The sequence below is a fragment of the Aulonocara stuartgranti genome, assembly GCF_965226115.1.
Source record: "Aulonocara stuartgranti genome assembly, chromosome: 4".
In the NCBI taxonomy this organism is placed as follows: domain Eukaryota; kingdom Metazoa; phylum Chordata; class Actinopteri; order Cichliformes; family Cichlidae; genus Aulonocara; species Aulonocara stuartgranti.
This window is the reverse complement of record NC_138942.1, coordinates 17,573,303-17,645,391: the sequence shown is the minus strand read 5'-3', so window position 1 is coordinate 17,645,391 and position 72,089 is coordinate 17,573,303. Positions and strand designations below refer to the sequence as shown.

The 72,089-nt window shown below is 40.3% G+C and overlaps 4 protein-coding genes across 5 annotated transcripts; 1 reads left to right on the top strand and 3 right to left on the bottom strand.

The window, feature by feature from the left end:
* Positions 1-17,357: 17,357 nt before the first annotated feature.
* Positions 17,358-31,766, bottom strand: LOC309704136 (voltage-dependent calcium channel gamma-1 subunit-like; the record flags this gene model as incomplete). Its single annotated transcript, XM_082529124.1, has 4 exons — positions 17,358-17,590; positions 17,997-18,134; positions 20,078-20,152; positions 31,526-31,766. 4 exons carry the CDS (start codon positions 31,764-31,766, stop codon positions 17,358-17,360), a joined length of 687 nt encoding a protein of 228 aa, XP_082385250.1.
* A 3,186-nt stretch (positions 31,767-34,952) lies between these two features.
* On the bottom strand, positions 34,953-54,475 carry LOC309704129 (voltage-dependent calcium channel gamma-4 subunit-like). Of its 2 annotated transcripts, XM_082529117.1 has the most exons (5): positions 54,329-54,475; positions 53,921-54,249; positions 42,245-42,328; positions 41,216-41,356; positions 34,953-39,282 (listed from the first exon to the last, which is right to left on the bottom strand). In XM_082529117.1, exons 2-5 carry the CDS (start codon positions 54,141-54,143, stop codon positions 38,756-38,758), a joined length of 975 nt encoding a protein of 324 aa, XP_082385243.1. In that variant the 5' UTR covers positions 54,144-54,249; positions 54,329-54,475; the 3' UTR covers positions 34,953-38,755. The 2 variants fall into 2 exon arrangements, with proteins under 2 accessions (XP_082385243.1, XP_082385244.1); XM_082529118.1 differs by lacking the exons at positions 53,921-54,249; positions 54,329-54,475 and adding an exon at positions 47,219-47,278.
* Positions 54,476-56,956: 2,481 nt separating this feature from the next.
* Positions 56,957-59,862, top strand: LOC309704127 (uncharacterized protein). The gene is made up of 2 exons (XM_082529115.1): positions 56,957-57,445; positions 57,753-59,862. Exons 1-2 carry the CDS (start codon positions 57,254-57,256, stop codon positions 59,463-59,465), a joined length of 1,905 nt encoding a protein of 634 aa, XP_082385241.1. The 5' UTR covers positions 56,957-57,253; the 3' UTR covers positions 59,466-59,862.
* A 1,196-nt stretch (positions 59,863-61,058) lies between these two features.
* On the bottom strand, positions 61,059-65,174 carry aimp2 (aminoacyl tRNA synthetase complex interacting multifunctional protein 2). Its single transcript, XM_082529120.1, has 4 exons — positions 64,912-65,174; positions 63,371-63,583; positions 62,825-63,059; positions 61,059-61,928 (listed from the first exon to the last, which is right to left on the bottom strand). The coding sequence occupies exons 1-4, from the start codon at positions 65,038-65,040 to the stop codon at positions 61,540-61,542; spliced, it is 966 nt and encodes a 321-aa protein (XP_082385246.1). The 5' UTR covers positions 65,041-65,174; the 3' UTR covers positions 61,059-61,539.
* Positions 65,175-72,089: the final 6,915 nt, after the last annotated feature.

The window sequence follows — 72,089 nt, the reverse complement described above, 5'->3', positions numbered from 1 at the left end:
GATTACTTAATATATTTTCATGCTTTTAATGTACTATTGCTGTGTGATTTGTTACTATTATTACAAGGCTACTCGCCATGCCAATACCAACTAGATTTTTAAATCTTAATATAAAATGAGTAAAAGTAGGGTGGACAGTGATGCAGTGTATCTCATATAGAAAACTATTTCTGTATCAGTAAGATGATTTCTTTCTGTCTGCTTTCAGAACTGCACATGATTATCTGCAGCTAGCAGGTTGTTAATGCTATCCATCAAGTGTAACAGTCTGCAGTCTATGAACTGACCTCAGCTAACGCCACCTAAGAATTTTAGCTTGGTGGTGAGTAGCCTTCAGTAATAGCAATAAATTACACAGCAATACTACTTCTGTGGTAGAATTTGACCTAAGCGGCTAAAGAATGGCAGGAGACAGATGCTATCCAGTGTAGCGAGTGATTTATTCACCACTTTGTGACCAAACAATATTTACAAAAAATAAATAAGAAACTCAACTCCACAGTTAACTTGCTTCAAATAAACTTAACTGAACTTAAATCAACAGAAATTAAGGCCAAAATGCACACAGCTACACTAACCTGATCCTTTCCCCCGAACACCTGGTTCATCTGCTTAAATGCTCCGCTCACCCCTGGACTACTCCATACTGCTACTCCTTCCTAGCAATAAAACTCTAAGGTATAGTCAATACACATTACAACAAATCCATCTCTGTATAAACACACTCTAAAATCAACTTTATTAAATTACAAAGATTCTCCCTCTTCTTCACCTGGTCTCTTCCTGTGACCTCAGACTAACCAGGAAGCTATAAATACAGGAAGTGAAACTGCATTTCCTCCTTTTGTTCCTGGAAGACATGTAGGTAAGGTGAGTTCAAACTAAACCATTTAACAGTTGAAATAAATAACATGTTAACTTAACAAACTTGTATCAAGATGTTATGTTATATAATCTGTAAAAGTGCAAAACTTAAACAAACCCGGGATAGTAGATGTTTGCCTATTGAAGACTACATATAAGATATGAGAAATCAAAACAAGAATGTTAACTAAGAATATGGACAAATGGTGTTCTCACCTACTTTGTCACAACATCAAAGATACTGAAGTGGCACATAACTCGTGTAGCTACCACAACTAAAACAAGGTAGTTGCAGTAGGCTAACATTAGATCGAAAAAAAAAAACAACAACAAAAAACTAACTTCCAGATGTTTCTTTAGGGTTGGAGGTGGAGTCTTTTGATGCTGAGAGCAGCTTGGTTGCTGGCAAACAGTTTGCACTGCACGGTCATATTTTGCCCCATCCCTTTCTTCTTTAAATGTGAAGTGGTGTTTCCAAGTATAAAATGCATTCTTGCCTGTGCCATTGTGTAACTGATGCCACCAACATTACCAGGACGCTTACATTAGAGCCTCTTATTGGGTGTTTTATTTGGGTTTCCACCAACGTGGAGTTACCAAAATTAGAGAGGGGAAAGAGAGGGGATAACCTGACGTATGAAACAGGAAAAGATCGCCCTCTAACTGTAACTGTATTCTAATTATAATCTTTTTAAACAGTAATTGTAATGGAATACAGTTACTCATATTTAGTATTTTAAACATTTAATGCCGGTAGGTGTTTCGACAGTTCCCAACACTGCTGCCCATACTTTGGACTTGTACTTACAGCCTATTCAGTAGGTCTTTTGTGTATAACGCTTAACAGTAATTAGCACATGTCCGTCTGCATGAAGTGCTGATAGTGTATGGATGCAAACTGCTTACCAAATTACTGTTAGACGATAACTGTTGTTCAAATATGTTCTCTTCTGGCTCCAAATAAGCAAAAAGAAAGTGACTGTGTCTGCATCAGTCTTTTAATAACTGCCCGCGTCTCACATTCTCCCCATCTTTTCACTGGCACCAAAACAAGCACAAGACCCATGCTTCATAAAGAAAGTTCAACAGGAACTTTACTCCTCTATATGTGCAGAGCATCCAGCAGCAGCAGCGACATCCTATTGAGGGAACCCAGAAGGCGCCTAACCACTGTGTCCAATTTTTCAGCCTACATGAGAGCTCGATCTCTTTCTTTGAGTGGTCAGTAAGACTAGAAAAGCACCGTATAAATGCCAGTCCATTTCTGTCTTCATTTTTCATCTGTGATAGTCACCATGGTGATTATGAAACTCATACCAAAGAGCAAGCATATACTATAAATTGAAAAAAAAATAATTTAAGATTGAGAAACTTTGGCTGTACTTACGTGATTTCCTCCCACGTTATGCACGAGTGAGTCATAGATGCAGATGAGAGCTTTTATCGAGCAAGTGAGAGAAAATGGTTATTCTGCGTCATTCGAAGGTACAACCGGCGGCACAGAGCTGCACACGTCAGCTAAATGTGTCTGGCAAGTGTAGTATGTCTCCTTTCTTTTGTTAAAGTTAAATATGTCGGTCATGTCTCCTTGTTTACCTTTAACAAAAATAGCAGTGACTCAGTTGAATGTCAAAATAAAATGAGGAACTCAGGTATTTATTTATTTTTTGTCTATTGTGGGTTGCAGAAATCCTGAGAATACACCCATTTCAGATCTGGCCTTTCATTAATGTCTGATTTTTGAGCACAAATAAAGTTTTGCTAATTCTCCTGAAATGCTCCGCTCTAGGAATGTTAGACAACAGAGATTTACTGTTTCTTAAAGTCATGACCTTCACATACTGTTCATCAGTTTTAGGCAGTTTTCTAGGCCTTCCAAGTCTTCTTTTGTCCTTCGCTCCCCCACTTTCTTTAGATTATTTAAACACGCTGTACACACGCCAAGTACTGCAAAGTTAGTTCTTTAGGAATCACATTGTTGATGCAAAAATACAATTTGATGCCTGTCCAATTGTGTTATCATGGGCATTTTTTTGTTTTTGGAGTCTCAACTGAAGAAATGGGAACAATTGATGTGGTTTTGCAACAGGCTGCTAGTAACAAAGTGCCTAAAGATACAATTTAGGACAAAGCTGGTTGTTTGCTCACACAACAGTGGTTCAGCCCTCGAGTTAGGAGCGTTTTTATGCCTGCTTGATTCATAGGTCAGTGTTAAGTGGTTCAACAAACCTTCAACAAAGCCTGGGGAACTAGTGCTCAAGATGGCATTGGAAGAAATCAGGGGTGACCGAGACTTCTACACAGAATTGTATCATAAACAGAACAATAAGACAGTGTGTCATTATTTTATATAAAACAGTAATATTCCAGTGTTGAGAGGTTTATGAGCACACCAAGATCAAGGTGCCATTACTGTTTTTATTTCTAAGTGTTTGCAGTGTTATTGTGAACAAAGAAAGAGCTGAGTGAAAGAAAATAGGAACAAGTAAGAAAAAAGTCAGAGTACAGGGTACACCTAACAGCAACTGGTACCACAACATAAAAGCCAAAGAAGCTGATAAGAGGAGAAAGAAACTGTCTGTTACTGTTTGCCCAACGCTTTTCTAAAATATGTTGTCCTCTGCGTGATTACCCGGCGCTGGCTTTGTCAGTCTGAGTACTATTCATTTCTCCTCTTCCTGTCACTGCTCTTCTTACATAACAGAAAAAGAAACATAATGGTGATGCTCAAATCTATTTTCCTGCGAGGGCTGGCCTGAATAACGCCTCCATGCTCATCATCCTAACAACTGTTTCCTGTGTGTGTGTGTTTTAGGTAATTATTGCCTGACCTCTTCTTCCACCTCTCCTCCCTATTGATTGTGAAAACAGACTTGGATTAATAATTCACAAAAAAAGAAGAAAAAACTCCCCCCAGTGTGACTTTTAACTACTCCTTGTTGCCCATGGCAGCAACCAGAGTATGTGTTTGCTTGTTGTAAGTGTGTGTGTGTGTGTGTGTGTTAGATTTGTATTGTTGATTGTCATTTATGCTTAGAAATATTTACTTATATATGCTTAGAGTTTTGTAATTAGTTGTAGATTGGTAGAGGTTTTGATCCTTGATAGTCTGCAAACTTTGTGTGTATTAGACAGCACTCTGGGAGCATGAGAGGTCATACCGTGTCTTATTGTTTTATGGTAGGATTAACGTAGTTGCGTCTGTTCTAGTCTAAGTGCTCTTTGTTTAGATGAACTGCAGGACTTCCTCACCGTGTTATCTAGGATGAACCATCTAGGGGGAGGGGGAGGCTACCCTCTTCCTGACCAAGGATGTTTGACCCTTTGATCAGCAGGACACACACACACACACACACACACACACACACACACACACACACACACACACACAGGCAAGGTACTCTTTGTGTGTATGTAGACGTCATATGTTAATGAACTTATGCATATTCATGTAACCTCAATAAAAGAACAGTGGTACAGGAGAACGGACGAGAGCAACTGGGGTCAAGCGAAGGAACGGTGCCTGTCCGGTTCTCTCCCGTGCACGAGAAACATGAAGAAGCTTGCCTACTTGTGTCTTGCTTTGCAGTGTAATTATATTGCCTTTAACGTTCCAGCGGATGGGTTCAAGCTACAAACCTATCAGTGTGTATCCCTGGTGCTTGTGATCATTAGTGTGCAGCGGTTGTATTTTAAAAATATATTTTGCTTTCTGCTCAAACTCAAACTCTTGCAGCTCTTTCACTACTGATATGATGACTTCATTTCTCTCCACTGGTTTCTCTTCTTCTCTTTCAGTATTGGGACACAAAATTGGTCAGTGTGAGCATCATCTTTGACTCTTGTCTCCCAGCTCAATCTAGATCTGTAGAGGCATGTTTAAATGAGAAGCCTGATCTGTACCCTACAGTTTGCTCTTTGCTGGACAGTTGATCGTTGACTAGCAGGCACCGAAGTTCCCTATGCTGTAAAGCAATAGCTATATTTCTTGCTTTTATGCTTTTATGCTTTTTTTTTTTATGGCAATACTTAAATAATGAAAAACATATGATGGATTCATACTGAGATTTATGTTTGTAGCTGCCATACCATCTGTATACTGAGCTGAGTAAATGAGATGCTGTTTTGTTTGCTTGACAAGCAGTGGAAATGCTTCCTCCGAATGGTGGAGGGGCTCAGAGTAGAGCTGCTACTCCTTCACATCGAAAGGAGCCAGCTGATAGAAGTCGGTGAATCGATCAATTTTTTTTTTTGTTTGAAAATGAAAAAATATACCTCAAACATGCACATGAAAAATTTCCAAACCTTTTATTGTTGACGGTATTTTATTTATAGTCCATAGCACAGTTTCCCAAACACCAGACTGTGGATCGTTTTGTTCCGGGGAGCAAAGAAAGAACAAATTTGTAAAAAAAATTTTTTTTTCTTATTGCTCTTCTGGGAGTTTTACTTTTTAAAAATGCCACTTTTGTCCATACTTAAATCAGCTGTTTGTTTTGTTTTTTTATTTCCCCCCCACACATCAGTAAGTCTGCAAGATAAACCATTCACAAATGACACAAAAACAAATGTCACTATTGAGGGAGAAAGATGAGACACTGGGATCTCAAAATGACCTCAGTAGTTCATAATTTTTTTCTTAAACAAGACAATGAAATTTTTGATGCTCCAGATAGATTTTACAGCCGCTCGTTGGGCAGCATTTAGGGGGTTAGCGATGATATTTGGTCTGTTTAGGCACAAGCAGTGAATGAAAAGCACAGTAGGGCACGAGCTGCTGAGTAAATAACGTTTCCCCTTGTGCTACTTTAATTTCAAGTGAAGGGATAAATCTGGATTAAGGTTTTTGTTTTATACACACAGAGCTCATCTTCCATATTTCTGTATACACAGTAGCTCCTGCAAAAGCTTAGGGGAAGCTTTCAATATTTCTGGTCCCTGACCTAGTTTCTTAGTTTCAGAAATAAAGCCTTTTATACTCATGAATGGAGCACAGGTGCTACACCTTAAATATGATAAATTAAGAGGGAAAAAAATATTTCTAGACCCTGGTTATGGCCCTGCTCCCAGGCGAAGTGTTTCTGTATCTGTGCTTAGACTGATGCCCCCACAACACTGCACCCAGATAAGTCTCAAAAAATGGCTGGATGGATAAATATAAGAGGTGTACCAGTCTTTTCACTTTCCAACATCATAAACCCATCCACTTTACAAAATGATTAACCAGGTGTCCAAGATTGAGGAAAAAGGAACTTCTCCCTGAAGCCTTTCTTTTTTTACACAGCTATTTTGGTTTGTTTTCATGAGGACAGACTCTTTCCTTCAAGTGTGTTTTAAAATCTATAAAAGATTTCATCTTTTTGGTGTTTGGATGTAGCTGAATAGCAGCTGTTGTGTTCAAACACAAAATATTATCGTTATTTTCACAGAGCTGCTGACAATCTGAGCAAACTTGCTCTATGTCATCAATTCCCCAGGGGTCCAGCGATAAAAAACAGTCACATTTTCACACCGATCCACACCAGAGAGGAGGGTTGAAATTACATTTTTTTCCCCCAAGCTAAAACTGCTTAAATATTAATCATTTTTCGTTTGATTCTTTTTATTCTGTGACAAAAAAAGGCAACTTGAGTGTCCAACTTTGTCTCCAAAACGCTCGATCTGAGCTGTCCTTCTGATGTCTTTTTGTCCATTCTGGTCATTCTGTTAGCACCAGAACATACATCATAACAGATCTCACTGCAATCTTATAAACCTTCCCTTTCACTCCTGCTGCCATCCTTCTGTCACAAATCACCCCTGATACTTGTCTCCACCTGCTCCACACTGCCAGCACTCATTTCTTCACCTGTCTTGTGCCGTGGCTGATGTTTTTGAATGGTTGACCCCAGGTAATAACAGCAACAAATGTAAGTTTAAATATCAGCTTTCTCACCTGGGTTGAATGAATATCAGTGGTATCAATTCATGAATCACAAGTGCTTGTCAGATACAGATGCAGACAGTGCAGCAGTGTGTCATCTCTGTTAATCCTTTGGCACAAATATGACAGTTTTGGTGTTCTGTTTAGACTCCACACAGACCCCGAAGTTGTTAATTTAAAGGCTTAATCCACCAGACAGGATGGGCTGATTAAAAAATGTGCTGCTGCAAGATTTGGCCTGAATAAAAACACTATGCAATAAGATGCAACAAAAAAACTCGCAAGTACATGAAAATTATCTTCTTATCTCCAGAAGCTTTATTTATTAAAATACACTGCTCCCATTATTTTTTTTCTAAAATTATACCACTTGTCCTTCTCTTTTCTTCTTCACTATGAAAGCAGAAAACATATGTGATTTACTTAAGGACTCTCTACCCAGAGGACATTTTACTTTTTCATATATGTGCCATCAGCTCCTCTTCCTCCATGCTGCCTCGAGGCTGGAGAGCAGTGTAAAGTACAAACAGATGAAGCACCGGTAGTGCTTTGCACTCTTGCGCGGGGTTGGATTGCCTTATTACAGGTCTATCTCCTCTCAACAGTCACTACCGATCCAAGTCATTAGACAGCAGAGTGCCTGCTTGAGAGCGCACTGGAGCAGAAAGATATGGAAGGAGGGTGAAGGGTGAGGTGGGGGAGAAAGAGAGAAAAAGCAGATAAAAAGAAGGAGGAGATGAACCAATGCCTCACTGTCACTGCCTGTAGAGGAAAGGAGAAAGGAAACGGGAGGAATATGAGGGGAGGAGAGAAGAAGAGAAGATTGAAGCTGACTCAGAGGAGGCAAAACAAAGAAACAGGGTGATTAATGAAAGAAAAACAGAGGAGAAAAGGGAGCGTAATCTGCTCTCAGGCAATAGAGGGAAACATACAGATGAAGGAAATAGAGAAAAAGATCATAAAGCAAAGATGAGAAATGGGAAAAGAAAGGAAAGATAAAAAAAATCTGGCTGAAGATAAGAAAAAGATAAGATACAGAAGATATGGAAGGTGTGGGCAGAAGGGAAAGACGCACAAAAGAATGACACAGTGATGAAGACGTATAGAAAACGACCATGCATCAGAAACAACGAGACAAAGGCTGAAAGGAAAAAAATACAGCCGAGTGGAGAAGCAGAGCAAACTGTGGTAAAAGATGTACTTCAGGCCAACTCGAGTGTTGGTGTCACTGTCTCTGAGGTGAAGAGCCTGTAGTTCAGTAGAATAAGTGAACTATCCTGGTAAACACTGCTCTCCCTTATCTTTGGACTGAAGTGTGCATTCAGCCAAGCACTAGGAGAGTGTGTCTGACATCTGAAAAATGCCAACGGGCAGCATACTGGATCCCTGAAACAGTTTGGGTGTTGAAACTTGGAACTTGCAGTGCAGCACGTATAAGATTTTTATTAGGACTAATTAACAGACATAAAATCTGTATGTGGGGTTCAGTTTCAATATATTTATGTTAACAATCTGCCTTAAGGCATTTGATTATCTAAGCAGCCACTTCTAGATATTATTTGTTTTACTTCTCCCTTTAAACGTGACTTTCTTTGCCATCATCCTTATGTAGCTGTGATGCTGTATGGATGCCTTTATGGACATGAACTGTCCATTCCAATCCCCACCGTTAGCGAGTCATCAAGTGTCTACTTGTGTCATATATTGCAAGTAATTGCCACAGTGCCCAAGGGTCTGTTAAGACAGGGACACACATGCATTAATAGGGACAGCTTGTCACGCCCACACATACAAACACTGTGCATGACACATTTCAGCTCTGATGATTTTCTGGGATAAAGAAGAATGATAATGTTACTGAGTCTGCAGCTCCGCTATAGTCGGGAGAATAAACATATTAGATTACTGTCTAATGTAATCAAAATTAGTTATAAAGCACTTTATATACTGTTAGGCATTTGTTAGGTACACCTATTCAATTGCTTGCTAAACCACATATCTAATCGGTCAATCACATGGCAGCAGCTTAGTGCATTTAGGCATGTAGACATGGTCAAGATGACCTGCTGATCTTCAAACTGAGCATCAAAATGAACTTTAAATGACTTTGAAGTTGGCATGGTTGTGGGTGCCAGACAGGTTGGTCTGGGTCTGTGGGTCTCGGATTTTCAAACACAGTCATCTCTAGAGTTTACAGAGATGACTGTGGTCTGAAAAAAAGAAAATATCCAGTCGGTGGCAGTTCTCTGGGTAAAAATGCTTACTTAATGCCAGCGTTTAGAGAAAAATGGTCAGACTGCTTCTAGCTGAGAGGAAGGGGAAATGGTAACTCAAATGACCACTTGGCACAACCGAAATTCGCAGAAGAGCACCTCTGACACACAACACACAACACATCGAACCTCGAAGATGACCACTAGTGTTGCTACTCCTGTGATCTAAAAAAAAGGAAGTGAGGCTACAATTTTAAAGAGCTCACCAAAACTGGCCAATAGATGGTTGGAAACGTTGCCTTGTCTGATGAGTCTCGGTTTCTGTTGTGACATTCAAATGTTTTTTTTTTGTTTTTTTTTAAATCATAAACACTAAAGCATGGATCCATCCTGCTGTGGATCAAAGGTTCAACTGGTGGTGGTGGTGTAATGGTGTGTGGCATCTTTCTTGGCACATTTTGTACCCTTTGTTTTAATGCCACAGCCAACCTGAACATTGTTGCTGACCATGACAATCCCTTTAAGACCAGTGTACCCATCTCCTGATGACTGTACTCAAACAGCTGACACCGTCACCAGATCTCAATCTAATAAATCACCTTTGGGATGTGGAGAAACGGGAGCTCGACATGAATGTGCAGCAACTGTGTGATGCAGTCATGTCACTATGGACCAGAATCTCTGAGGAATGTTTCTGGCACATTTTTACATCTGTGCCACAAAGAATTAAGGCAGCATTGACAGTACAAGAGGGTCCAACCACTAGTAGAAAGTTAAAGTGAGTACAGTTAAAAGACAGTCAGCAAACACTGATAGACAGAAAAGACTGACATCTTTAGTTTTGCAGACTGACCTAGACATACTGAGTTGCGAGTAGATTCATAGATCAGGTCAACCATACATTCTGGATATAACTCTCTAAGAACCTTAAAATTTATGTTTAAAAGAATTAAAAGTATGAAAACTACTGGGAGAAAGTGAACTGAATGCTCTCAGCTCCTGAATCTGTGTGTGCAGCCTTGACTGTGACATATTACTGTTAGGATCATGAGATCACATGAGCTTTATGTGCAGTGTTTGGACCTGATAGCCTATTACCTTTGTTTATTCATTTCATTCTCGCACAGGCATTTTTCTTCTGGTACAGGTCATATATACTTGGATGAGAGATGTTTGTAATTCAGTATTGTGTGGCGGTCTTACTCTTGTTTCTGTCTGCTTTGCAGCGTTTGCTGCTGGCAGTCTTTAGGCGCTCGTGTTTTCTTTTGCCAGTCAGTCTCCATGGCAAACTTGTGTCCATCTGTGCTTTTCAGGTTGTTATGTGTTTCTCTGCGCTGTCCTCAATTCTGTTTCTTCATTTCATCCTTTTTTTCTCTTCTGTATTCACCCATCTTGTAAGAAATCTAACCCTGTGATTTTAGCCTTTTTGCCTGCTTGTACTCTCTGAGGAATAAGGCTGAATGGGAAAGACTGGTACTGTAATGGTGGTGTGTAGAGAATAGTAACAGCTTTGACAGCACTCAGTCAGAGGGAATGACAGCTCTACATTCATAGCGGTGACTCAGAGGACCGGATGACTGCTGCAGACGTCAGCTTGTTTTTGTCAACTAAGTGAGACAAAGGTGAGATAAACTATGGCACTTCTTTGACCACATCTCTGTTTGGTTGCACCTTTTGAGGGTTTCTAGCAAGACTTTTTTTTAACCACTGACATTTAACACTTACACTTATTGGTCACTTCATATCTCACAGCTTGCTAGTACTGGAGTGGACCATCATTTGCTTTCAGAATTGTGAAGAATCAACAAGACGCTGAAAACATTCCTCAGAGATTTGAAAGGTTCTTCACAGGACTGAGATTTGGTGACTGTGGATGCCATTTGAGCACAGTGAACTCATGCATGTTCAAGAAGCCAGTTTGACATGATTTGAGCCTAGTGACATAATCATGTTCCAAGCATCAATCAGAAGATGGGTATACTGTGGCTATAAAGGGATGGACATGTTTAACAGCCATGCTCAGGATGTGGCATTTAAGCAATGCTCAGGGGCCCTCGTGGTTTGTATTGCAGACCAACTCTGGATGGTGCTGAGACTGTGACAGACTCACTGCAGTACTCTCCTGAGCATTAAGTGTCACTAGTCAGACAAAAAATCTGCATCAGCGCTGGAATAGGAGTATAGGAAGCTGCAACAAGGAGCAATCTAGTTTCAGTTTTGCTATATTGTATTTGCCTTGGGAGTCAGATGTCAGAACTGGGAGTTACATCACTTCTGAGAGGGGTGTGTTCCAGTAGAAAGGCCACAAAAGCAAGGAAAAACAGGATTTCTTTTGGTAAGCTAGCACCACTCATGCATCACTAGCAATACAAAAAAGATGCTTCTTTTGCTTCTGCTTTTTTCTCTGTGCTTTAAAACTTCAGCACATTCACTGATAGATGGATGGACAGCGATCTGTGTATGGATTATTTAAGGAGTCACAAATCACAAGAGTGGCAGAACAGCTTTTCACTTTTACCAATGTTTACGTGTACTGCTACCATCCTGAAATCAGGATGAAATCAGGGTTGGTGGGGCTTCCTGGACTTTCTGAGTTTGAAGTGAGGACATACTTGAAAATTCTTCTTCAGAACTTGGAATTTCTGAATTCCTACTTCAAGTGGAATGCTGCATTTTTCTCCTTTTTCAACATCTCCATCTGTATAATATTTAAATATGATATAAATCTATGCGCTGATGCACTTATATATTATGAAATGGTAGTAAAAAACCACCACGATTGTACACTTTAGCACACCTGCACTGGTCAGTCTGCCTGGGGGACATTACAAATATTGAGAGATGTAAGACCAGCTGAAACAACACCAAAGCATGGCTCACAGCTGATGTTACATTGCTTCTGGCGGTCACCACAGTTTGTGATAGTGACAACAGCAGGTATAACAGATCCTTAAGACATCAAAAGACATCAAATTCTGTACAATTCAAATCTCACAGAAGAAAAGATGACTCATCGGATCAAGCAACTGTTACTAATTTGCTCAATTTTGGTGAGAATGTTGCAATTATTGCCTTTGTTTTCTGTATTTAGCAGACAGGAGTGGCACAGGTACAGCAACTAAAAGGAAGACAAGATACTCGTCTTCATTCCTCGGTTATTATAATAACTGTTGCCTTCCTCTCAGCTTGAAGCAGTCTGACCACATACTACTCTGATCTCTGGCAGCAACAAGGCTGAATATTTTTCTCTTTTTCAAACCATTCTCTCTGAACCCCACAGATGGCTGTGTGGGAAAATCCCAGTAGATCAGCATGTCTGAAATGCTCACACCAGCCTCTCTGGCATCAACAACCATGCCATGTTCAAAGTCTCTTAAATCACTGTCTTTCCTACTCTGATGCTCAGATGTCTAAATGCATTGACTTGCTGCCATGTGATTGGCTGATTGAATATTTGCCTTAACATGCAGTTGGACAGGTGTCACTAATGAAGTGACTGGGGAGCTAAATCAGTCCAAGTTCAGTTCTCACTGGACAGTTGTGCTTCTCTACAATATAAAAGCAGTTCAACAAAGATTGTATTAATTTTTTTTTGTAACCAAAGACAATCGAAAGTCTAACTATAAGTGGGATGCAATGATAAAGTGGAATTTACTCCTAAAGGCATCATTGCAGTTGCTTAATTAACTATGACGGAAAATCTAAAATCAAACAAATGTAGGATGTAGAAAGCACATGGGTGCTCTTAGTATATGCTCTATCAATGCTGTTCTCATTCTTGTAAGGTAAGTATGTCATGAATGATTTAAAGATTTTCATCCATCCATTACATCCACTCCTGAAAAACCTTAACTTGCTGAATGTTAGGCGTCTGAAGACTTTCCAGTAGGTTTGTCTCTCAATTCAAGCACATTTTCTGGTTGAAAGCTTCCCTGAACGCAGTGTGTGAATGTGTGCGTGAATGGGTGGATGACTGGATATGTAAAGCGCTTTGGGGTCCTTAGGGACTAGAAAAGCGCTATATAAATACAGGCCATTTACCATTTACCATTCACTATTAATTCAGTGTTATTATGATTGTACCACAGTAACAAATGTCTCAAGTTGCTTTATACTGTAAGGTAAAGACTCCGTGGTGCTGAAGACACTGTAATTGTAAAGGCAAAGTGAAAAAAACAAACAAAACGGAAATACAATGAAATGTTTGGTCAAGAAATGACTTAAAATACCACTTTTATTTTGAAATAAATAAACAATCCACTTTGTCACTCTAAAGCTAAACATATCAAAACATAATAGGAGGGAAAGGCCCTGTTTTATTAGTATTGATATGATTTCAACAGTAATGTAAGTACAGAGGCACTAGCATGATTAAGCATGAGTAATAAATTAGTAGACATTTGAAGGTCAATGTGGAAGAATATGCCCCCCAAAATGTAAAAATTCAACATTTACTTGCACAGAAACAAAGAATTAAAAAGCTTTACTCAATTTTTTGATGAACATGATCTTATTCTTTAAAAAAGCTAATCACTGACATATAAGAGCAATTTTACAAATCAAAAGTAAAAATCACCTTGTTTATATAATTACTGTATTAACACTGAGTCAGGCTTTTTTCACAGAACTGGTATAAATGCTTTATTATACATATTATTATTATTATTATACATGTCTTGAGTCATTCTTTGGCTGTTAATTATTTTAAAAATGTGATGTCCAGATTCAGTCACAGGATCATTTCACATCCTCATTAGTGGTTAACAAAATGAAGATACATGCAAGTTTTATTTAATATTCCTAAAATACAAAGGTGGATATTGTACTGGTGAAAGGAAAATGGGATTGTTCTTTCTCAGAAAGACCTCAGAGATAAAAGCAATAATGTCTTCTTGTGTTCTTGAGTGAAGCATCATCATTCAGGGATCTTTAATTTTGCTGTACCTGCACCAGCTGAATAACTCCGTGGCTGAGTGACTCACTGAGAAATAACATATAAGATGTAGACAGTTTTTGTTTTTTTTGGTTAACATTTTGTTACAAAACGACTGCCGTCAGGTAAAATCAGGCATTGGAGTTTTTGTTGTTGCAGAGATCATCTCTGATTCATTTCATCTGTGAAACTGAATAAAAAGCCACATCTTTCCGATCACGGTTTTCTTTAGACAGCTAAGATATAAAATTCTTCATCATTCGAATTACTATTTTACATTCAATGACAATACTTTAAAAAAAACACGACTTATTCTAAATATTTGTGACCCCATAATGGAAAATAATCCCAACAAAAATGTGAATACTGCACTGGAATGAAAAAAAAAACCAAACGGAAATCTTAATGGTCTTCCTGTTTTGTTTTGTTTTTGCTTTTAAAACAACATTACTATCTGGAGCAAAACTGGAACGATGGCCGATCCCGTTTAAAGGTAGACAAAAGCTTTGGCTCTTTAGTTTGGACAGTTTTTGTCACTTGTTAATTCAACCAGCTGTTGTTAGGTAGCACTAGGACTATTGATAAATTATAATTATTATTATTAAATTAATGTAGATTTTTAAATGTTCACAACTGATAAGTTGTAAGTGACAATCCCCTAAATAGTTAATAAATAAGCAGTGGATTGATAGGCTGGAGCTGCTGTTATGGCTTAGTCACACTGGAGTAAAAATAGTATGGCAACCTGTAGTATACTCGTAAATGACTGGTTAAAATCAGTGGTTGCCTGGTGATTGCACAGATTTTTATCTTGTTTGGGGGGGTGACTTGGAGACTAAGTTTGCAAGTAGCTGTGATGACCAGCTGGTTGCTCCGAGGTTGAACGTGCAACACCCTAAACCTCTTGGTGACCACTCTCCGTGACCACTTTCAGGATGATCGCACAGGCTACCTGGTGGGAGGAAACTGGTCTCCAAGTAACTGCGGTCTAACTTGGACTGAGTGCAAATAATTGCCTTCTAATTCATAAACACAGACAGATTGCCAAAACATTTCAGTCAACAGGGGACACGACTCAGCTGGTTGCCAACTGGCTTTATTCTGGTTCTATTCTTATATAAACGTGAAGTTGCCGAGGGCGTGTGTCATGCTGCTGGTAGATTGCTGTCCAGCAGCAACTATGTCACTATTTGTGAATGTCTCTTTCATATCTACGAGGTTCTGGATGAATTCTGAATGTAAGTAGTTAATATGAATTTCTGTGTACATAAACAACAGGTTTGCAGCATACGGTAACACATTTGTGATTGCCATATTATCACAAACAGATGTAACTGCCAACTTGAACCTATTCAGCTGCAAACTGATAACAGATTGACTCAATCTTATTGCCATTTTATCACCGTCTTGATGCACCAAAGAGTGCGATTGGTTGCAGACCCGATCCCCCAGTTCATTCAATAAATCATACAGCACTCATTGAACACTGTATAATTTTGATCTTGCTGTGTTCTGCTGGTTCCCATAATGTGACTGCACAGACACCTTGCCCATCACTCATGCAGACATCTGAAGAAAAGAAACCACATTGTTCTAGTGTGTCACTAGTTTTCAAGTTTAGAAGATCAGTCCAGCATTTTATTCTAGGATAACTGTTTAGTTTACATACCTGAAACTAAGTATTGGGACCACCACCCAAATTCTTTATATATCGAGTAAGATATTGCTGTTATATATAAATAATCAGCGATGTTCTTAAAATTGATGTTTGCAGTGTTTTAACTACTTTTTTCTGGGTCTCGACTGACAACAGAACATTTCTAACATACAAAGCACAGGCCAGAGGTTCAGCAGATATTATTGACAACAGTATGGATCAGAGCTGCTAGACCTAAATCACCAGACATCTTGAACAGTGACTCAAAAATCAATGACTTATGTCAACAAGGGAGTATCCGGGATGCGGTGTCTCTCTCACGATGATCAATGGCACAGATCGATTGTAGAAAGTTGGAGGAATGAAAAGGCTGCCGACCATTACAACTCATTAAAGCGTGTAAGCTCACTCTTCCTATCTGTTGTGGTGGGGTACAGATTTAGTTCAGTCTTTCTTAAAAGAAAAAAAAAGTCAGTCTTTCTTTTTCTGATTTATTTGTTGAATTTCAGTATAATAATGCATTTGAAAATGATCTTACTTTAATAAGGACTCGATTTACTGCAGTTGGACAGTACTGGTGTCAGATAAATCACCGATGACCAGATGCATTATGAATGTATATGTAACTGCCCAGCAGTTTGGACTTCTTTACAGGCTAATGTGTCACAAACAACTAAATGTGATGTGCAAATGAAAAAGAATCTGTCTACACAGGACATAAAGAGCATTCCAGATGTTTTTTTTTAATGTGTTACTTCTTCCACATTTGTACAAAGCATACCATAATACTTTAGGCTGATTCATTCCTCAGTTATAGCCATCCACTTGTTGGATCCAATATCCAGTATTAAAAAAATCAAACTGCTGATCTATTATATTTACACCTCATCAAAACCTGGCATTATATAGGCTCTTGACAGTGACCCCTGAAGACCCAGTCACACAGGCCTTGAGACCAGCTGGTGACGGCCTAGCAACCACTGGTGCCTGACTGATTGGTGAATTGTTGCTCGAGGTTTCTGGCTGTCACTGGGGTAAATTGGTCACACAGAACTATACAGTGTTGCACCAAAATCCTCCTTACAATTGCTTTGGTCAGTAAGACACTGTCTTGGCTGCCTGTAGTTTGTGTGAAAGATGCTGACATGTCGGCACTAGCCAAATATAGGCTAAGCAGAAAAACTTCAGACTTAATTTCCTTTAATGCAGTAACATTTCAGGAATGATTTACTGGTTGACATACAGACAAAAATGACGAAAAAAAAAAAGCCTGGGACTGTTTGAAGGAATCCAATCTTCAGATGTCACACAGCTTTTGCCAATCATTGATTTATTTATTGTCACAACGATATTTACTTCTTTCTGGTACTGTAACCTAAGTCATAGTTACTTGAAAATATGAATTTTAAGAAAAATAGGAGCTTTTAGAAATACAGAATAAAGATGAGTCTTGGCAAATCAGTCTCAGATCTCAGATATAACTTACCAACTTTTAAACAGTTCTTGGTCCCAATTGTTCTACAACGTGTTGATATTTTGTGTTAATATTTTGGTAAACACTGAATGAAACCAATGGATGTGATCATGAGAAATGATGCAGAAAATCTTTTAATGCTTTGGAAAATTGATCGCAATAATAACAGAAAGAGAAAACATCTCCTTTCAGAGTAAAGTTGGTTATAGTTACAGTTGTTTGTGTGTGTGAGAGTGTGTGGGTTTTTTTCTTTCTTTTTTTTTTTAAAGATATAGCTGTTACATCACCTGTGGCTAATCTAAGGTGTCAGGCTCAGCGTCCATGCATGTCTCCCAGGGGTTACGTGGCATGTGAGGCATGGAGATGAGGAGCAGGGCGACTCCACTGAGGATGAGCAGCGTAAAGGAGGCACAGGCGCAGGTAAATGACCAGGAGTAGTAGTATTCAATCCAGATGGTCTCATCACTGGCGATCATGCGCTTCACAGACTGGCGCATTACTTCGACAGAGATGATGATGCAAAGGCCTGCATGCCAGAAAGAGAGAACTGGTTATAATCGGCTTCAGAAAAAGCAGATGCTTCATTTGCATTCATGCCATTTGTGTTGTCAAGACGGTTCAGTCAAACGCTGTCACAGTTTCTCGTTTATACTAGAAGATTGTCAGTTTTATTTTAAGTTTGGAACAGATCGGCGCTCACACCAATCATAGGTAATTTAACACTTAGATATTTGAAATTGTCACCTCAGAGAAACATCAACTCTATCGGCATTTGACACCTCTCTCTCTCTGTCTCTCACAAACATGAAACAATTTTATTAACTCTGCATAAGTAACATTTATCACCAGTGAAGAGGGTGTGCAACACAATGACAATGACACAGCTCATATTGAGCTGTAAATACAAGGCAAAATCATCTGTAATAGCTGACCTGCAAAGGCAAAAAACATCCCAGCAGGCCGGAGCAGATAGTCCCGCCCTTTCCCAAAGGAGAAGATTACACACAGGGTGCCCAGGATCATGAAGAACAGACTGAAGATGGCAATGGCTGCTGCTGAGATATTGTACTCTGCAGAAAGAGAAGAAAAAAATTAGTAGAAATTAGTAAGAAGTAGATGAACGAAAAGGGGAAACGAAGAGAGGGAAAAATACAGTAAACACGGTCGTCTTTGAGAGCAGGGGAAGAAGAGAAAGTGGAGGTGATTAAAAACCGAGACAGTGGGTAGGAACAGAAGGGGAGGATTACAGTATCGTTTACATAATAATTGTTTCAGTATTGCGCTCAGCCGAGTTGTGTCACAGATAATTAGCCTTTAAATTAGCCCCACTTTTAAAACAACAGCCATTTATCCAAACTGGCAATAATGCCGCTTGCATGACAGATAAGATACTGAAGGCTTATAACAAGATGATTAGAACTTGTCGCTCTCTTCCCGCCCTCTTTTATTTTGTCTGTTTTCCAGATAAAGACAATCTATTCTTTTCTTCTCTGTAACACTCCAGCTGTGACTCAAATGATCCTTGGAGCGTCCTATTCCATTTCAGCACCCTGGCTGGGGAATAACACCGAGTGTAAAACAACCTTACACTCCGTCTTTCCAGTGCAGGTTGTTTTTCAGGACTTTTGTCTGTGTGTATGAAGGTATGTGAATGCATCCCAGTGTTTGTACATTTCAGACACAGTTACCTGTTTGTGCCTCACTGCTGAACAGGTGTTTTCAGACAGTCTGAATTTGATGTTGTTTCTTGTATTTTATTCTACGTAAAGTTTTCTGTTATAATTTCTTTTTAGACTTTAAAAAATATCATATATATTGTTTATTGCATTTGGGGTTTTTTTGGTCTCAGTGTTGTAAGTGATGTTTCCAGCCATACTTGTATGAAACATATTATAAATGCCTTTACATGGAGTCATATAAGCACCATAATAAAGCATGAATCTGTAGAAGTCAAACACGGCTCAATACACCATAAAAATCCACACATAAAGCAGCAACTATACCCATAAATATTTTACATATATTTTTTCATGTATTTCTGCACATATTATTATCATATGAAAGTATATTTATCTTGTATTATTCTACTACAAGATAAAACTATGAATTCTTGTTTTTCCCATTCATCTATTTTTTTTTTAAATATTCTTGATATTAGCAAATTTCATTAGTGTTTACAGGGTACTGTAAATGTCCTGCCCTGTCTTTACACTATATGGACAAAAGTACTTGGCAAGCTACAAATTACACCTACAGGAGCTGCTCAGCCATTCAAACCCCTGCTACGAAGCTCCTGGCAGACAGTTTTGCCAGTGTTAAGGCTGCAGGAGGTTTGTGACTCTGCAGTCTTTGAGTCAGCAGAGTAACGGTGACTTATACACACCATGGCAACCCTGGTTTGCCTATTTGTGGCTAAACACTTCCATATAACACAGCACTCAGTTGGTGATGGAAAATCTAGGAAGAGAGAAATTCAATGTGCTTTTTAGAGTGACCCATTTTTTAATAGATGTTTGTAAAGGCTGACTTCATGGCTAGATGCTTGATTTCATACACCTATGGAGATGGGACCTAAAGCACCTGAATTAAAAAACTGAGAATATATAGTGCATACTGTGTAGTGCATATATACATATACTGTACCCGTGGAGCGTACCTATAACGTTTATCTAAAGCAGTGTTCTCTAAATGTATATCTTTATGTCTGTGTGCAGTGTGTCTTTCTCTCTACCTGAAGTTAAAAGCATCAGCTTGTCATCATAAGAGAGTCGCTTTTTCACTGAATCACATTTACTTTGAAAATACAAAAGGGATAAAAAGATCAAATCTGAGGCTGTAGAAGATTCATTTCTCATCTGATTTCTGAGAGAAATGGTGTGCATTGTATTTATGTTAAAGCTTTATCTTATTATATGGAAAATCAAAAGGCAAACCACAGCGTTCTGCCTGTTTTTTTCAGAGCTGGATGCTGTTGTAACACATGTAGCCTGTGTGGCTTTGAGGAAACACCCACCTTTCTGGGTCTTGACTTCAAAAACTTCAGCTTCCTCCCCCGACGTAAAGTGTTTGAAGTAGGAGCAGTTTTTTGCTGCAGAGTAAGAAAGGATGGGGAAAAGAGGGGAGATGAAACAGGAGGGTGAGACAATAGTGCTGACTGAATCCTTGTAGTCTGTTAGAAAACCATATGAATTAATTACACACACACACACACACACACACATACACATACACACACACACACACGTCTGGTTTGCTATCCTCGTGGGGACATCCCATTGACATAATGCTTTCCCTAGCCCCTAACCCTAACCATCCAAAATGAATGCCTAACCCTGACCCTTACCCTAAACCTAACCATAACCTAATTGTAACCCTGACACTAAAACCACATTTTGAGTGTGAAAATTGCTTTCAACCCCGAGGGGACCTGGATTTTGGTCCCCACGGTGCAGAAACTCCCCACCAGTATAGTAAATGTCAGATTTTGGTCCCCACACACGCACACGCGCACATACATATACAAAACTATGACAAACTAAACAGGGATTGTGGTTTGTTGCATTTCTACTAACCTAAACCTAGTTTTTGTCCATGCTGTGCTTTAAACTACCTTATTTATCAGCTATTATTCTATCAATAGACTTTATGAAACTCATGCCTTATGTATCTAGAACTAATTTCACACGCATGAAACACCTGATAATCATACTATACTGTAACTTGTAACTTTTTTGGAAGTTAATTATTGTTAATATAAATCTGTGTTTTGTGTTCATATACAATGTTCTTGATTTATTACTTCTAACGAGCAGTATTCTGGACTTAAATCTTTATGTCCCTTTGCTGTGAAGGATGGCAATTTTCACAGTACAGTCTGTGGGATGCTCTAACGACTCCAGTCCACACCAGAGCTGCCGATTGATCACACTGACAAAGCTGAACAGCTTCCACCTACATAGATCTGGTAGCAAGGTAACATTACTGACTGACATTTTACAGTTATGACTGATACACTACATTAAATGGTGCATAAGACTATTGTGAGCACTGTGTGCTCACAATAGCAAATGTTTCTTTTTGTAATACTGTTGTGACAATGAACATCTAAACATCTAAACTCTGTGTGTGGCTATATGTAAAGTGGCAGCCCACAAGGGAGGTTGAGAATGAAGATCCTGTGGGACTTCTAGATGCAGATGGATCCAGATACAGATGATCAAGCTGATGATGGCTAACCAAGTGTGCATAGTAGTAGTCGACAAGCAGAGGAAGAAGGTCATAGTGACAGATGTAGCTATAACGAATCATAGCAACATCAGAAAAAAGGAAGATGTAAAGTCTGAGAAGTGCCAAGTGCCAAGGGTGAGTGGTTCCATCAGATCCCACAAACGACATCTGAGATCTCTGTCCAGTAGAGCACAGTCCTAGGAACAGCAAAGATGCTGTGCAGGACCCTTAAACTCTCATGCCTCTGGCAAAAGACCCGTGTTTGAAGGATTAAGATTGCCCACAGGGTGAGTGGAAAATCTGATATATATTGCAAATAAAATGCTGTTAGGCTTTTAGGCATGTACATATTGTCAAGAAAACATACTAAAGCTCAAACTGAATAGGAATAAAAAGGAAATCGAAGGAACAGATGGGCTGGTCTACTGGCATTTTCTCACACAACCATTTCTATGATTCGCAGAGAATGTCCAAAAAAGAGAATATATCCAGTGCCCTGGGTGAAAATGTCTCATCGATGCCAGAGGTCAAAGAAACTTGTTACAAACAAGGTATGCAGAAGAGCACTCTGACCACACAACACATTGAGCCATGACGCAAATAGACTACAGTAGACAATTTATATGGGCTCATCAAAACTGGAGAATAGAAGATTGGAAAAACTTTGTCTGGTCCGATGAGTCTCGGTTTCTCCCCCGAAATTCAAATGGTCAAGTCAGAATCTGACATAAACACCATGAAAGCATGGAGCCTTCCTGCCTTAGTTCAAAGTTTCAAACTGCTGCTGGTGGTGTAGTGAAGTGGGGGAAAGAGAAAGAAAGTAAGAGCTGATACTTTAACTTGTGTTCTTACTGTCTTGGAGCAGCTGTGACCACATAATTTCCTTCCGGATTAATAAAGAATTCAGTTTCTGATTAATTTCTTGGCGCACCTTCGGTCCCTTAGTACCAACTTCGCAGTATTTAAACACCACAGCCCACCTGAGTATTCTTGCTGACCATGCCCATATGGAAAAGTTATATATATAAATCCTATAAAGTTTGTATCTGTCTTGTGTGAAACTTGTATGAAAAGCATACAAGAGTGAAAACAGATATAAGATCCCTTGGAAAAATTATATAAATGAAACTTGTATGTTTTGGATACTTACTAAAACAGTATATGAAAGTAATGAGAAAGTGGCCCCTTTTATGAATAAATCATATAAGCCTTACATGAAGTAGGCCACATCTGATGCAAGTCAAGATTTTTCTTTTTCTTTTCCATATGGGTGTCCACCCATTTATGACCACAGTGTACCCACCTTTTAATGGCTGCTTCCAGGAGGATATTGAATCACTCAGATCATCTCAAACTGATTTCCTGAACATGACAATGACTCCACAGTCACCAGATTTCAGTCCAATTGTGCATCTTTGGGATGTGGTAGAACAGGAGATTTGGATCATGGATGTGCTGCAGACAAATCTGCAACAACTGTGTGATGCAATAATGTCAATACGGACAAAATCTCTGAGGAATGTTTCCAGGACCTTATTGAATCTATGGCATGAAGAATTAAGGCAGCAATGAAGTCAAAACGAGGTCCAACCTGGTACCAGCTAGGCATACCTTATAAGGTGGCTGGTGAATTTATGTAAATTAAATAAAAAGAAAGTAGTCCCAAGTTTGCTTCTTTCTTTTACAGGTAAGCTAATTTAGACTGTAAAATGCTAGCATTCTCCAAATTAATGCTAAGTGGTCGATTAAGGACATATGAAAACAATTCAAAAACAAACAAACAAACTTAGATGTATAAATAAGAAACAGCCCTCCATGTCGTTTGATGGTGACCACTACAAAAAGGTTGGCGTCAAATATTCTCTGCTGCACGGTTCTGTGGCGTCCTTAATACTCACAACACTTAAAAAATCAACAATGATAATGGCTGAAGTTCCTCTTTGGCTTTATGATCCCAGTGTGCTCAACACCCCCTCCAAGTCATAGCAGTGTTCTGTGGCGTGCCATCATCTTAGAATAAAGTTTATACTTAAATCCTTCACTGTCTCCCCTGTTGGCTGTATTCCTCTGAAATGAGTTCACACCGATTTCTACAAGGGAATGATGCATCTCTGCACTTTGCTTGCCCAAACTCTGCTCCTTTGACCACAATCTTCAAAATAACCTCATAGCTGTAGAAAAATGATTCCTGGGTGCAGTCATTTCCCACACATTTATCTATTTGTTGCCTCTGAAGGCAGCTTGGCTGAGAGCGAGAGGTGGAGTGGACCTTAAAGGCCAAGCGAGTGTCCCTTCGTTCCCTTCTCGCTGAGATTAAACCCATAAAGCAGACAGGTGCTTTCTCTGTCTACACAGAGATGGACAATGTTTGTGTGCCGGTGTCTGCCTATATGTCTGCGTGTGTGTGTGCATGTACTACGTGTGTGTACCAGGCAACAGTGGGGCTGTTTGTTACTCGGGATGAGAAAGAATCACTAAAGAGGTAACCTAGCAACAGGCTGCTGCAGGTCTTGGCTAGCCTGAATGCTATTTGCACATGTAAAAGCATATCAAAGGGACTGTGCTCGTATGTGTGAGCGTGTGCATGGGTGTGTGTGTGTGAGGCTGGAGGTGGGGCCGAGGTCAAAGAGCAGCACAGACATTATACAGATATTATTAAAACAATATATTATATAATACACAATAAATTCTTTTTATCGGTCATCTCTCATTAAGCGTTTTTATCTCTGAGGCTAATCTAATCTGACTTAATATGTGTTTGTGTGGCTGTGAGATTTTCTCCTGTCTCTCTGAAGACCATTATCTGCCTTCCACACAAAGATAAGACAAATAAAAGACCCTTAGAATTACGCAAAGAAGCTCCAAAAGACAAAACCGCTCTTTAATTGTTTTATCCTGATTGAGAGTTTCAATGTTGAAAGTCATAAAAAATGGTTGTTGCTAGTCCTCTGAAGCTTCCCCGTCTGTTTGCAGTTTATGTGGATAACAGTGATTTATCCCCTGAAATTTGCTGCACTTTTAAGTAAGTCTTTGATTTCAGTCTGTTTTCTTCTATTAGCTGTCACTAGCTGCTCGTCAAAAAAACAAAGTTGAATATTGTCCAACTGCTGCCCCCTAAGCGCCAGACATTCGCAGACATTTTTATAGCCTGTGTTGTGTTTTCAGGCTGTTGCAGACTTGAATTCAGACAGATACTTCCAATAATTAAGTGTTGATTAGAGATCTAAAACATCTCATCATACAAACACAGCGAGTCAGGTTGAACCCGGTTCAAAAGCAAAGTTCAGTAGATGCTTGATCACACCTAGCTGTCTACATTCATCTAATGCATTAAACTGATATTTTGTTTATTGTGAAATGGTCATAATGACACAGCCACTCCATTTCAACATAATAAATAGACTTGAGAACGCTGGATACTTTCTCTGCTTTGGGCCAGATTCTGCAAACCCTATAGACTGTAAAGTATATAGTCACGATGCTGCTTTTACATGAGCAAGACAGCTTGGAGAAATAGCTTAACAATCTAGATGGAACACAAATGGTGACAATACAAAGTCATTAAAGAGCAATGTATTGTTTTTCCCTCCAGTGTGGGCAGGATTTAACAGTGCTCAGTCTCCATTCTAACAAGCTGATGACCTCTGTGGAAAGCATGGAAATAATAGAGCCTCATTGTTAATGGAGCTGTAGCTACGCACAATGTTACGACACTTTCAATTAAAATTTAATCTAATTCCAGTAACCCTTGGGGAGTGAAAGTTTATGAAACACACTGTAGCACACAACTATAAGTGGGATTTATGTATTTTAAAAATAATACACAGATGTATGTGCAATAAATCTGGAAAAATACAGGTTGATGGTTAACAAACTAAGTCATCATTATGACTTGTATACCTAGTACCTAACAGATATTTCACATTATGATCTTTCAACTGCATTTTTTATAATGTAAAAGCTTTAACAGAACTTGTTTGTAGCTTCAAAGTTAAATCAGAGCCTCAGATTTTTTGTTGTTGTTGCAAAAGTAGCATGCCAGTCTCCACATAATCATTTTTGTTACATTATGTGATTTGCTGATTCATTGAACGAAAAAAAAAGATCATACCACATAACTAGAAAAACTCAAAGTGTTAGAAGATGAAAAGTCCAGAGAATAAATCTCTCTTTTCCTCATTGCTTAAAACAGACAGAAGACAGGGCGGGCAGCTCAACACATTTTCTATCCGAGGTGTCAAAAGCCGCCGGCATCGTGGAGATATGCATACGTGATTCATCAAAACAATTTAACCGCACTGCTGCTTTGTGCGTGCCAAAAAATTGTAACTTCTGTTGCCAAGTTACGGTTACCCTGTTGTTAGTATGATTGCAATCCAGCACAAACATTAACATTTTGAATTTTAGCAAAAGCACGCTGCCCACAAATAGTTAAAAAAAAAACCAAATCAAGCACGATGGTTAATCTAAACAGTGAGCATTCACAGAAGAAGAGAACATCTGGGTGCGTATCATCGACCTTGCAGTCAGGGTAATGTGGAGATTTAGTTCCAGGGGAGAGTGATTAGGACGAGCTATCGCCTGTCATTTTAGTTTCACCTCTTTCCATTAAACTCTGCTGCTGCCACCTTCTATCTTTGATGTTCAGCTTCCAATTTACCCATTCCTTACTCTTCATCCTCCTCGCTCTACCTGTCACTATGCCCGTTTCTTTCTTCCACCTTAGCTCTTCCTTTCAGTCTTCCCCCAGTTAAGCATTCCTGTGGTTTTTGCACTACGGTTAAACAGAATTGCTTCTATGTTTTTAAACATAATAATCTAGAAGATTGTACAGAATTTGCTGCAGGATTGTCAAAGAAAACATAATATTAGGTAATTAGGAAACTGTTCTGGTTTTCTAGCTAAACAGAGCGACCGGGTAGTTCTGGGTCAATGTGAATGGGATGTATCATGGTGGTATTTGAATGGCTATTCTACCTGAGCACCAGTATCTGGGACAAAACAGCACAGGAGAGTCCTCACTACCCTCATGTCTCCTGTGTGTGTCCTGACCTTTATTATGAAATTTAAAACAGTAAAGTTTCTTAGTCCTCTGCTCATCCTGCAAGCGACACCAGCCCTGAGCTCTGTAATTTCTTTTTATATATTTCTAATTTACATATCGTGGAATGATTCATCTGAAATTTTGAAGCTGTGAGTTGTTTTCTGAATACCAAATTCCAGCGACACACCTCCGCAGTTTTGGGCTCTGCGCTCAGAGCGTGGTTGGAAAGAAAGAGAAAAGGGTGGCTCAAGGGGATGTTGGTTCTACTGTGTCTATGAATCGAGGGCATTTGAAAGGCACTGTGTCAGAGGCAAGCTTTTATACTTGAAGGTGTTTTTTGGAGCTCCAAAAAAACACCATGATGGTTGACCTCTTGGAAGTAGGGCTGGGCCATATTATACCGTTCACGGTAATACCGGTATAATGTTAGGCAACGATAGGAAAATGAAATATCGCGATAGAATGGGAGTAAAACGCGCATGCGCAGTGCCTTTGTTTTCATACGCACATGGCCGATTGTTGAGTGAAACAGATGAACCAGAATTGGTTTGTAAAAATGGTGCAACTTCCGTGATGTGGAACTGGTTTGGTGTTTGTCCGTCAGATACACAACAAAGCACATTTTTTTGCAGAACATGCAAGCGGCCGTTGTTATTGTCATATTTGTCGGACTAAGATGCTCTTAAATCTGGGAGTAATCTGGGTCCTAAACTCCGTATGCTTCAGGTCAAACAACACTGCAGCATCACTTAGAGTTAAAAACTGTCTAAATTCTTTCATCTTTAATAAAACGATCAGCATTGCTGCTTTACCAGGTGTAACTATAAAGTTTAACTTCCAGGCATCCATGAAAACAAAAGTTATTACATTTAACGGAGTTAGAAGTTAGCAGGAAGCTAGCGGAAGTTAGCTCGCTAGTTTCGCTAGTTACCTAAGCATGATATAGCATGTTCTGACTGAGAGATTTCTGAAAAAAATCAAACGTACAGCTCTGCTATCACTTCCAACATAAATGAAGATAGGAAACTAAACAGCAGTGACGTTTGTAGGGTTACTGAAGTTGGGCTAGCTGGTATATAATGATGTGCTACGTGATCGCTAGTGACACAGCTATGTTAGCATAACATAAACAGTGAAGCTGGAGGACGAACACTAACACTTTTCCACTTATAAAAGTTAACGTGAAGGTTCTTCATGGTTAGAGACAAATGCAATCGCATGGCAGGATACTGTAAACAGACCAAACTTCAGTCAGGAGAACAACTGAGATAATCCATCCACAATACGAGGTTAGTCATTAATATACTGCAACAACATGGGAATAGAGCAGCTGCCAGAGAATTCAACATTAATGAATCAATGGTACAGAAGTGGAGGAAGCAAGAAGAATGAGTTTAATAAAGTTTGATTTATCTGACTGCTTTGTTTCGCTTAATGTGCCTTATAATCCCGTGCACCTTATGGTCCGAAAAATGCGTACTGCACACTGCAGTTTAATGTTGCAAAGCACCTCTTTTTAACTTCAGTGGATATTATACATGGTTATGCTCAGGATATGTCAGCCCATTTCTACTGGAAATGCCTTTTGGTTAAACTTTCAGCAAGGAATTTGCATTTGCACTGTTACATTTTTATAAAGCTTTAATGTACATAAAAACCAGCTTCTTGTTTAAGTGAAAATAAATGGAAGGTTGTCTTTTTGCGCTAGTAATGTTGTGGAGTTGTATTTTGTCTCGCATCAATTATACCGTCGGTTATATCGTTATCGCAAATTTTCAAATATATATCGTGATAAATATTTTTGGCCATATCGTCCTGCTCTACTTGGAAGCACTAAAACATCATTGATAATGAACTCTTCTCCCTCGCTTCTCTGAGCACATATGTGAAGGAACACATACGTGCGCACAAAAGCACCATTTGTGCTCTTGATTTCCCAGCCGAGCTGCATGATGCGATCCATAAAGGGTTTGTTTGGTTTTTACAGCACTCAAGCTGTCATGCGTCATTTGTGGGAAGCTAATTTCAAAAGTCATTTGGGTTCACTGCTTTGCTGCCGCTGTTACGCAACCCCTTTCGCAAAAGCTGTGTAATTGTGTCTATATGAAAAAAGGGGTTTGTGTACGCTCCTCATGACGACTGACTCCCCCTCTGTTTGGGGAAAATGCAAATCTGTGTTATTAAGTCCAATAACTGCTGCTTGCTTGGGTATACTCTTCATCAAGGATGTAATCTGTTATAGTGCACTCATGAGCAACCTGTTTTTTTTCTTCTTTTTATGCTTGACACATTAAATTTAGAAGCAGATAAGGTAACACAGGTGTTAGCCAGTCAGCCCCTCTGCTTGCTTTTGCTTGTCTTCAGAATCTGGCATGCTTGTACATATTCCACATATTTTGGTGTCATATTTGTCGCCTGGACTAATAAATCCTAAACTATCAAAGTAATTAATTAGAACTGCATGGCCAGCCACACTAATTGGATTTTAGCTGTTGTCTGCAATCAATTAGAACAGTCAATTTTACTTTTCAAGGCAGACCTAGTTGCACGGTTTTGTTGCCTGGCTTTTTAAATTCAAACAAAAGCCCCCTTATGTAAAAAAAAAAAAAAGACACTCGAGTATTTTAGGCACATACAATGTGCGCTCTACCTAAACCCTCACCGCTCAGCCTCATAGCACTCCATCAAGAAACAAGAAGACCTCTGAAGGCAGAGGACGGCTGTTTCTTCCGCAGTCCTCTCTCGCCTCATGTCAAACTGCGCAGACCTGGCAGACTGATCTGGTGGATGGAAGTGGAGAAAAGCATCTCAGAGGATGCGTTTTGACACCTTTTCCTGGGCACTGGAGCGGGTCAGTCAGCCTGGTAAGGATGTTCAGTGACACAAAGCACAAAATAGGCTGACCAATCAGCGTCTTGCCCTGCGACGTCTTTGGATTACAGTGCATAAAAGGAAGCTAGAACTAGAGAAGCACCGCCATGCCTACAGAGAGCAACAGGGTCACAAATGAGAAGAGATGGGCTTGTGTAACCAAAACTATTCAGCCTGTCGTGGGAGTAAAATGCTAGGGCAACCACACACCAAAATCTCTTAATCTTTTCAGTTGATATAAGAGTGACTCATTTTCTCTCATTACCCAGATGTGAAAGCATCATGGTGGTTGTGGGAATGTAGCCAAGGGGTGTCTGACAAAACAGCTGGTATATTTTTTTTGTTTCTCACTGCAGACCCGGAGAAATGGAAACAAACTTAAGGCTAAGCTGAACTCTTGGTGTGGCGCCAGAGAAGCACTTGAGATTTCGCACAAATATTCCGACACTGTTTTAGTGCTTCTGTCAGGCTGTGATGGTTGTGACTGGATCATTTGTCATACTACATGCTGCCCTTCATGCATTCCACAGGTGACTGACTTGTCCACGACGAAAACAAATCCCCAGCAAAGGTCTTAAAACACAAAAATGTATCTGTGACTGTTTTTGCAAGGTGTTCAGATTTTTATGACAGGTAGCTGTCACACTTCTTTTCCACCTGCCTTTTGCCTCCACCTCAATTTGCATGAGATACATGCAGTAAAATAAGGTGCAGCATCATCTTTCCTGACAGAAAGTCCCATCTCTCTCCTCCATCTTCAGACTCTCTAAAAGAGCACCCAGTCTCGCTCTCTCCACATGGGCATTCCTGCCTTTACACGCCCAAGCAATCGTCTGTTTCTTTCCCCCCCAAGTCTTCTTCATTCCTCCTGAGTCTCCCAGGTGTACTCTAACTCATGAGCTGGAGCGGGAAGCCACACTTCATTAAGGCCTGCGCTGATCCTGAGGTGCTGAAGCCGGAGGCAAAGTCAATGACAGAGTCAGAGCGAAATCTTTCAGTTAAGCTGCGAGGCACGCACACATAGCCAGAGGCCAGGGAGAGACACTCTTTACCCCCAGGGCTGGCTCTGTTCAGAGAGAGTTTCTAATTAAAGACTTTTTTTTTTTGGTGGAAAAAGAGTCTTAAATAAAAGCTTGACTTGTGTTTTTGACTTATTTTCAGAGTTACAGTATGAAATGTTATGCAAGTATCCAAAAGGACTTCTAAAATGACTTTGAAAATTACCTGACTTTTTGACAGATTTTGCACCATCTTTGGCTCTCTTGTACTTTTGCTTTCTTTTTTTTAACAGCTTGCAATTAATGGAGTTCTTTCCACAGCTGAGTGAATTTAAGCATCCTTCAAAACGCTGTTTATCAGCGGCATCAGAAAAAAATCCTTAAAAATGGCTCTCTAGACAGTTATATGTCTATTTTGATCAAAGCCAGTTGCAAATCTGTTTTGACACTATGAGTCAGACAAGACAAAAGAGGTATCAGTTAAAAAGCATCCGAGCTTTCATTTTAATATAGAAAGAGTCAGACTGTATTTTGACAAATGATGTAAGACTATGCTGTTTTCTGAGAAACAGCAGGGAAATTAGAGGAAAAGGCTGTGAGATAAACTGACTTTTATTTCTCTTTGTACTCTGAAGGTTGAAGAGCCCGAACGGAACAAAATCAACAAAGTCGTGTTAACTGTGAAGTACGGCAAAAAAATAAAATAAAAACTCCATTCGCACTTCCGTTGCGAACTTGACTTCAGCCGTTGGAATGTGCTTAATTGGCAGTCTGTTCAGTGACTTCCTCTGAGGAAGATAATAATGGTTCGCTGGGAAGCTGGTCATAGAGCTGTTAAACATTCAGTCCAAGCACATGTCCGTGTGTGTGTGTGAGTTTGTGTGAATGCATGCACACATGCCAGCACGTGCCAACATATGTGCTGGCATGTGGCATTGTATGCGTGTGAAAGGAGAAAATAGAGAAAGGGACAGCTGCACAGATGGAAAAAAAAAAGCTGACCAGCACTGCTGCAGGCTCACACTGACACTTGAGCCTCACACGTTTAGAGAATGGGTTTGTTTCCAGTTCCTCCTAAAAATAGTTTTAGGAGGAATGAATTTTTTTCTTGGTATTTTATCTATTCAATTATATGGTTTTATAGAGCTCTAATTATTATTCACCAACTCCAATCCACATGTCACAAAGTTTTCATCTTCTCACTATAACTCCTGAAAACTCAAGCCAGGAAAGCTTTCCATCAGCTACCACACAACAAATCCACAAATCAGATTAAATTAAAGATAAATAAGACATGAAGATCACCTTGACCTCAACTTACCTCCAGGTAAGCTGATTGGCCCGCAGCCTTTGCCCTGAGGGTCCTCTTCCACGATGAAGATGCTCTTCTTGCAGAGCCTCCAGAGGCCAAAGTGGGCCGCCTCGCAGGTGGCGTTGAGCTTCTCCACCCGGGGGCTGAGCACAGCCCAGTGGTCAGTCACCACCGCCGCCAGCATTGCTGACATGCCGACGACGATCACCACGGATGTGATTTTGACCTTGGTCGCCTGCTCCTCGAACATGTTTGTGGTCTTTTCCGAGCCAATGACGCAGGTTTGCACGTCCCTGCGAGTGTGCGAGTCAGTCAAGGTTGTCTTTGTGCTGTTTTTCTTCAGGTCCTTGGTGTCAGATGTTGACTCTGGAGGTTCCCACGTCCAGACTAAAGCTTCACTTCACTGCTGGTGTCCTCTCCTTCTCTCCAAGGCTCTTTCTTTCTCATTCTCTGCTTTCTGCCTGGTGGTTGGTAAAAAGGGGCCAGATAACAGTGCCCTAGTTTCTACCTCGCTCCTCTCTTCCTCTCCCTCCCTTGTCGCCTTTAGTGAGCTGAGGCCATTCAAATATAAGTAGACGATGTACCTGATAGAGCTGACACCTGTACACTAAACACTACCCACCAAGTGGGTTAAGATCAGATGCTTTCAGTTTAAGTTTTGCTACAGTCTGTTGATCATCTGTACTTTTGCAGTTTGACTGCAACATCAAAGATGATACAGTAAAAATCTCTAGCAAATGTTGACAGTGCTTTTCAATATTTCACTGATATGCCAAATACAGATCAATCCATCATTTATCCAGAACATTCACTCTCCCATCTCTCTGTCATATTCTTATTCAGTCCAATCCATTTCCAGCTCAATTGTCTCAGGCTCTCTGTGCCAGGGGACTCCCGAGGCAAAGATGTCCTCTATTAGTTGTCTTCTGAATAAGCTGATCTACTTATTTAGCCAATCAGAAGTCAAGGTTTGACCCAAGGGTCCCACCTGATGCCAGCAGCTGATCCAGATACAGAAAAACACAAAAGAAGCCTCTAAAATTTGGGGTTTATTCGACTGACAGAAGAGTGTTATTTAACACACGTGTGTGTGTGTGTGTGTGTGTGTGTGTAAAGACTGAAATCCTACAGGTGTCTTTGGAAAGCTGCACACAGAAGTGTTTTCATCATACCCCAAATCTGATTTTATACAAAATGCTTTTAGAGGTGTAACCAAAAAACAAAATATGACACTGTTTGAAGATGGGGGAAAAATCTGGTAAAGCCTGATGCACTTCAAAGGCACAATCAACCATTTTCCTATGAAAGGCTTGAATAAATGGACATGCTTTTAATAAACCACTGTGACCCACATTAGACAGGACTCTGGCCCATTTTCTGTCCTGCAACACTCACACAGCTCTGCGCTATTAAACCACTGAAAGGCAAAACATTAAACCAAGAGCACACAAAAAAGAAAAAGTCAGGGGAAAGTCGCTTGAGAGGATGAAGGATATAATACTGGCACACCAGTCTGATATCTCATCTTCTTAGAAATGAACTTAATGTGTGAGGATCAGAGTGTTTTGTAGCCATCAGTAACTAACTCAACCTAGAAATTGATCATAAAAGATAAATCATCTCCTATCTGTCTTAAATAAAGAACACCCACTGTGGGGGGCCAGAGGAGATGAAAAACAGTTGTGTTCATTATCGCATCTCACCTGCAGCGAAAACTGCTTTTTCTCCCAAAGGGCCAGTCGCTCGTCAAGTCTGTGAGAGCAGCCACTTGTCTCTAACTGTGTAATAATAGTGTCTTTTGGTGCTTCCTGTCTTGCAGCGTGGCCCTCTGACCTGCTTCATTTGCTCGCGATCCCCCGGTGACTGTGGAGAGACCAAACACCTCACAGCGGCGCAGTCTCTAAGCAACAGCCGTGTCATACTGGAGGGATCACCCCATGCCAGTCGACCGGCGGGGAGAGACACTGAAAAGAGATGACAGCATCTGGCAAGAAGGCAGCTCTGACTCACTTGTGAGTGCCACTCGATGGATTGTTATCAGCATTACCGGGAGTATCACATGTGAGCCGTCAGTGCTGGAAATGTGCAATGACAGTAACGAAACGTACAAAAGCACCTCTCCTGAAATCAGGACTGCCACGTCTGAGCTCAGCAGTGATTAACTTCAATTATGGCAGCCAGCTTCCTTGTTAGAGTTTTTATTCCGGGATGAAAAACAACCTTAATTGGTGGCTAATTTTACCCATACCAGACTAGATTGCACAGCCTTCAGAGGGACCCAACTGTATTCATTTCCTAATGACAGGCAACATTACTCAAGCTAAATTAGATTACCCATGCCCCAAGGCCATTTCTATGAAGGTCATGTTAATATTCTTCTATAAAACGATGGGATTGGATACAACGCACGTTCGCCTCGGTGGCACCACCCTCACGTTTTTGTCTTGTTCCAGCAAAAGCTTTGACCATCGATTTATGGGGCAAGGTTTAGCTAAGGGGATTTGGGATGGTGAATTGTGAGTTAATTGTGAGCATGGGTTGAAGAAAAATGAAATTAGACTGAAATTACAAAGGGTTGGTTTAGCTGCTGTACAGCAACATCAGATATTAACATCTGAAGATAACTCCCCTAATTAGATTAAAATGAACCAACACCAGTGTGATTACACCTATAAATGAGTAATGCAGTTTTCATTTTGGATGCGAAGCTAAATGTGGAGTATCTCACTGTGTATCCACCAGCACACATGATGCAGATATTCCATATATGGTGTATTGTGCAGTAATAGCAGCTACAACACATTTGACAAAATACATAGCCTTTTGGAAATGAGGAAGAAAATATGGGCAGCTTTATTTAGCATCACCAATTCATCTCCTTTGCTCACAGACTGAATCAGCCGGGTGACTCTTGATATATATATTCTTAAAAATTGCTTCATATGTCCAGGTGGTATCGCTGTGAGTGAGAGTGCAGCAGCTTTTCAACATTTTGATCTATAGAGCTCTGCCATCAGTGTGATTCCTGCTGATTTATTTCTTTGTCAAACAATGTGGATCCTCCAAGGCTGAAGTGGCTCATAGTTTATTCAAGATGACAGTGATTCAGTCTCATGCAGCTGAATAGAAGAGGCATTTAGGACTCTGAGAAGGTCAGACAAACATCTGAATGAACCATTGAACTTTCATTGAAAAACAAGCTGCATGAAGAGGATTGCATGTGGCTGTAAATAGCTGATAAATTTGCTTTACTTGCCAGCATAGCAATGATGCAGTTGTCTCTTAAAAATCTGGTAATGTTTTGATTTTGTTTGCTGCTGTTTCACCCCCCCCCCCCCCCCCTTTTTTTTTTTTTTTTTGCTAAACTGTGAATGTTTATTATCACAAAATCAACAGGTTCAACGTCAGAATGACTAATCAACGAGAAGGAAGAGAAGGCAGTGTAACTGCAGCAAGCAGTGCAATCACAGCTGTCTGCTAACATCTCGCAAGTCTCTGATGCAAATTCTAAAAATCAGATCATCAGCGGCCACATGACAAATAAGCAAGGATCGTGCTTGTTAAGTAAACTCATGGAGACTAAATCTCTGTGTAAACTTCTTAAATGGGAACACAGACAGGTGGCACTCAAAGAAACCTCAACAGAAATCTCTGACAGAAGATTGTCCCTATAAGACTACTTTAAAAAGGTATGAAATTAACTTGCAAATAGTAGATGACCAACTCTACCTCCTGAACTATAGTACCTAAAATGCACTTGATTAACTGATCCTCAGCTTTTATAGTGAGAACCACTATAAAAGCTGAAGTTTTGACAGTTTGCTGCTCTGAAGCATTCAGGTGTGCATTAACACAATGCTACAATCTTCCCAGGAGTGGATGTCTCAGCAAATTTGCCCCAAGGTCAGACCATGCAATGTTCAGAGAAACTGCAACAAACCCAAGAGCTTTATCTCAGACTCTTCAGGCCGGTGTTAACACCTTGAATGTTAAAGTTCATGACAATCAAGTCAGTAAAAAAAGTCAGTTTGGGAGGGTTGCAGGAGAATGCCTCTTCTTCTTTAACTTTGCAAACCACAAAACCATGAGGCCAAAAGTGGAGAAGCACAGTGCTATGTTTCGTGAAAATCAAACACAGCATATCAGCACAAACACATCATAACTGTCAGGCACGCTGGTGGAGGGATGATGATTTGGGCTTGTTTTACAGCCACAGGACCGGGGCGCCTTGAGTTGACTATGATCTCCTCTGTATACCAAACTATGCTAGAGTCAGCTGTGAGGACAGCTGTCCAACAGCTAAATCTTGGCTGAAACTTGGCCAGGTAACAGGACAATGACGACAAGCACCGCAGAAAAGGAAAAAAAATTGCAAGGCCCAGTCAAAGTCAGGACCTCAACTTGAGTGAAATGATGGCGGGACAGAGAGAGCTGTGCATATGCAAATGCCCCAAACCTCAATGAACTGATGCAACACAAGATAAGTGGGTCAAAACTCCTCCACAGTGATGTGAGGGGCTGATAAAAATCATGATTATGCCAGGTTACTAGGCAGCAGTTCATAATAATAACACACTGTTGAGGAATGGTTAAGCATTACTTAATACTTAATTCATTATTTTAAAGTATAAACTAATACTTTACTAATGATTAATAGTGTGTAGTTATTATAAAGTGTAACCAGTTATAGCTTCTACAAGCTATAAACTCATTGGATGTGCTTAATTTTTCATGGGACTACATAAAGACCTGTAAACTTTTTTTTTTAACTTCGCCGCCAACCTGTTAAAGATGATATGATACCAACAGTACCACTAGCATGTTAGTAATGCCACTATGAACACGATAGTGTGCACTTAAAAATCACAGCTGAACACACAGTTTAACCCTGATTTTGTTTATTTATCTGTACACGTGATGTTTGGGGTAGTACCTAAAAAGTGGCAGAGACAAAAACAGTGTACATTCAGATTAAATAAAAATGCTTTTTGATTGGAACATTAAAAGCAGGTTTTACAATAGATTATACGTCGAACAAAGGCACTGAAAATATCCTTACAATAGTGATGATATTGTGGCCGGTTTGGTTGTTTTAACATGGAAATGTACTTTTTCTTCTCTGCCTATTTAAACAAAACAGCTCATCCGACTCTCTTCCCTCCAGAAAATCCATCCTCAAATGTTTACAGTTAATTTTCTTGATGAAGAAAAAGAATGTGCTTATATCCATAGTAAGCCATAAATCAACATAAGCACATACAGTAAGGTACAGCTGCTTCATACACATGGAATAGAAAATATAGTTTCTCTTCCTAAACAGACTTACTGCACTTCACCGTACAAAACAGAATACGTAATAGATTCACAGCAAAAACAGCGTGTGTTTATCTGAATATAAAAAGGTCAATTGAAACACATAACCACTGCCAGATTTATCAAGGCATTATTGTTGTTCTGTAAAATAATGCTTTGAATCTCTGTTCATGTCTCTGCACATTCAGCTTTTTTTCTCTGTGCTTATATATACACAACTTTGCAGCTTTACATTACAAACATATTTTTCCCCACACTGTAATATAAAAGTGAAAGATTTACACTCAGAACAAATCATACTGATGGCTTCATATAACATGTGCTCAGCTGGATATGTGAAGTGATATCTCTAAAGGAATATCAGGCGCACTAAATACAATCAAATACTATTCTGTGGTTGAGTGAGCCGACTCCCAAAGAAACCTGGCTCTGAGATCAAGTTCAAGCAAACGCTCACAGCTTTAAATTAATGCCGTAACAGCATTTTGTCTTTTTTTTTAAAATCAGGTTTATCTTTATCAACAGTCCATTTCTTCAAGGACCTCAAAAGCGTTCAACCTGCCAACACTGCACTGTATTTCCTGAGAAACTAAAAGAAAGAGCAGTGAAGGACTTGCAAGATGAAACACACATATCTTGTTATTATAGCCAAATCTTCCAGGGACCCACTCAGCTCCCTCTGCTTCTGTCTGGGGCCTCTGTTTGACATAGAAGCCGGGCTGGGTGGGTAGGTGGGGGGCTAGCAGATGGACTGCCAGGCTTTGTGACAGACAGACAGACACACATTTGCCGCCTGGCTCCGATCCTCCTGGATGTCGAGACTCCATTCAGAGCTAAAGGAAGTCCTGACCTGTGCTGTTTTCACAGTTCTGGGCAGCCCTTTTTTGTCAGCTTCTCTTCTTTTGTGACAGGCACATACACAATGTAGCCTCCATCAGGGGGTGTGATGGAAGGATCGCAGGCAGATATGGAAGTAGGCAAAAAAAAAAGGACCATTGAAAAGAGGTGCTCCAGTGACAAAGAAAAGGACATTTTGCTCCACAGACAAATGTCAGAGAAGAATAAGGAAAGAAAAAAGGAGGAGACGGCAAGGGAGGCAAAACCCTTGCTACCTTTCTAACTTGCACAATCTACTACTCAAATATTAAACACTGTATACATTACAACTGAGCTGTTTCATAAAGACACAGTACATAAACTTTCTCATTCAAACCCACAATTAAAGTATAGAGCAGAACTAAGTATGAGGGCACAATGCAAAGTTTGAAAAAGAGCCACGCTTATATGCAGTGGCAGAAATCTTTAGGGAAAGAACTCTTTTTACTTATACCTTTTTTTCAGTTTTCACTCATTGTTTGATTAGGTTTATGCAACAAAACTACAGGATCAGACATAAAAGAAAAGATCTTTGTTTCCAAAATGTTAACCATGGCTCACAGATCCTGCCTGTCAGAAAGCAATGAAGAGAAACTTCACCCACGCGCACACACAAAGGGAACACCTTTATGGTGAAGAGCACATATCAGTTAGCACCTTGGTATTTAATTTGTGGGCAGAATACTGCTGAATGGCACATCTCTTCCCTCTCAGGTTTACCCACGAAGCACAATCACCATTACTCAAATATCATTTGCGATTGACACACTGCTCATATAAGAATTTTGGCACAGTTGAAAGATAATGCTAATGTTGGACTGGCTACAGCACATACAATATTAACTGTATTCTGCTTTAATATTCTCTAAAAGCAGATGATAAAGCATCCTCCAGTCTTTCTTGGGTCCTTTTCAAAGTGGACACTCTCTCTGTGAAATGCCAGGTTGTCACAAGTGCTCAGTCTCTTGCAGGTTAGCCCAACGCTTTGTCATTCATTCATTTCTTTTTCTGTCCTTCATCTGGTAAACTTTGAGCTACACAAAATACTGCTCACACTGGTGTGGTCCTGCGATTCACCCCATCCTTTATATCATTGGGGAAACAGTTATGGACCTGGAGGAACTCAGCAGCAGCCTCATGTTCAGGGCTGTACGTGTTCTCTGTCACGCTGTCTCTTGCCAGGGCGTACATGGACAACTCATCCAGGGCCCCACTGGAAGATGCCGCCCCCTTCAGACCAACAATGGGCGAGTTCTCCCGGGAAGCCTCCGTAGAATGAGAGCTGGCGTGCGACGTCCTCCGGCGGTAGCGAAAGCTCGGGATCCTTGAGTATGGAGAAGAGGAGGAGAGTGAACGGATAAACTCACGCCGCGCCTTCCAGCGAACTTCCTTGTTTTTCTCGATGTAGATGTTGATGGCGAGGACGGCCACAGTTTCGGCTACAATGAAGGAGAGGGCGCCAAAGTAGAAGGACCAGCCGTAGGAGTAAGTGTACTTCTTGTCATCATCACGTTTGTCACTGGGATCTCCTGCATTGCTTGAGATGTAGACGATGATGCCAATGATGTTGCTCAGACCTGATAAACAAGAAACAGATGAAAGGTGAGGCTCAGTAACACGAGAAACTTCAACAACCAGCGTTTACAGGCTCTCGTCACAACAGAGGTTCTAAATGTGTACACTCTGATTCTTACAGTACAGAGAATCTTGAGCCACCACCTTATTTATTTATATGTTGCTTCCAAACTTGCTTGTAATATCTTAAAGTGGTCTTTAACAACAGTTCTCCAGGCTTTCTGAAGGTCTTTAAAAAAAAATTTGGTTTTTTTTGTATGGGAGTGTTTGCTGTTTTTTCAGTCCAGTCTTTGTATCTGACTATTTTCACTGGATTACTTTTCTTTGTTAAGCCACTTAACACTAACCTATGACTCACTGAAGCATAAAAAAGGCACCTAGCTCAGGGGATTAACAATTATTGTATCTACACATAACAGGCAACAGCAAAGAAACAATTTTGAATTGAATCATTAGCCTCTTTGTTACTGTCACAAACAAAACCTATAATTACTTCCCTCTTTAGCAGAATCTACAAAAATAGCAGAGTTCAACAAAAGTAAATCGTAGTATTGTACCAACTAGATTATTCCTAGATAAGTGCACAGTGTGTCCTTGAAAGGGCAACTGCACAAGCAGAGGACCAAAGAAGAAGTGGAAGTCCTAAGAAGCTATCTAAATTTGCATATGTACAGACAAATACATTTAAAAAACAAGAAAATTATGTTTTATTACATTTACACTGATTTTACGTTAATTTACATTTGAAATGTAAAATCACAGTCTATTTATGTAAATTTAATGATATTCTAGAAAAACAGTACAAAACTGTAAAATACACAGTAAAATACTTTTATATTACTTTTTTTTTTTTTTTACAGTGCAGATAAACAGTATCTGAAAGTCATGTCCTTAAGTAATGGGGGGGAAAAAATCCAGCTAAGACTTGACACAGGACCTGAGAGATGGATTTGACTCTTCAGTTGATCCATCTCAGAAATGGTCTCAGTGGAAGGATGGCTGGGGAAACAGGCCTGCAAAGGCTGAGGTATGCCAAATTACACAAGAACTGGAGGTCTTATTGAGTGATAAATTTGAAATTTTTAGTTCAAATCCTCATCAATATGTGTGGAGGAGGTCAGGAGAGAGATCCAATATCAAGTGCCTACAGATATTTAAAAAAAACCCCACTCTGTCAGGGTATTTTGGGTAATTTATGGAATTTGGAAAATAGAAAACTGCCTCAGATTCATGTTCAAGTTCCTGTATTGATACCCTTAGGTAGATTTGTTCCCTTTTTTTGATTTTGATCCAACATATAATAATAACATATGGAAAACGTTGGCAACCTCTTCATTTTTCAGCATGACATTGATCCCTGGAAATCTATCAGTGATGGATTGGCCTTCCCAGAGCCTGGAGCACAACATTATTGAAGCAGTGTTGGATCATGTTGAAGGAGATCAGAACAAAAAGCAGTCAACATCCAAAGAAGAGCTTTGAATGTCCTTCAAGACGCCTGGAGAACTATTCCTGAAGACTACTTAAAGAAATGCCAAGTAAGCTTTCCTAAGAGACTGCTGTGGCTCAGGCTGTGTTAAAAATGAAGGTGGTCATACCAAATATTGACTTTCAAGTTCATTTTAATTGTACAAACCCTATTTTTGCCTTATTTGCAGTATTTCCATCTATGTCTACATATGCCTCACTAATTCTCTGAACCTGGTTCCCATTTTTCTAATATAAATAAACCAGGGGCTGCGCAAGACTTTTGCTTGGTATTGTACGATATGTGAAGAATGGATATGGTGCCTTTTTTTTAGTGGCAAATAAAGCTCATCATCATGATTGCACCTCTGACAAAGTACAAGTTACTTCCCTCCATTTGTAAAACCAGCATGCAAGACTGGACTTGACTGTAAACATGGATGACAGTGCATGTTTCCTCCAGCTCACCTGCAGCTACGAAGAGAATGCCAGCGCTTAGGAGCACATTGTTTGTCTTGTTGTAGACTCGGCCCACCCCAACACACAGCCCGCCGAGCATCAACAGGATGGTACTGAGGATGGGGAACACACTGGAGGCGCGAACTACACCTGCAGTGGATGGAGTAGTCACTGTAAACGGCTTTAAAAATGCAGTTTATTTCAAGACTGTATGAATTAATGTAACAACCAAGTTTCATAAATTATCAAATATATTATAAAATATATATTTTTTATTAACCTTTCGAGTCCAGTACCACTTGTTTTCAACCTCTTCTTTGATCTGTTTTTTAAGCTCCATTATTAGTCATGCTTTGGGGCTTTGTTGTGACAAAGCTTTGCTAATCAGCTGTGGGTTGCAACACGCACTCTCGCTGACTATCACCAACCCTAAAATGAATCACTGTGCCATTTTACAGGTTTCCAAAGATGAATGAGCTTATTCAACTGTAAAGTCCTTTATTAAGCCCTCCTTTTATTTAGACTGGCTAATGGACTGAGTTCGGACTTGACAAGTCTCCTTTGTTCTTGCATATTAGGCAGATTCTGAATCAGCTTTAAGTGATGGGTCTCCAGTGACAGAATATTCATTGTGTATCAGACTAATCACAAGTCATGTTTAAGCCAGTTTTTCAAAGAAAAACAAGGAAAACTCTGGTTTAGACTCATTGTAACAGTGATTTTGCAACTGAAATGTAAAATCTAAGACATCAGTTAATGAGTAGAATAAAGATGAAGACTATCCAATAGATACAGCCAAAAAATTGCTTGTAAACATATAATAGTGTTTAATAATGCTTTAATGACTTTAAGCTTTGAAATGTGTGAAACCTCACTGTCTCGTATATCTTTCTGACTCTACATAGATAAGTGAGTTATCTGTCTGCTTTCACAATCAAATGACAAGATGCTGAATGTCAGAGGACTTCCTGTTTTTTCTTTTAGGAGTAACACAGTTTTACCGGTACCAGACGAAATGTACAAGTCGGGAACACTTACGTAGCAGATACTCCGAACTGTCTGTGTCATAGTCGTTGTCATCAGGGAAATGGTTGATTCTGTAACAGCTGCCTTGATTAATGCCTGCAGGGCGAAAAGCACAAGAATGAGCCTCACTAGCCCGCTGTACACATCAAGGCTGCATTTGATTTAAACATTTAGGGTGATTTCTTTCCTATTCTTGGAAAGATATCCCAAAGTTAATCCCCTCCACCTTCCCCCCGTAACAACGTACAACTCATAGGAGCATGGTGCTGCCTAACATGTTTAAACAGTGACCTTTTTCAAAGCATCCCTTTCCAATTAAAATCTACAAACACAGGTGCTGCTGTTCACATTAATTAAGGACAGGATCAAACGACATTAATGTAATTAGTAACACCTGTGTTTACCTAGTACTTCATGCCAAAATGGTTGCTGGGAAAACAGTGTGTTGAAGAACGGGCGATAATCTACTCGCAACCCTAAGGAAGACATTTTGACAGAAAGCGAAACTTAAAGATGGTCCTGGACAAGAGTCGAGCTTCCCCAGTGGGAAGTTAGGCGTGTTTATTCCACCACCACTTCCCCTGCCACTTAATGCAGATTTTTGTTGCTATATATGCCAGATCAGTAGTGTTTATGTGAGTCATTTCAGACAGAAAGAACAAACAACCTATATAATCATTTCGTGGGTGGAATCGTTGCGTGATAGCGGCTGATGCTTCCTCCCTGTGGGCAACTTTTTTTTTTCCACCAGCAGTGGCAATGTGTCTTTGTCACTGTGGCATAGACACAGGTCAGTGTGGTTTGACCTTGTTGTGGGTCTGTGAGCTGTGTGTTAGTGTGTGTGTGCTGCTTATGCAAAATGTGGTCCTGGAAACACTGGTAAAAATGCTTCTAGTCTTACTGACAACTCAAAGTTTTTACACTACAAATGACATTCGCACATTACCTGCAGCACTTGATCTATCCCACACACTCTCTCACTGCCTGACCCTTTGATGAATATGTTTATGGTTATTTGTGTTCAGCTGTCTGGATATCCATAGACGGATGTTGTCAATGAAAAGATGGACATCACTGACTAAAATCTGCCCACTTAGCTCACTCCCAGTTGAAGCTTCTTAGCACATTCTTTTTAAATTTTGGGGTCTTCTCTTTATTGGCTCCTTTGAATTCAATAATAGAATTTAAAATCTTTTTTCTCACACACGGTCTTAAATAATCACACCCCAGGTTATCGTGAAGACCTCATGATTTAGTATTACCCCGATAGAGCATGTTGCTCTCAGACTGCTGGTTTACTCGTGGTTCCAAAGGTGCCTTCAGCTTTCAGGCATCTCTCTGGTATAGCCAGCTACCAGTTTGGATTTGGGAGGCAGACCCTCTCTACTTTTAAGATTAGGCTTAAAACTTTCTTTTCTGATAAAGTTTGTAGTTAGGACTGGTGGACTTCTTTACTCACCTCTTTTCTACTCTTTATGGGTTTATATTCCCCTTTGCAATTACTTAGTTATTATTAACTTCTGACTCTCTACCACAGTGTGTCCTTTGTCCTCTTTCCCTACTCTACCCCCAGTAGGTCACAGCAGATAGCTGACCCTCCATGAGCCTGTATTATTGTGGGGCCATTAAGATATAAAAAGCCTTGAGGCTACTGTTGTTGTGATTTGGTGCAATATAAATAAAAGTGAAATGAACTGAATAAAATTAATTTGTATCTCCCTAGCTTATTAAAAATCTTCATCTGATATATAAATACAGAGTGTCTTTGCTAAGTCTGCAGAGATAAGATGCTTTAGTGGATCTAGATAAAAGAAGATGGAGTGAGAAGACACTTCTCAGATGACCTCAGACTATTTTTCATGTTTAATAGTGCTTCTTCTTCAAGGTAAAAGTGAAACACAGCATGGCTTCCACTGGGATTCATTTGGTCAACTATCAGGCAAATGTTTGTGTGTTCATGATGTTAAAAAGCCTTCCCCTCTTTCATAATAAGCTCTTTTTTCCTTTACCTTTTCTCTTCTTTCAGCGTTAGGCTGGAAACATTTACTTGAATCTGTACATGCAGCATGCAAAGGCTACACGTTTTCCCAGATTCCATTGTTAAGACTTTGACCTTTGACCAAAACTATTGTTAAGAGCTCGCTGAGTAGACCGTGAATTCTGCAAAGTTGAAATCACAGTTCAGTGCACACGCATTTGAAGAAGAAAAAGCGGCAGGACTATATAGCTGTGTGATTAAGATTGCAATGCCCGTAGGGATTTGATGGCTTGTGGTGCGTGTCCAAATCCAGGTGAATGGTTGAATGCCAGAACAAGAAGTCTATTTAAACAACACAACAATAGACTGTGCGGGAAGCTTTTAACACCAAGGTGAGCGAATGAAAGAAAGAGGAAAGAGGGAGGGAGAGGTTAAAGCTCAGAGAGGCCCTGAGCTGTAATTGAGCGCGAGTATAAACAACACCTTGTGAAGAGGAAAAGGGGTTAGGGGTGGGGTTAATAGATGTGCTCTGTGCAGTAGTGGTAATGCAGTGAGCTCTTTGACTATTCATTAACCATATGAACACACTTATTCTAGGAGGAACATCTAAAGTATTAGAGATGGGCTGCACTGGGCTCTAATTTGCATATATTTACATAAACATATCTACGGCCTATGTGTTGCATGTTCATGTGTGCTTGTTTGAGGTTGTGTGCAGAGGTATTGGCCATAATCCCTGCCACGTAGCATGTTGCTAAACGATAGGGAAAATGTAAAAATCGGACACCTCTTATTGTCTATGTGACTCATGTTAAAGTATTGTGTTTTGTTAATAATATGCTAATAGTCCTCATACTCTATTAAACCTATGTTCTAACACATGAGGACATCATTAAATATTTTCCTTTCTCTTTTGGGTTTGTGCTTTTAGAGGCTAAAGAGGCTCTTTAAACTTATTAAAGTCATTTATCTCTCATATTGAAGGACCTGCCCCCTACTTTGGCTTGTGAGGACAATGAAAGCCTGACATAGCTTTGCTAGTTGCCTCACCATCATTGGACAATTGGTGTTTAGGGAAAAAGGGGTCTGTGAATGGTTCATTAGCTGAGGCTCAGTTAAGCTTTGCCTGCCTCTGTAAGCATAAAGACTTCTACCCATGTCGAAAATATATTCCCCCTTCATCTCCGCCCGGTCTAACAGACAAAAGAGATGGGGCCTGACCCGCTGCATGAACACCAACCTTCCCATTAACAGCACACAGACAGAGACCTGTCAACTCCATTTCCCAGGTGCCTGAGGGTGAGCCACCGAACCACCTTTCTCTGTCGCTCAGCTTTTAAGGGCACGCTCCCTTCCATTAACTAGGTCTGCTGCTTTATAAGGGACATCAAATTAATTAGTGTCAAATCAGTCTGTGGAAATGGAGCACAAGTTTCTGTGTATAGTCACTGATGGAAAAAAAAAGGGTTCTGGACTATTTTAAGCAGCAACGTGAGACTTTGTGCCTTGTGAAAAAAAGAAACACACGCACACACATCTGGCTCATGTGGTTAAACAGCAAAAAAACAGGCACCTGAGCTGTGCTGTTAATTGCTGTGTAAATACCGGATCGTGCTGGAGCGGCAAGGCTTGTTGCAGATTTTACACGCGCATTTCTGTTTGCATGATTGGCTGTGTCTTTTTCTGCTTCTGCATCCAAGTGATTTTACACTTTTTATACGCTGCTTGCAAAAACAAACCTTTCACTGTGAACCTAAAATGTTACTAATAGCCAGTCCAGTCTCAGCTACTCAGCCAGTGTGACGCCTCTGTTTTCCTCTGTGTGTGTGTGCGTTTAGATGTTTAGACATCTTTGTGAGGACAGAAAATTGGCGAGCTGCTATATTCGTGGGGACCAACAGTCACTTGGGGACAAAATGCCCATCAACACGAGTTTGAAGGCATTTTTGAAGCTCAAAATGTGTTTTTAGTGTCATTGTTACAATAAGGTTATGGTTAGGTTTAGTTTGAGGGTGAGGATCAGGCATTTATTTTTGATGGTTAGGGTTAGCGCCTAGGGAAAGCATCATGTCAATTAGATGTCCTCATTAAGATACCAAAACAAGTGTGTGTGTGTGTGTGTGTGTTGGAGAGAGAGTGAGAAAGAGAGAGAGAGAGAGATATGTAGATTGGAAGAGATAGAGGACAATGTTGGTACTGATTGGAAATCTTTTTATAAGTGGATGCCTCAAGGTTAATGATTTATGAGTGACAGTTATCAACACAATATCAGGGTTTAGTGTGTGTGTGTGTGTGTGTGTGTGTGTGTGTGTGTGTGTGTGTGTGTGTGTGTGTGTGTGTGTGTGTGTGTGTGCAGGCTGTGAGATGGACCCTTCATGAAATGAAATAAAGTCTGAATACTGAGCAGGTGGGAGGAGGAGGGGTGAAGTGGAGATTAAACAATGGAAGAAGGTACAAGGAAATGAAACAACAAAGGCGAGCAGAGGAACGATGAGGATGGCGTAAAGATAGGAACCAACCTTAAAAAGGAGAAAGAAATTAGAACGGGGAGAGAGCGTTTAAGGGCAGAGATCTGAGATCAGCTGCAGGAGTGCTGGTGATTAAAAAACAAAAAAAACAAACTAAAAAAAAAAGTGCTTATTAGGTTGATGCTTCCAGTATGACTGGGTCGAAACAAACTGGGAATTATTCCTACACAGTCAACATATTAGTGGGGAAATGATGGGTTCCCAGGGCCTTATTCGAGTTGTGAAATCCCATGCTGAGCATCCCGTTTCCCTCTTCTCCATGGCAACCCCTGTAAGTTTTTAATAAGCTCATTTACATAAACAATCTCAGAGGATGCATTTGACATTTTCATTATATCATGATACCCGTTAAATAAGAGACTTCCCCCTTCAAAGATCTGTCAGTGCTTAAGCGGGCATGGCTGTGAACACAAATGGGCACGTGCCTATACAAAAAACAACAAAAAAACAAAACAAAAACACGTGTTCATACACACTTACACACATTCATTGGAAGCAGCTGCCACAGCTGTGGTGCCACTGGCAACAGCATGATGCACGTTGTCGTTGTTTTGAATTAGAGCAGCTCAGCCTATAGCAAATGACAGGGCGGCCTCGGTGGAATACACCAAATAACGTTGTCTCATCAAGTCACTGCTCGCTCACCCCGGTGTCTGCAGGAGAACTGCAGGTGATGGCAGTAAGCTTCATGCGACACGTTCCCTCACTTCCTCGTTTTCACACCTGGCTGGCTCTGGATAGATTGATGTGTGAACCAATCAAAAGGGACATCAATGCTGCATTTCACTGGAGCTGCGTAGCCTCCTCTAAGCGATGCACCTTACACTCTTTACAACAAACGGGCTCAGCAGCAACCTGTTCTGCTTTATTGTCCTTACTTCTTTCAGCTCTGCGATGGAGAGCAGCTGATGAGGGAGAGCGCTCTGAGCTTTACAGAAAAAGGAGGGATGAATCCATTTTATGAAGCCGTTAACAGACAAAACACTGTAAGCGACGATACCACAAACGACTCGCACTGATTCCGCGTACGATTATTGCGCTGCGAGCTGGGGATGGCAGGACAGGGGTGAAAAAGAAAAAGAAAAAGAAGAAAAAAGCTCTGTGTAATAAAACAAACCCCTCCTTTCTTTTCAGTCCAAGTGAGGATGAGAGAAAAGCAATTTGGCGAAGACATCAGTGATTCAGTGTTGATATGACTGACAGTTGGTTAATTAAATTGTCACCAGGCTGCAATTTCTTCAAACACAGCTCCGCTTGGGTTCCAAGTTGTTGGAAGAAAACTGTGATCTATCACGTAGTCTGCTGTGAAGCCTGTTATGCTCTGCCACTCATTTAAAAATGTACATGTATAATGGATTCTCAACATGGTGCTTGAGAGGTCATTGTAAGAGTGTGGATTCAAATGAGAAAGCTTTAACATATCTGCACAGGTGCTCTTTTGGAATTTTATGTCATACGGTTGATATTTTTCCAAATGAATTCTGTTACTTTCCACTGTTGCTTGTCTGTATAATATCATTACATGGACTAGAACCAGAGACATATTGGCTTCTGTTCATTGGATCCCTTTAGAATCTTGAAGTGTTGTTCTTGAATATTCAGGTCCCGGCTTGTCTGAAAGACCTTATAGTACAATATCACTCCAATATAGCACTTTGTCTTAGGCTTCAGGGCAGGCCTGGCGCATTTTAATTTTGTTCTTGGCTTTTCTTGGCTCTTCCTGGCCGGCTGTTGCACACCTTCAACTCACTGTCATCATCTGGATTGTCTTAATTGTCTTAAGGACCGTGTGCAGCAATGCTTCTCTGCCTGATCGTTCCATCCACTACGGTGATGAATTTGCTGGAGCGCAAGAGCTGCCTGTGGATCCCAATACCTCCCCACGACCCACCTGCTTGCCCATTCTTCACCATTCAGCCCACACCTCTCTCAGAAACCAGCCCACCTAAGGAGCCTCTCTTAGCCACCTGTTCTCCTAAACCAAGTAAACACGTCTAGCCATTTATAAATCTTGACAATCTGCTCTCAGACTGCTGGCTTACTTGTGGTTAAAGCGCCTTGTTGTAAATTGTCACTATATAAATAGAATTGAATTGAACTGAGTTAAACTGAATCATTACCATGGCGTGTATCTGGTTTGCGATTCAGATCGAAATCTTTTCCTTTCATTACCTTTCAGGTGACAAACAACCCACTCTTAAAAAAAACAACTATATTACAGCAGCAGCTTCAGTATATAAACATCACATAGGTGAAAAACATGTGCCTTTCCTTGCTGCGGGGACACACTGGTTTCTCCAAAATGACCAAACGCTTTTCATGAATGTTGAATTTTCCCTCTACAGTTTTACATCTATATACACCGAAGATTTGATGTTACAAAGTGTTTACTTTGTTGCAGACTGACTGTTAAGAAACAGAGTAACTCACTGCTGACTCTACCTGCAGCACAGCGACAGCACCACAACCCATTTGCTCACCAAAATGAGAGAGTTGCTGGCTTTTACGCTTGGAGCACAGCAGTGGTTACTTCATTAATTACTTATGATAAATTATCCCCAGAGATAGACTTGATCAGGATCTGAAAGCAAATAACATTGTGGCTGTAACTTCAGGCAGGTGACTCACACAGAGTCATAGTTTATGAGCTACATTTTAATAAGTGTCTGATCAATTTATCAAAGTTTACTAATGTGTATGCACAGATACATTGTGTGATGTGGCTTCACTCATTAGAGGTGCTGTTGGTACTGTGTGTGTGAATAAGGCTGTGAGGAGCAATAACTTAAAGAGCCCTGTGCAAATGACAGAAAGACGCCACTTTATGAGACTGATTATGTCAGCAACATGATATGTTCCATCACTTGCAGAGCCAGTGTAATCCCAAACCACAGGATAAATCTTTGCACAAGGGTAAGCCAGTAAGTTTTGTCATCTATATTTTAAGGTTTTTTAGGTGTTTGACCACAACAGTAAATCTAGATCTTGTCAGAAGGAGTTAAAAAACACCTCTTCATCCTTTTCAAGAATTACAAGGTTAAAATTGCTTCTTTTGTTACATCTAGATTGGACTGCTGCCAAGCACTGTATGCTGTAGTTGGTCAATCATCTCTTGCACATTAACAATTATTCCAAAATGTCACAGGAACAGAATCCAACAAAAAGCATCACTGTTTTTATTAAAAGCCTTAAACAATCTTGCACCTGTATATGTGGTAGTTAGACTGGGTCCACACACTCCTTCAAGGTCTGCTTCCCAATCACTCCTGACCATCCTGCCATTGTTTCAAGAGGGTCTTTGCTGCTCCGATTGCCTCTGAAGTGGAAATTCCAATGCAAATTTTATTTATACCAATTTTTTATTATAAGTAAACTTAGTGTGCTTAACACAGATGATTAAAAACACTGGAAAAACGTGCAGGCAGTAAAAACAGCAAAATAAAACTTGACATCAGATAAACATGTAACTGTCTTTGAATCTAAGCTAAAGATATGCCTTTCTTTGAAAAGCCTTCAGAAACCTGAAGGCTTTATTGTTGTGTTATGTTACATGAATGATGTGGATGTAAGTAGAGGAGTAGACGAGTTTTAGAAGCTCTTTTGTTTTTATTGTAAAACGCTTGGATTTTAAATGTGCTACAGAAACAAAATGTGCAGACTAAACGCAAAGGCACACCGTGCAGACAGTCTCGGGTTAGTACACAGGCAGGAGGAAAAGGTGCAGACACTTTTCTGGCTTAATCTGGGCTACTTTGGACACTCAGTTTTGAGGATGGCCTTCCTTGGGTTACAGAAACTGTTTTGTGGGCCAGATGCCCACCTGACATCCGGCCCATATAATGGAGACCTGTGGCTGTGACTCATCCTGAGTCAGCACTGTCAGTCAACACAAGCTGTGAGAGAAGCATAAGAGAACTGCAGATGTGGGCCAAACATAAATTGCCATCCCACATGTGATTGCCAACACAGAAAAATGACACTTCTGACAATCCTCTCCAGTCTTGGAAACAGGTGATGGTACTGTAGCTCTAGAGGCCTGGGTTCAAATCTGCCCTGAGATCATTTTTGCCCTGCTCTTTCTTGCACCTTTCCTGTCTTTTATTTAAGTTCCTATCGCAACAAAGGCTAAAAAGCACCAAAATTTTTTTTAAGTCCGCTAATTTGCAGTGGCGGTTGTGTACAGCACAAAGACGAGGGTGTGGGATTTAAAGGTTTGAAGAGATCAACTTAGATTAATCATCAACTGTTTTTCATCAGCTGTTTTTGCAGAGGTTTCAAAATCACCACTTTATGAGCTTCATCTAGAAGACACCAGCCCCTAGACCCTAAATATGAGATGAGCAAAGGCGCACTATTCCATAAAACTACAATTCATTTCATTATCAGTGGATCTGATGCTAACTATCTTCAATAACAGAAGTAAGTTTAGAAAAGGTATCTGTCAGTAATTTTCTAAAGTCAAAAAACTGCTTTTTTAAACTGATGAACAAGCAAATATTCACATTTCACAGGCTGATGGCAAAGATTTTTCTTGGTCCCAATGACATAAACCGTGGTCAAAGGAGCTTGCAAAGAAAAACGTCTGGACTTCTTTAGTTGCTTTGCAAGCTCCTTTGACTACAATGACCTGGATAACTGAGAACCTTCACAGTGACATAAACCGTGGATCTGTGGAAACTATCGAAGTAACAAAGAGCTAAGTGCAATAACACAGAACAGAATGAGGAGAACTGAGGACTTAAACCTATAAAACAGAGGAAAACATCGCATCAACCTGAGGAACAGAGCATGGCATGACTGGTGTTAGAAGTTGGGCCCTGCTGGCTAATTAGTGCCCCTTCACGACTTCTCAGTTGTTACATTTTAATTACAGACTCTTAGAAAATGGCAAGAATAGCAAAGTGACCCCCACACAACCTAAACTAGCGCTCCCACTGACCCTCAAGAAAAACAGCTGCCTCCCGACTCACACCAATCCGCCACCAGCTGGGACGTTTACTGCAAATATGTACCTGGTAATTGGATTGTTCATTAGGTTATTTCTCGTTTTAAAAAGCTGGTTGTATTTACTAGAGTCACAAGCAATAGTCTCTGATGCTTGCCGATTCTGTTGCAAATGAGGTGCACTCCGTGGCCTTACAATATTCATGTGGGAAAACAAACATTAAAGGGGAAAAGAAGTCAAAACACCGGCTGTGAAATGCAAAAGACTCCACAGAGGAGGGAAATAATGACCTTCCGATAAAGTAGACTCATTTTATATATTCCTGCCTACTCCTTAATTGTCATTCAGGCCTGCTGAGACAGAGAGAGAGAGGAGAGAGGAGGTAAAAAAAAGAAAAAAAAGAAGAGTGTCCAGAAATGTTAAACACATTCATCACTGGATTCTGGGAAGGAAAAAAAATGGGGCTTAACAGCTGCTGTGTTCCAGAGATTTGATGTGACTGAGAGAAAGACATGCTGTTGCTGTAATCTGTTCAGCAAAATGTGATGATGTTTTCTCCAGAAGCTGTGATACACACAGAGGCGTCCCCGTCAATAACCCAGTCTGTTTGTCTTTATGGCCAGAGGGGTGTGTGTACATTTGTGGTTGGAGTAATGGTGAAGGTGGTAGAAGTGGTGGTGGTGGTGGGGGGGGGGGGGGACTTCCTCGCTTGTGTTCTCCTCTACACTTATGAGTCTCCATGACAACAGAGCCTCCAGCTTATAGTTTTAGGCAGAAGCACAGAAGTGAAACTATCTACTCGTAACAAACGAGGATGTTCTCCTCTCCGAGCCGTCCACCTTCACCCAGCGTGAGCCCAGAACAGTCAAATCAATGACGACAACTCAATCCTTCCCGATATGTGGCCTCTGATGACATTAGCTCCAGGAAATGTGATTCAAAACAGGCTCATAATCAACAGAACTGCAGAAATGGAAAAGCACTGATTCTGACACCAGCTGATTTTACATAGGCTGCACAGGCATTGTATACAGAACTGTGTTTTCTTTTTTTCTGATACAAGTGTCCTCAAAAAAAAAAGTCAAGAAAAGAAAAACATACACCAGGAGATGTATCCTGTACTTCTATATAGAATGAAATCCAATATATATAAACAGTTGTTAAAGTGGGATTCGGAAGGTGGGGGAACGCTAAGATCAGGTGTAGCCCCCTTTGTCATTTATTCTTCTGTGTTTTATTTATTTTTCTGCTCGTTTTGCTTCAAACTGTCTTCTATCAATCACTGCGTCATAACAGACGTCTGTGCCATAAGCAAATCGATCAGTTGAAGCCACTCTCTGAGGCAAGAAGTCAAGAGGTGGTCGGAAGGAAGATTGGTCAATGAATGAGTGCCTGTCTGCCTCCGAAATAAGACGTCACTGCCAGCGCACCTCCTTATCGAACATGTAATCAGAAAAAGGGGGAGCAGGGGAGGAGAAAAAAAAAGAAACCCCTCAAAACACATTCGGGAAGGTTGAGCTTGTGAAAAACATATTGTTTACCTGATGCTCTATAACAACAAATAAGTTTTTTTTTCTTTTTTTGCTCGGACATGACGTGAACTCAGAGTCATCTATTTTTAAATCACCGGGCATGTTTCCATAGCAATTTCAGGGATGTTGCCAAGCAACAGCAACGGATACAATGAAGACATGAATGAAAGTAGACTGATAGCGCGCACATTTCCTGCCAGCTTAAAAGTGAATGGGCTCAGACGCGCCGTCTTGGCATCATATTCGTTTGCAGACTATTCAGCCGAGTTGACTGTGTGGGCCTGCGCTTGAACAATGAGATGTAACAGTTGGCAGACAGCTCGAGAAGAGCGTGTACAGCGGGGCAACGCCGGTTTCTTTCCCGTTTTTATGCCCCTCAAATCTGTAAATGTGTGCATATTTGTTTTTTCTGTCTCATTCTTTATCACCTGAAAGTTGTTCCGCGTGTGTGATCTCTTTCTCATTGCGTGCCCATCTCCAGAAAGAGACACTTGGCATGCGTAAAGGGAAGGCGTCCTTTGTGCGCTCAGACTGAGACTGATTGTACACACTGGGAAGCAAAAGGTTCATACGAAAAAAAAACCCCCAAAAAATAGTTTCTAGGAGAATAAAATGTGCTATATTTTTAACAACATTTCACTAGAAACCCGGCGTGTTTTTCTCAAACATGAGCACAGTTAAATCCACAAAGTGAGCAGAGCTTACCCTCGATACAGCAGATTCTCCACAGCCCAGAGTGGGTGAGATCGCCCTTCTTACTTTTGGGTTGTGGTTGTGTCTCGTCTGTGGTGGCATTAGTGCCGTTGCAGATGTATGCCCGAGAATAGAGCCAGTAGTCCGTGCCGATGGCGATGGTCATCAGGCTAAAGGCAGCGAAAGCCCCCACAGTGGCCAACAGCGTTTGAACCCCGCGGTCACACCAAGCCATGGCGCTTCATACTAGTCCACACACTCACCGGTCCAGCATGCACGCATCGGAGCGCGTCAGGGCGCGGATTCTTTGGTCATAGTTGTTTTTCTGCGTCCCATCTGCCCTGTGGTTAAAGTGGAGTGTATAGAAGCCCGGGGTAAAAGAAGAAGAAGCAGGCTACAGCTACTATATGAAATGTTCACCTGATGCTCAGAATCTACTGGTTGCTGCTGTGAACAGAAGAGAACACCGGTTCTGCTCACTCCTTATGCCCCACGCTGATCGGAAGCGCTCCGGAGAGCACATCGCACCAACTCAAAACATTTCAAACCTTCTGATTCTTGTTTTTTTCCCCCTCGGAACACTTTTTCTCTGTTCCTACACAGACCGCATCCTTGTTAAAGCCCATTGCCAGTGAGGGCTATGTCAACTGCGCTTAAGTGAGACCACACCCTCATCAAATCTAACCAATGGAGGAGATGTGCATTTGAATAAGTAAAGGGAGAAATTGTGTGACATTTAAATCTATCTCAAAATTGGAACACTTTCGCATGAAACAAATTGATTTGACTTTTTCTTTTTTTTTAAACAATCTGCACCTTGTTTGCGACACTTGGACACTCTCCTCTGATTTCAAAAATCTATGAACATTACCAAACCAAACTCAGAGTCAGCTGTCATAGGGGAAGGGTGGATGCGCGAGCCTGTGGGAAAGAAATAATGACAGGCTTTGACACAATGGTCCTTCTCTGTGGTGCGCAACTGCCAAACAACCAATTCCCCGCAGAGCAGACCATTAAAAAAGCAATTAGATGCTTGGCGTGTGCGCACACAGCATTCTAAATCACACGGAGTCATATCGGATTTTCCCAAGACGGTCACAGGAAAGCAGGAAGCTGGAACTGAAAAGAAAGTACGTATTGACTGACCAAATCTATGACACCTCCTTAAATAAACCTTTCCCTCCGCTGCTTCTGACTTTGATCATGCACCTGACAAATTGGTTAATTGGACTTGCCCCCAAAAAGCCACTGAGCCCACAGAGTCAACACCGAATGAAAGACATGCTCAATGCATCTCCAGATGGAAGATTTTTTATATCAGCAGGAAAACATTTTAGGAGCATGCTGCTTGGATGGCTTGAACTGGCAAGATGCATAGGGCTTATGGAATGAATGAATGAATGAATGAATGAATGAATGAATGAATGAATGAATGAATGAATGAATGAATGAATGAATGAAACAACTCTTGATGGTGCTGAAATCAAGGCAGGTAAGGCAAGCGCTCACATTTGTTTTAATGAACAATTGTGTTCAGAATAGTTTATTCTCCATATTACACAAACTCGGTACAAGTGTGTCTTTACGTTCCCATATGCTGCTTAATGAATGAATGAAATCAACTTGGGAAAAGCACTGAATAAACTCTGTGGTCATTTCAAAAGACTTATGGCGACAATGGACTGCGCTGCATTATACAGAGAGGAGTTTGTGTTGTTATGCTCAGATAAACGAAAGAATAACAGAAACGCCAGTAAAGAGAGCCGTAACAAACAGCATATTGTCTGATTGTTTGGCCAGGTTGTATATAATTTCCATGTGTGCCAGCAGTGTGTATTATAAAGCAAATGAAGAGTATTTATTTGTGTCATGAGTTGTTTTATTTTATTATGTCACGAAAGTGCTCAATTTCTCTCTCTCTCTCTCTCTTTTTGTATAATGGCAACGTTTTCATTATGTATTGTGACCATGATTTGTGAAAAAATAAATAAATTTAAATTAGAAATTTAAAAATAAATAAATAAATAAAATGCCAACAAATGTTTTAAAAAAAGAGAAGAAAAGAAAAGAAAGTGCTCCATAACCTCGTTAAAACACAGAAAGAAAGTTGATGCATTCCTTAATTTAAAATGTAATGTTTCCTGCTTCTCAGTAAATTTGATACATTTTTTCTATGTTCTCTCAGGGATTAAAGATTTTATATTACATTAACATTACATAGCTGCACACCACAGCCAACTGTAAAGCTAACAATTCAAGTTCATTTATATAGAGTCAATTAGTAACAATAGTCCCCTGAATGTGGTTTATACTAGTAGGTAAGACCCCGCGGTATTAGAGCCCCCCACCCCCCCAAGAATCGTGCAACCCTTCTTGGCAAGAGTTTTTTTTAACAGGAAGAAACCTCGAGCAGGACCAAGCTCAGGGAGGACGGCCACCTTTCCAGCTGCTGAAGGAATATGATAAAAACACTAATACAATAGAAAGAGAATGACACTAAAGTATAAACCTGTACAACAAAAATGTACAAATAAAAAAAAAAACAGAAAAGAAAAACTGACCGCTGTTTAGAAATATGCACCTAAAAACTGAAAGTGCGGTGTGGAAACGAATGGGACTCAGTTAAAAGTCAGAACAAAGCGGGCTCAATACCACTTCATACCTTTGCGTTAAATGATGCACGAACATCTGTCTGTCCGCTGAATCTGAACAACTTTAAAGGCTGTCCAGACTAAAACAATCCAACAGTTGTGCTTGTGTTACTGTCGTTTTAGCCTTTCAGATCCCCTGTGTGAAACTTGTGATAGGCTGTAAAAGGAAACTGTTCTAAGCTTCTCTTTTTCCCCCATTAATTTTCTTCGCATGGTTATTTTCTGTAACTGCTTGCTCATTTAATATATTCGGTCTTTGAAACAATGTCTCCATTGATTGCGTCGTTTGTCGTTTCTTACGTCTGCTGCCTGGTGGTGGCGCCAACTCGCAGAAACACAGAGGGGAAAAGGAACTGCTGGTGAAAACGCGCCACAGTCAACGCAATCAAACGTACAAGGAGCGGACAGTGACGACACTCTGATGGGACTCGTTTGGGTATGGCGCATGCGTACTTCCGCCAGTGTTCCCATTCTTTGCCGTTGCTGCTCTCAGAGCGCATGTGGGGAAGCTAGCTGACGGTGTTGTCGTCTCCTTCTTCGTTTTCTGGGAAGCATCTGAACAAAGGCCTGCCCCTTTTTCATGAGGATTGCTCTACCGCCATCGTTACTTTACGTGTAATCACGATTACTAAATCGGATTACGATACTTTTATTATATTTCAAGGTACCAGTAACAACAGAGACAGAATTCGAAATGGATGCGGATCACCAAGAAACCAGCGGCGAGACCAAATCGGCCATTAATACTTGGCGTTATCGACACCATTTCACGTACAAGGCAGATCAAGGGAAAAATATCATCGTCCAGTGTAATCTGTGCTTGCCGAGGGTTAATCTGCTGTCCACGTCAAAAACCTCCACTTCAAATCTAAAGAAACATTTAGACGTAAGTCAGTCAGCCTAACAGCCCCGGTACAACTTCCCGTTCCAGTGTTTGTTAATGTTTAAAAGACTCAATGAATGAATAGCCACCCTCGTGATTAATAACGTTACATTGCAGCTGCATGCTACAGGCGCTGGAGGCTCGTAGTGCTCAACTTCTCTGGAAAGAAAAAAAACACAAACAGTCGCTTTACTCTGCAGAAGTGTTCTTAGGAGTGTTTTTCAGTGCAATTAAAGTTTATAAAATGTTGGGAAAGTCTGTTTAAAGAAAAAAAAAAACAACTGCCATGAAATCTTTCTTTGTTTTCTAGAGAACACATTTAGGCTGTGAAGCCAGGCCTGATGCCAAGAGAGGACGGAAAAAAGAGGAATACAACGGTGAGGAAAGCAGACACTGCCAGCTCAAAAAGCTCAAAGCGGAAATCATCTCCAAATGCCTGACCCAGGCAAAGATCGATGATCTGATCTTCAACTTCATTGTGGAGGACTGCCAGTCATTTTATGTGCTGGAGCAGCCTGGCTTCAGGAAGCTGATTGCCGGTTTAACTGAAGGGCTCAAATCCATGGACAGGGTGACCCTGTTTACTAAGGTGGACCATGGATTCTCCAAGATGCGGGAAGAGTTGATGTCTAAGCTCAGCAGCGTCCAGTATGTGTGCACCACAGCGGACATCTGGACAGCCCACAACAGGAGCTTCTTTGGGATGACCTGTCACTGGATCGATATGGATTCTTTGGAGAGGAAATCCGCCGCCCTGGCTTTTGCACGGCTGCAGGGCAGGATCACGTATGACACCATCGCCGGCCGCATACACGACGTCCACGTGGCCTACAATATTGAGAGTAAAGTTCAGACAACAGTCACAGATAACGGCAGCCCCTTCATCAGTGTCTTCAGGGAGTTTGCGCTGGACAGCCAAGAAAGTGACGACGACATCGGTTTCTACGAGAACGTGAGCACCGTGCTCGAGGGTGAGCCGGAGCAGGACATGCTGCTGTTTCTGCCCACCGTGCAGCGCTGCGCGTCACACACCCTGGAGCAGATCGTCACTGATGACTTCTGGCAGGCTGTGTCACAGGGGCCCATGTGCCAGCTACATTACAGTGCCATGGCTAAAGTGTTTGCCATATGGAGCAAATGCCACCATCTCCAGGTCGGGATGGACGCGGCAGAGGAGATAGGGAAGATGGCACTCGTCGTCCCCACCGTTATACGCTGGAACGTAGAGTACTGTGCCGTGCAGAAGATTGTCTCTCTCAGCGAGCGGGAGCTGACGGAGCTCTGCGCTCGCCTCGAGGTCCCACGCTTTCAGCCGGAGGAGATGGCCTTCTTGAAGGAATATGTGACTGTGTTTCACCCGCTCGCATTTGCACTCGAACTTTTCCAGGCGGAGCAGAAATGCTACCTGGGCCTGGTCATCCCAACCGTACTCAGTCTGAAGAACAAGCTAAATGAGCAGAAGGATGCCGCAAAATACTTCGGCGATGCCATCAACGCCATTGTAATGGCTATCGACGTGCGGTTCCAGGAGCTGTTTGGCAGCACCGAAGCGAAGATTGCGACCGCGACCACTCCTCAGTTTCGCTTGTGGTGGATGGCGGCCTCCGAGAGGGAGGAGATGTGCGCCCTGCTGGCCTCGGAGGCGTCCCAGATGGATCCCTGCACCGTAACCGAGGCGAACACCAGCCGCAACCTGTCCACCATTGAATCTGAGGATGACTTCTTTAGCTACGGCTCAGTGAAACCGGCCGTCCAGATCCAGCAGCGGGGGGTGTTGGAGGAGATTCGCAAGTATGTAGAAGGAACGGGGAAGAGCCTCGAGTGCCTGCAGGACTTCCCAAGAGTGAAGCAGCTCTTCCTAAAATACAACACCACCCTGCCGTCCACGGCCCCCGTCCAGCGTCTCTTCAGCCAGAAGGGCAACCTGGTGACGTCACAGAGAAACTTTCTGACTGACGACTATTTCGAGCGCATTCAGCTTTTGAGATACAACAGCAACCTGTGCTCTCTGGTCAGCGAGTGAAGGGGTTACCGATGGCTGTCTCAGACTTTTAACCGACACAAAATCAAACCATATTGTTTTGAAGTCATCACAGGAGAACACTGAACAATATCTCATTTCAGGCACTTTAGCCCAAATGTTCTTTCTAATATTTATCCCCCCTGCCTGTTTTGGTTGGCAAAGCATATGTCTCCCACTCCAGAATGGCTTAATAAAACATCTGATTGACAATCATAGACACTGACACTCGGACTGACAAAAAGCATCTTTATCTGTGCTGTTGTTGTGATTTGATGTAGCCACGGGGTTAAACTGAAGTGATTTTTGTCTTTCAGTTTCAGTTTTTTTTCTACAGCTGTTCAGTAAGAATGCATCTCCTGTCTGTATTTTATATCATATATAAAGCGACAAGAAGAGACCCCCCCCCCTCTCCTTTTGTTTGTTTGTGTCTCGCCTTTTTTCCCCCCCCCTCTCATAAAAACCAATTGCAAGGCACAAGTAATTAGATTAGTTACAGAATGACATCAGCTGCCTTATTTACATGCAGCACCAAACGCGTTCGGCAAACACTCATTGCACTTTCAAATGCGTCCGGGTGTGTTTGTGTGCGAGGAAGATGCAAAGCAGTGGTGCACATTTCCCCAGTGTATTCTTTGCCATGTGCCCGGATGTCAGCTAAGAGCTTTCGTCTTGTCAGACAGCTGCCTGGAGACCAACAGGAGGCTGTCAGAGAATGCAAACACAGGCTCTGTCTGGACCCGAGCTGTCGAAGACCTGACATTTTTGAAAATGCAAAAACCAGCCCGCAGAGAGCCTGAAAAACCTTGGGATTTGCTTTCCCTTCGATATATTATTCCTAAATATATTCTCTGAGTGATTTTCCGTGAGTTTGCCTACAGCAGTCACAGAGGATTAAACGGACTTGAAAACTGAAAACCTATTTCTCTTCTGAATTGGGATTCTGTTCCATAGTGCAGCTTCTGATAGGGAGAAAAAACAGCTTACACAACTGATTGCAGAGAAAGAAGCTGGAGGAGTGTAGATTAAAGAGTAAAGCAACAATTCTTTGCTGCTGCAAAGTAAAATGAAACAGAAGTATCTGGAGTTGCACTGAGTTCAGGGGTCTTTGTTTATGGACTGTAGGAGGAAGCTGGGAGTACCTGTAGAGAACCCAGGAAGAGTGTGTAAATGTACTAAAGGCTCAATCACAGCTTCTGTATCGTTAATATGTGGTTGGATGACGCAAAATATGCACTGATCAATACAGGGTTTAGGGGCCCTAAAATGCAGTCCAGACACATGCATTTTAGGTTAGTTGCTGACTTTAAATTGGTAGTAGGTGTGAATCTATTCCTGTAGCAAAGAAGTGAGTTCTTGTGTGTGTTTTTTTCCGCCCTTTTGGTTCAGTGCACCTCTGTTTGACTGGATATGATAAACATCTGAATAAGCTTGATGAATGACATGCTAGAAAATTATCTTCTGTCACTTAATGTCACTCCTGCCACCTGTTAGACACAGATGTGCACTTCAGTAAATGCCAGCCGTTTGTCTACTTGGAGTGAAATGGTTTTTGAAGTGATCAAACAGTGCAACAAATCAAACCTGGGCACAAAGTTTGAAGTAGAAAGTAGAAGTTTTAATGATTTCAGAAAAACAAAACACACGAATGGTACAAAGTATTACTTCTGAAAACAACAAGCAATACCCATCACCACACACATTTTTAACAGGGTCGTGTTAGGCACAAAGTGGGTGGAAGGTGTAGAGTGTGTGTGTGTGTGTTTGTCTAATAACCTCCGTTAGTATCACTGATTGAACCCATCACCAAACCCTTGTCCATACCATCTCCTTATTCTTCCTCCCTTGCAAAATGCAGCTTTAGGATCTCTCTATAGCATCATGGCAAAAATAAATACCGTTGAGTCACTTTACCCATCTGCCATAGTGCTTCTACTTCATCTGTGTCAGTTCAGTGTTACGCTAGAGCAAGGAAGGAAGCATCAGGAGGTGTTTCAGACATGGCGGGGATATATTTTATTATTCTAATGCCCTTCTCTCACTTTGCATCTGGTGTCTGGTCCTGGAACAGCCCAAGTCATTTCAGAAGGAGCTTGGCATGGCTGAAGTGGCCCAGGTTCTCGCAAGACTTGATCCAGCGCTGGACGTTAGCCGGAGATGAGGAGGCCGAGCCGCTCTGCAGCACGCAGCAGTAGCAGGCGACATCAGCCAGGGAGAACTCTGGTCCGGCTAGCCAGGGGTTGGAACCCAGAGTTGAGTTTAGGGCCCGCAGAACAGTGGATCGCTCTTTGACACTGCCCTCTGCCAGCTGGAAGAAAGCCGTATCCACCCAGCTGTCCACCAGGGTAGCAACAGCGGGGTCACTGGGATAGGGGGCAAGCAGCTTAAAGAGGAAGCGTGCTATGTTCCCCTCACCCTCAACGGGACACATGTTCTTGATGCTAAACTTCATCTGTGGTTTAGGAACTGTGGATGCAGAAGAGAAATGAGGTCATAACTTTTAGACAAATGGTGTCAATATAAAGATTAAAACATCTGCTTTTGTAGGGCATGGGTCTAAAAAGTGAAACCAACACTTAAGTGCCATAAACCCACATTCTTTCTAATGACCAGGAGGGGGCGGCTGTATAAAAAGATTCTATGAAAAGAGTCTGTGGGAACAAAACTCAACTACTCACTGGATCTTTGACCTCAGTAAACACTTTCCTGATAGATTTATGGGTACAATTTTTGTTTTAATAGGACATGCTTCTAATTTTTCTAGTTCAAGTAAAGAGTCAAATATACAAAACAGCAAAGTATGTTGATGGTAAGTCACAATATGGGCGTGCAGCATTCCCAGACTTCACTGCATTAGAAAACTGAGGTGTTTTTGATAATGAATTCATTATCTGCATCTCATAAATGACGCATTGCTTCCTAATTATACACTAAAGAATAAAGTAGCTGAACGCCTACTCAGAAGACTATGTCTGATTGCAGTTGTTTTTGTTTGTTTTAAAAATACCCTGACGTGGTTATGATATGATAATTGGTTTCATAGTATTAGAAAAACTAGAATTCTATGAAACAAGCCACCCACATACTTTCACAAGACATTACATCCAAATTAAACTGTATCAGCACTGCCTTGCACCAGCACATTAAAGTGAGCAAGGACACAGGGCCATGTACAATGAACATATGACCACTACTGTTTTAGGTTCTTGACTTTCTAGAACTTCTAAGTAGGATTTCTAAACTGATTCTTTGGAAGAAACCAGAAAAACATCCTCAAGCATGTGTGACTGTTCAAATCTGACACTCAGAACAATCCATTATTATTATTATTATAATGTGCAAAAGTGCCCAGGTGACCTCACCATCTTTCCATATGAGGGTGAAGCCCAGCTGAAACATGTGGCGGGCGTAGCTGTCTGTGTGCCGTGGTCCGAGGCAGGACAGAAGCTGTGGTGGCACACTGGCAACAGAGGAGTGGACGTGGACAGTAGAGAGCACTCGATAGTGCTGACAGAGCAGGCTGTGGAGCACCAGCAAGGTCAGGGGTGGCTGCACCGGGTTGGCGTTTATGACGATATCACGGAGAGCACCGAGATCCTGGTCACATAAAGATAGGCTCTGCTATTATGACACCACTACAGCCTGCACATACAGCTAATATTCAGTCTATACCCTAAGGTAGGCTTAAAAGGTAAACTCAATTATAGCCAGGTTGAGCAGGTTAACAGTATAAAAACCTGGAATGACAGAGGAGATGTGATCAGGAAGATGGATAAGAGATTACTACTACTGGCAAGAAAAGGCAGTAACAGTAAAGCATTCAGTTAAAATTACTGCCAGTGAGTAGTTTGAAAGAAATGTTACCAGTAGCGACAAACAAAAGACAAAAAAAGATTTTTTTTTTATACCTTGCCCAGTACTGTGTCCAGGTCTGTGGTGTTTTTGAAGGTTGTGGAGCACTGGGAGGAGAGGCTGCTGCTGACTGTCAGGTCCAGATCGGCATCAGGGGTCATCACCGTCTTGGCCAAGCCCTCCACAGCTGCTTTCAGCTCATAGAGTTTTCTCATGATCTCATCCTGCCGGGCCTCCAGAGCTTTGACGGCTGGGTCCACCTCGCCATTCTGAAGCAACACAGAAAAAACAAAAAAACAACACTGAATCTGGCTTAAACCACCCAGTCACATGAATGACTAATGTAAAGCAAACAAATACTGGCGACTACCCCTTATCCTCCTATGAGGCACACCTATGGTACCAATTTGAAGCTCCTATGTCATTCCATGTAGTAATTACTAACAGCTGCTTTGACAAAAAGAAAAAAAGTAGGAAAAAATGGCCCATAATTTGCTATACTTTTAGTATGCTTAATTTGTTGTTTTTAAACTAAATTTTGATCAGTTTTACAATCAAAATGTTGTGGTGACTCAACTCTGCAGAGGTAAACAGAGCTGAGTGGTTACTCAGTCAGCTATTTTCAAGATACACAAAGACTACACATCTATCTGAAGTCTGACTACAAGTTTATATGTCTGGTTAATGCATAACACCAGAAATCTCTAAGGACAGATGAAGTTCAAATTCTCTTCATGGCCTCAATCTCATCACATAAACATCATTGAAATGTGCAAAGAAAACATGCTATACATTCATGAAAGCCATGCTGTGAGTCATGAATCAACAGAATCGTTTATGCTCCACTGCAGATGCTGAAAGTGAAAGCAAAAATATTACACTATCAAACCATGGGGGGTTTACAGCTGGTTCTATTGGCCATTTTGGATCTAAACTGGTCCAGCCACTGAAATAGCATGCCTCCATGATGATCAAACAAGAAAAATCTATAATTAACCAACAGTAAAATTAATTAAAATGAAAAATCTCTAATTAAGATGACTATTCAGTAACACGTAAATATGGGTTCAATATTACTTGCTGGTATATAGCTGCCTAGTTAAGTCTATAACGATGAGATAATTACATCTATGATAACATTAAGTTTGTAACCAAACGTGACTGCTGCAATTTCCCCAATACAGTGTCATGAACTTGCAGATGAAACAGTACGGTCGGTGCACCCCCACAAATGAAGAATGGTCTCAAATAAAGACACAATCCTGATCGATTACATTAAAAACAATGTCACAGACTGGAGACAACCTAACCGAACCGTTTCACTACTGCATGCCGTTTAATAATCTTGATGTAAAACAGCGGAGACACGCTGTAGTTGTTGCATCAGCCTAAAACTGAGATTACTCCCTGACAAGCTAAGTTAGCTAGCTCGGCTACAGACAGCTCCAGCTAATATCGCGTCCGAGAAGCGCAACTATGAATGGAAACAACGAACAGGGAGAGGAGCATAGCTCAAGCGAAAGAGTTAATAATCATAATCATAATAATAATGATAATAAAAAGAATAAAATTATAACTTCGAAATGTGATTAGTTACCTGAAGCGCGTGTTCGGGGGTGCAGCTTTTTCCTTGCTGCGCGTGGATATTTGGTACCTTGTACATGCAGGTGGGCAAATCAATCTTTATGTCACCCCCACAGATGGGCTTTACCTGGTACATGGGCATGGTGGTGGAAGACAGAGTGTCACAAAAGGCTAAAAACAAAAACCCGGACACACAAGTCTTGTTGACAGGCAGCAGCAGCGGCAGGGACTACCACAGCTCACGGTGACACGGGAAAGAGGCCGGGGTGACGTCATATCCGGTGAAATCAAAAAAGACGTTTTATTTCCGTTTTCTAATTTTATTATTATTATTATTATTATTATTATTAGCCATTCATAAGCCAAATTTCCAGTTGTTATAATAAACTTCTGACAATGACTCTACAACTCAAAATTTCAAGCTATTTTCTCAGTTTCACGTTAATTTGTATTTACAATACAGGGAAAAAAGCTTACATATGTTTCAGCTTCTAACAATAGATAAATAAATAAGTCGAATTCAAAATTTCGACTTACTAAGTCAAACATATGAGAAAATAACATCAAAATTGTGAGATAACAACCCACCACTGAATTTTATTTATGAGGGTTTTTTTTTCAGGTTATTTTTCTTATGCTGGATTCCATGAAATAGAAACCAAAGAGCCACTTTCATTATTCATAAAACAAAATTTATATGACAATATTAGATCATGAAGAAAAAAGTTAATGAATTAATGTAGAAAATAATTTTAAGAAAAATCAAATATATATTTTAAAAAAGCTTATGTCAAATTAATTATAATCACTCCATAAAGAAAATATTTTAAAGGATTTTTCAACTACAGGCTGGTTTACTGCAAGGCCAGCCATAAATCTATACAAAACTTGCATTTATGTTAAAAACAAACAAACAAACAAAAAAAAGCAAAACACTTCCCTAGTAAAACGAAGAGAGTCCAAATTACAATTTTCATCACACATTCAAAATCTGATTGCTTTTGCTGACAAATGTGGTAATTCAATCTTCTTACCAGCTGCACATATTATTCCAGAGAGGCTGCACTGATTCACAATGGAAAACCGTTATTCTAATTTTCAATATCATTTTCACAGAACACATAATTATTCACATCCAAATTAAATCTCAGATATGAGAATTCATTAGATGGGTAAATCTTATTTGGGATATTGAAGCTCGTTTCTTTCACCTAAGGAGGGAGAGAGAGATATATACTTTCTTCTCAGCACTTTAACCTCTTCAACATTAAATTCCTCCATAATACTGTTCTTTCTAAGGAACTAGGATAGATTATAAGTCTGTTGGTATAATTACTATCACATAAGTCAGTTCCTGCTATGCAGAGCTTTCTCAGACCAGGGGAAAACTATTATTGTTGAACTCAAAGAGGGTTGTATGGCTTTAATTAGAGCAGAAATTTCTCACAGGACACCTCATGTTGCAACAGACTGAGCTACATGCAAAAATCCTTTTAGCTCTTTATTCATCTTTGTGCAAAGGTTTATTTGATTGTTTTGCCAAGTAGTGGATGCCTTTAATTTTGTGTTCTGTTAAGATGATCTCACACTGCTTCAATAATGCTCCAGAAAGGACAGTCAGGGACTGATAATGTTCCATTGTGTGGTTTAATTTTAATTGCTGAAAAATGAAACAGTTCCCAATCAGATGCTTTCCAGACGTATTACCTGGCCATGTTTTTATCGCCACTGTTTAATTTTACAGAAGTACAGTTTACTCCTCTTTGAAAATCTTGTTAAATACATCAATGTTTGTCATGTGTACAGAAAATGGTTCATAAACAGGCATTTACTCTGTTTATCACTGGGATAAGTAGAAGTCACAAATGACAAGATGTTTGACTGTTTGACATGATTGTATTAATCCTTTGAGAAACAGTTCTTTTGGCCAGTCTGCATTTATTTAAAACACTGTACCCATCCATATCAGAGAGCACAATACATCGGATATGTTCAAATGTCAGCTAAAAGATGGCTGAATGATAATCAGTTTGATTTAAAATTCTGTGGTGCACATTTTTCTGCGTAAATAATTCAGTCAGTGTTAAGTTGGCTTAACAAACAAACAAACAAACAAACAAACAAACAAACAAACAAACCTAACAAACAAACAAACAAACAAAAACAAAAACAAAAAAAAAAACGGGTCAGGTACAAGGATTGGACCTAAAATGAGTGAAATGTCCAAAGAAAATACTTTGAAGGAGCTTCAGAAAGTATACTTGTAAAAAAAAATTACAAGAAATTCTGGCTCTTTGGAGACGAAATATGAAGAAATAATTAGTGGCTCAAGACTTTTGCATAGTTCTGAATACAAACAAAGGTGGTGATTAGAGGCAACAGTACCTGAAGAGTAGCTCTTCTTCTTCTACATCTAAGAGTTTTACATCAGTTGGGATTTCTTAATGTTTTTGAATTGCATCATAGGCCCTTTCTGCATAGCCACCCACCATTCTTATTCTTTGCGTAATGCTTTCTGTACAGTTTTAACAAAAGTCCAAATGCTTTTAAATTTTCATGCTTTCTAAAGATCAGCTTCATTCTCTCTACTGATTCCCCACATTGATGCATATTTTGAAACATCCCCTCTTTTTCCCATCTCCCTTCGCCCCTCAAATCATATCTCTTCTTACATCTTTGTATTTTCTGCACAAGATACTGATTAGATTTAATGTTTGTGTTTCCCAAAAATGATAACAGTGTCTCGTGAAAACTGAACTCTTTAAGTGCATCGAGTTCTTAATCTGCTAATAAACATCTGTTCTTTCTTTTTGGATCCCCTGCTTCTTACCTCTTCTACTTTATTTTGTATCCCAGTAACTACTTCCATCTGTAGCCACTGAAAACTTCCTCAGTGTGCTGTGAAGACCATGTTTTCCTCAAATGTTGATGTTGAAGCAACGATGAATTATCAGACAGTATTTCAACAAGCTAAAAATGCTCCCGTTTTAGGTTTTGATAGACCTAGTGAGTTACTATAGGCCTGTATGAGTATTTTCCTTTCTCTTACTTCCACTATGAATTCGAATGTGACCAAATTCACTACAGATTGAAAACATCTGACGTTCTTTGAATCAATGCAGATGACTGGCAATCAATCCACTGTTGAACCTATTAGCTCTGTTTATATATTGTTTGACTCTGTGTATCATTTCTGTCTCCATCATTCCTTTACTTAGGTCTCATTTTATTGCTTAAATTGATGTTACAAAGTTCCAAGTATTTTCAAGCATCTCTACTGATGTTACATTGGTCAGATATTGCTTATTTAAGGTATTTGGTAATAAACATGACTATTATTCTAACCAAAATTGTTATTTAATCTTCTCAATAATCAGTAAATAATCTAGACTGTGCCACATCAGATTAAGTATATTAAATCCACTCGTTTTGATATGCAGTAGAGGGCGCCATGGTATAATTTCTCATAGAAGTTTACTGCAGGTGGTCAGTAGCCAACAGACTAGCTGCTCATAACGTTTTGACTCATTAGGCTACAGAAATATATGCTGCAGAAATATTGTTATATAGGATATTTCTCTTGTGTTTCTGTTGTCTGATCCTCTAATTTTCTAGGTTTATTGTGCTTTTTTCAGTATTCATAAGTCCTTATTCAAGATAGTTTACACACTTTTTTTTTGCAAGAGCAATGTGAAAAAGTATCTAAATCAGAGGATGGTTATACTAAGTAAAAAAAATGGGAGCAATGATTTATGCCAAACATTTCTTAACTTTTTAGCTTAAAAATGCATATTTAAAGCTAAAGCATCTATCTATCTATCTATCTATCTATCTATCTATCTATCTATCTATCTATCTATCTATCTATCTATCTATCTATCTATCTATCTATCTATCTATCTATCTATCTATCTATCTATCTATCTATCTATCTATGGTGTAAATTTAATTCATCATTACAGTGATTTTACAGAAAGTTGAATGTATTTCAAAAATATGGTAACATTCTGTTAACAGCAAAGCATTCTGCGATTTGCAGAAGAACGAGAGGATGAGGCTGGGTAGAAAAATTTCTGGGCATCTCTGCCCATTATGTAGGACTTACTGTAATTCATTCATCTGCCTGTCCTTTCGCTATACCTCTTTGTTCTTTTAAACTCATTGTTGTTGATACTGCTACAGATCAGGACCTGGAGCTGGTGTGCTTTTCGTGTTAAGAAATGTATTGAAGAGATGCACTTTGAGACAAGTTTTTGATGTTTGCCATGTTTGTTTGTTTTTAAAATGTTGGTCACTCTCTCTATTTTGCTTCTTGAATTATTTTAGGGATCTAATGTTTCCTCACCAGTAGGATTGCAGCTGGCTTTGTTAGGGTTTTCCACTAATACACTGCATTTCCGTGGGAAATGCAATCATTGTTTTTAGGAAAACAATATTAAGACTGTTAATATGTCTGTAAATGTAAACATTATCTTTTAAATAAATGTCAACATTTAAAAAAATGCTACAACACATATGGGACACTTATAGACATGATGAGTATTAAGTATTTGTTATGTCAGCTACTACATTTTCACAAAATAATTTACTGGGGAAATTACACTATTACTGTAAAAATCTGTTGTAAACGTTACAGTAAAACTAGATATATACTGTAAAAGCACAGAATTACGGTAAAAATTGCCTAAAACAAACTCACTAAATGGATAGTGCAGAATTTAAACTATTATTTCTTTAAATGCTGTAACTAGAACATTGTACTGACAAAAATAAAAAATCCTCCTGTAAAATAAAATAGTATAAAACTGTCAAATAAATTATAGTATGGTGACTACATTTTGCAATATAGTCCTGGCAAAATGATAGGATTTTTACCGTTTTTCTTACAGACTTTGTCTCTAGAAATCTTTAACTATTTGTTCAACATTTTTCATTTGTGAATATGTGAGTGCTATGTGTTGTTTCCTTTTTTGTATGTGTCTCATTCGACACCAGGACCTTTGTAATCTCGGGCTAAAAAAACAAAAAACACCCCAGCTTTATTTCTACAGCATCAAACGTGTGACACCAATCAAAATCAATTTGCCAAGTCTAGCCAGTGTCATTCGATCTCAGGTGATCTTCTGCGTCAGTCAAACCTAGCAATACAATCCATTACCAGGAAGCAGTCGAGGAGCCCACGACATTGACGCACACCAAGCTTCTCCTTTGACTTGTCCCCTTGCAGTCACCTTCTTCACTGTCACCTCTCTGTCAGAGGAATCTTCTTGTTTCACACGTGAGCAGCATCCTTTCCTCTCCAGCCACTGCCCCCAGAGATGGTTAATGAAAAACAGCACGATTGAGTTTAATGTTGCAACTACTTGTTAATCCTGAATAATTCACTATTCACTGAAGTCTGACAACAGAGAGGGAAGAAGGGGTTGAGTGTTGAGGTGAAGGAGTGGGGTGGTGTTGATGCAAACCTGGCACTAATCCTGATGTAATAGTCAGATCTGATGGCCTATAAGACCTGAGCTCGAAATTGAGACTATAGTCTCTTCTTTTCAGAGGAGGAACTGAAACCTGACAGTTCACAGTGGTTTTTTAAGTCATGTTGAACAAGGGAGTCTGTCAGGCTGTAGATAGTATGAGATTAAGGTAGGTGCTATCATATACTTAGGCCCAGTCCTGCTGAGCAGCTGACAGTGTTAAACAACGAGGGAATGAAGAGTTGGCAATGATTGCTTTGAGATGCTTATAATAACAATTTATAAATGTAGTGCATGCTTCAGAATAGGGGTGCATTTAGGTCAAAGAACAAATTGATCATGTCATAGCATCAGTTCTCACATTAGGATACAGGATACATTTCAGTAAACTAAAGTTTAAAAACTCATGCTTGGTGGTCTTCCCCTCAAAAATCACATGAATTTAATTTAGTTTCACTCAGTGCTTTTCCCCATGGTTGTCCAGGTCCAAGCTGTGGTGAGTATGGCTGTGCGGAGAGGAGGATTTAACCAAGAATCACAGACTTTTAAAAGGACAAAATAATACAAAAGGATCAGCATATAAGCAATAATTTATGGGTGTATACAGTAAGCTGTAAAAAAGTATCCAAATTTCAGTTTCAGATGGAGACATAAGCACTGTCTGAGTTTCTGGATGTCTTTTTTTTTTTTTTTTTGAAGCTGATTGGTATCTACTGACACTTACGGATGTTGCAATGTGTTTACTAACCAAACTCCTACGCACGAGCGTTCTTTATTGGGCCTCTAGGTTTGTCCTGGATCACAGTCGTCACCTTATCTCATTGTGCCTTCTTACTTGAAAAGGTCTGCAAAGTACCTGTCTACTTCTTCATGACAGCTATTAATCAGTCTGAGGATGCGTCAGCACATGCAACAGCTGCTCGGTGGTTTAAACAGGGTGTGGCTTTTAGTTCAAATTGCACACTTGCCTTATTCTAGCTAACAGACACACACCTTAAACTATATTTTAAATATGATTAACATAACTGCCAACCAGTTATGTGAACTGTGTATGGAAATAAATTCGAAGAAACCACCTTCCTCTAAAGAAGCCTCACAGAGACATCATGAGTAGAGGCTTAGAAATAATGCTTGTTGGGGAACAGAGGCAATGCTGTCATCCCCTGCATTATGGATAGAGTTCCTCCACAGAGCTCACAAAGCCCGTTCAGTCATCCTAACACGGCGGTTAAATCTTTTACGATGCACCTCTTTGCACAAACTATCAGGTAGCAACATCTCTGATACCTTCAAGTTCTAAAAGACTGGGGATGAGTCAAAAATGCGGACAATATTTTTCACAGCAGAAGCTGGACATCCTGAAGATATTTGCAGGGTTTAGTGTCTCTGGTTTGCCCAAGTACATCAGGTTGTTTTCAGTTGAAGATGGGGTGCACATTAAAGTTTCACACAGACTTAATAAGTAAGGTGAGCCTGACACTCCTTTCTTGATATGAGTTTTTGGTGACAATGAAGCGAGGGCATCAATTATTGAGGTGCCATACAGACAAGCAGGCTAAGCCTATGTGTCCATCCCAAAGGGCTAATCCAGGCATAATGCCAGGTACAGTAGTAGCAGACACGCAACGGTTTAAATAGCTAAAGTAACTTTGCTTGCTTACTTTATTTCATCTGGCAGTTATGTCATCTGATTTTGTTTGGTATCTTAATCTTAACGTGT

Bases quoted from the DNA above. Each gene is read 5' to 3' on its own strand.
- LOC309704129 (XM_082529117.1), bottom strand. From the start codon at position 54,143: ATGGCTTGGTGTGACCGCGGGGTTCAAACGCTGTTGGCCACTGTGGGG. The intron at 42,329-53,920 runs GTAAGCTCTGCT...TTCGCCCTGCAG, and splicing joins GAGAATCTGCTGTATCGAGG to GCATTAATCAAGGCAGCTGT. The intron at 39,283-41,215 runs GTGAGCTGGAGG...CTTGTTTATCAG, and splicing joins CATTCTCTTCGTAGCTGCAG to GTCTGAGCAACATCATTGGC.
- LOC309704127 (XM_082529115.1), top strand. From the start codon at position 57,254: ATGGATGCGGATCACCAAGAAACCAGCGGCGAGACCAAATCGGCCATT. The intron at 57,446-57,752 runs GTAAGTCAGTCA...TTTGTTTTCTAG, and splicing joins ATCTAAAGAAACATTTAGAC to AGAACACATTTAGGCTGTGA.
- aimp2 (XM_082529120.1), bottom strand. From the start codon at position 65,040: ATGCCCATGTACCAGGTAAAGCCCATCTGTGGGGGTGACATAAAGATT. The intron at 63,060-63,370 runs GTATAAAAAAAA...TTATGTGACCAG, and splicing joins TGGACACAGTACTGGGCAAG to GATCTCGGTGCTCTCCGTGA. The intron at 61,929-62,824 runs GTGAGGTCACCT...CTGCATCCACAG, and splicing joins CACCCTCATATGGAAAGATG to TTCCTAAACCACAGATGAAG.